The 72,089-nt window shown below is 43.6% G+C and overlaps 1 protein-coding gene across 1 annotated transcript; it reads right to left on the minus strand.

The window, feature by feature from the left end:
• Window positions 1-2,682: 2,682 nt before the first annotated feature.
• LOC140203491 (neuronal pentraxin-2-like) lies at window positions 2,683-33,967 on the minus strand. The gene is made up of 5 exons (XM_072269567.1): window positions 33,521-33,967; window positions 9,447-9,663; window positions 7,523-7,767; window positions 5,068-5,247; window positions 2,683-2,910 (listed from the first exon to the last, which is right to left on the minus strand). Exons 1-5 carry the CDS (start codon window positions 33,965-33,967, stop codon window positions 2,683-2,685), a joined length of 1,317 nt encoding a protein of 438 aa, XP_072125668.1.
• Between the last annotated feature and the right edge of the window lie 38,122 nt (window positions 33,968-72,089).

The following is a 72,089-nucleotide window of genomic DNA, read 5'->3' on the forward strand; positions in this document are numbered from 1 at the left end:
GGAAAAAGGGGATGTTCCTTCATCTCCAACAATGGATCCAAAAAGAATGGAAGAGAAGGAAGAGGTTTGGTGAGACTAGAACTAGAGATCACGGGTTAAGGGTGAAAGGTGAAAAGGGACAGTGCAAATGTGGAACAAGCTAGGAGGAGAAATGGTGCATACACGTACAATCTCAACATTTAGGGGAACTTTGATAGGTAAATGGATGAGAGGGGTAGAAAGGTCATTGGGACTAGGCAGCTTAACCATTCAGCATGGACTAGCTGGGTCTGATCCTGTGTTGTAGTGCTCTATGACTCTATGTCTAAATGGAATGAGGGACAGAAATGGTGAAGCACTCTTTCCCCACACTCCCCAGAGCTGAGGTGGGGGGGGGCAGAAATCAAAATCTAGAGGGCATAGTTTTAAGGTTGGAGGTGAAAGGCATAATGTGGCTGAAGCAGGCAAATTAATTTATTTGTTACTTAGAGATACAGCACGAACACAGGCACTTCTAGCCCAATAAGCCAACACCACTCAATTATGCCCATGTGACCAATTAGCATACAGACTACATGCTTTTGTAATGGGGAAGAAACCAGAGCATCAGGAGGAAGCCCATGTGGTCATGGGGAGAACGTATAAACCCCTTAAGGGCAGTGACACAAATTGAACCCAGGCCACTGGCACTGTAATAGTGTTACACTACCATGCCATCCGACAAGTACGGTCAGGTAACGGATGACAAAAGTTTAGACGGATATGGACCAAACGGGATCAGCTTGAATTTATTCATTTTTATTTTGAGATACAGCACGGAGCAGGCCAGTGAGCGACACAAACCAGCAACCCACCTATTTACGCACAGCTTAATTACAGAACAGTTTACAATGACCAATTAATTACTAACCGGTATGTCCTTGGACTTCGGGAGGAAATGAGAGCACAGGAAGGAAAACCACACATTCACAGGGAGGATGTACAAACTCCTTTCAGGCGGCATCAGAATTGAACTCGAACTTCAACTCCAGCACCCCGAGCTATAATATATAGGTATTTCTTATTTGGCATAGACATCCAGGGCTGCAGGGTTATTTTCTACACCATAAACACTAAGAAAATAACTATTTCAATTACCACAACCTTACAACTCTGTTTCTCGAAACTGTTTTTTTTTTAAGAGAAGTGAGCGGTGGCACAAAGGAAGAACACGCAGGGTTGAACTTTTGAAGTTTGTTGAATGTTATTTCTTCCCAACCCAAGGTAAGCACAAATTACTCAGTAAGGCCATTTAAACTCAATAAAACATTTACTGTAAGTCTGGCTCTCTGTAGATCAGCTAGAAGTGATTTCAATGAAGCTTATGAAAAGATTCTTTGAAATTGTTATTCCAGTAAGGGAAAAAAAATGGTTCTCTTTTTGCTCTCTGTATTCCAACAGATACTCTTGCAACATAACCTTGAAACAAAATAATGAACCTCTTTCCAGCAATAAGACAATTGTGAAAGAGTTACTTAATTTGTTGATCAAGATCTATACCAGAAAAGAGTGCCTGCAGAATTTTTCCAGGAGGCTTGTGCCCAAGCTGGGAAATGGCAAATGTTGGAAAGAGTCTGTAGCAAGAGGGCAATGCACCACAGGTCAGTCAGCATCTGAAGGTAGGATCAGGCATACAAAGTGACACACACACACACACACAAAATGCTGAAGGAACTCGGGTCAGGCAGCATCGATGAAGAGGAATAAACAGTCAATGTTTCAGGCCAAGTTCCTTCATCAGAACTGGAAAGGCAGGAAGAAAGAAGCAGATTAAGATGGTGGTGGTGGAGGGAAGAGGAAGTAATACAAGCTGGCAGGCAATAGATGAGACCAGGTGAGGTGGAGAGAGGCGATGAAGTAAGAAGCTGGGATGTGATCGGTGGAAGGGGTGAAGAAGGAATCTGATAGGAGAGTGGACTATGGCAGCAAGGAGAGGAGGAGGGGAACCAGATGAAGGTGATAGGTAGGTGAGGAGAAGAGAATGGGAGCCAGAATGGAGAATGGAAAAAGAGGGAAGGGAGTAAAAGTTGCCAGAATTATCAATGTCATGAGCAGAGACCCTTCAACAGGACAAAGTCTCATTTATTCCTCTCCACAGACCTGCTGAGTTCCTCCATCATTGTGCGTGTCTTATTCCAATTTCTGTAATGCCTTTCACTACTGCAAATGATCCCAAAAATTTCTGTAATTCACAAATTACCTTTTGAAGTAACGAGTGAAGGTGTACACAACAAGCTCTCTTACAACAGTACACTAACTGACAGATCTACTTTTTAAAACATTGACAGATCAGCTAGAAACCAGGTCACTGAGATCTCCCCTGCTCTTCAAATACACTATTGTGGAATCTTACAAGTCCACTTGAGGGATGAAAAAGATCTCAGAATCACCCATTACTGTGGTGTGGTGCAGTATCCGGCTGGACTTTGTGCTCAGGTCTCTGGTGTGGTTCCTGTACCTGGGACCATTGACTCAACGCAGAGAATGCTACCTAATGGGACACGGCTGGCAGAGTTACTGAGATATTAAGACACAAAATATCACAATCATTGCTCCTTCCCAAGATGTGAAGATGGGACTGGGAAACCGGTACACTTTTAACCAAATCACAGAAAGTTATCTGTACTAAACAAAAAGGGGCACTTATGTGAATCCTCATGGCGATCAGGAACTAACCAAGCGCTCCCGGCAGGTCTCCAGTGGCAACTTAGTTGCTCCACCGAACGCGTCCACGTTGTTGTCAACCCAGGGAATGACGTTGCCGGCCAGGTTGGCAGAACAGTTGGCTATGCTCCGGATAACATCAGACTTGAGAATGTGGTCCCAGATGTTGAAGTGACTCAGTTCACCAACAAAAGCCTGTGATGCATCGAACCTCCCTCCAACCGAGTCCTGAGGAAGAAGAAAACACATTAACATTCAGGTTTCTACGGCCTCTCCAAACCAGATGACATGTTCGCCCTCACTGAAGTGAGCCTGGGCTTTGGTTTATCACTTGTCTACATTAGGGTGAAGGTTTACAGATTGTCTACATTAGATTTACAAACTGGCTTTATTTGTCACATGCACTTTAGAAGAAGGGGGTATGGTCTCAGAAGATGATGCCCGCCATTCAGGACTGAGATGAGAAGTTTCTTAATGCCAAAAGTTTTAAATCTTTGAAATACTCAATTCCATGAGGCAATAGGTCCCAAGGCAAGATTCAGGGAGACACTATGCCTTATTTCTATTTCTTTGCATAGCAAAATCTTGTAAATTAAAAAGGTATGAACTGGATACTATCTTATCCAGTGGCAGAGTAGATACGAGATTAAATAGCCAACTCTAGCTCCCATTTTTTGAGCTGTTAATAGCTCACCTCTAGGTTCACAATAGCAGCATTTTGAAACGGTCCTCTCTATTTGCCTCCAGCTGCTAAAATCTTATTTTACATAGTAAAAGTTGTGTTTACTTGAGATCTTATTTTGGCTTAAGTTTAAACAATTGAACAGATGTTAAACCCTAATTTAATATTCTATCTTTCTTGACAAAAATACACCTGCTTTCTGATCTTTACAAGTTGAACTTTTTCCATCTGAAGAATTTTTAAACATGCAATACTTCATTATTCATATTTTTCATGTTTTCTTATGACATTGAAAGGGACTATTTGGCCCACCAAGTCACTGCCAGCCCTCAGAGCAATCCCATTCCCCATTTAGTTATGTGATACCCATTCCCTCTCACTACTCCCTGATCTCCTGCTAAACCACCTACACAAAGGATAATAGTTCAAATAATTTAAAGGCACATTATGCTGGTAGCAACTTGTAAGAACAAACTTAACCAATCCTTTCCTCTATAGGAGGGGAACATTCCATCCTTGCCTAATCTGGCCTATGTCACTCCAGACCTATCAATATGATTGGCTTTCCTAAATGGCCCAGTGATCCACCTTGTCCATCTCTAACAAATAAATACAGGCTTGCTCAGTCAAGCTGGTTCTCATACTGACCCAACCCCAGAATATCTTAAATATTTAATACATTAACGTAAATTAAAAACAACTGCAATTTCAACATCAATTCCTCCAGCACTCTGCTCACACTAGTACCATCCATAATTCATGAAGTAGCAGTTTTTAGCCTTGTGTCCATTACATTGGCCACCTTGCCATGTAAAGCAAGGAAGCCAATTGTGTGGCTGTCTGTGGAATATTTTTCTTAATTACAACCGTGAGGATGAAGTATGCCATAAAAGCTTCCTTGCTTTACATGACAAGGTGGCCAATGTAATGGACACAAGGTTAAAAACTGCTACTTCAGGCTAAAACCACTCACATATTCAACCCAAGAAATCTTTCATGTGGAACTTTTTGGAAAGGTTTTGCAGATTTCCAAGTAAACCACTCCAAGTGTTAATTCATCCCTGACTGTTTTAAAAAAAAAAACAACTACCGTAGATACATCACACACCAAATGCTGGAGGAACTCAGGAGGTCAGGCAGCATCCACAGAGTAGAATAACAATCGAGGTTTTGGCCATTAGGGCTCAAAAGGAAAGGGGAAGCCAGGATAAGGTGGGTAGAGGGAATGGCATACAAACTAACAGGTAACAGGTGAGACCAGGTGAGGGGAAAGGTGGGTGGGTGGGAGGGAGAGGGGAAGGGGGAATGAAGTAAGAAGCTAGGAGCTGATAGGTAGAAGAGTTAAAGGTCCAAAGAAGGAGGTAACTAACAGGAGAGGATAGTGGACCTCCAATCCTGATGAAGGGTCTCAGTCCAAAACGTTGACTGTTAATTCTCCTCCATAGATGCTGCCTGACCTGCTGAGTTCCTCCAGAACTGTGTGTGTGTTGCTCAAGATTTTCAGCATCTGCAAAATCCCTCGTGTTTACTTAAAATGTAATATCTTCAAAATACAGAAGAAAACAAGGTGACTTTTTGGGCATGATCTCTTTCACTCAACATTTGCCCATCTTAAGGATCTCCACTGATAGACTCCTCCCCTCCTGATATAGACCTCTCTCCATCATAGGGCTGGGCGGTTATTGGTTGGATGGGACACTTGCCTGTTCCTGGCCCAGGATGAGGACTCCGCCTGCTTTGACTGGGTGCCAAGGAGCCAGGTTCTCTCCTGTGCCACGCAATTGGCCATCTTGATAAGCCTCCCACATGCCATCTCTGGTGGTCCACGTTACACAAATGTGGTGCCACTTGCCATCGTTGATGTCCATAGGCATCTGGGCTACCTGTGGGCGTGATACATTGGATAAGGTCAGTGGTTCCGAACTCAGCCTCCACAGACACTGCCTGGCTCACCAGCAACCCATTTGATTCCTTGTCTAGCTTGCAAATTAAAACCCTTTGTGGTGTTTTTGCCTGAAATAAAGTCATATTAAAGTTTGGGTAGTGCAGTGGCTCCAGTGACCAAGAAGCATTGTTTTGGGCCAAAGCATTGTCAAAGAGATAAGTTTTACGGTGGTGAGTTACAAAAAACCAGAACAGGTCACAAAGTCAGGGAGATTGGGTAGAGTTCCAGAACTCAGGGCCGAGGCAGCAAAATGCCAGAGAAACTTTTAATCAGGCAGTACCTCAGCAAACGGTGATTGTTGATTAGAATATAGAATATAATAGGCCTTATGGCCCACGAATTTGTGCCAGACTTTTAACCTACTCCGAGATCAATCTAATGCTTCCCTCCCACACGGTCCTCCATTTTACTTTCATCCATGTGCCTCTTAAATGCCCCCAGTGTATCTGCCTCTACCACCAGCATGTGCCACATACCCAGCACTCTGTAAAAACACCTGCTTCTGACATCCTCCCCTATGGTGGTGGTCCGTCGTGTCTGACGATTACAGGAGACCGGTGCAGGAGAGTTTTTTAAAGTGGAAAAGGTTGCAATGGGGCAGTTCAACTCTCAACCTCAGAGGTCTGACTCCAGCAGTATGAACAGGCATCATTATCTTGGTCTTCCCTGGTGGCAGTGGATGACCATGACATCTTCTAAGCTTAGTCATAGGAGGAGGCCGGAAACTGGGGTTGAGGAGGAGATAGGAAAAAGGATCAGCCATGGTTGAATGGTGGAGCAGATTCGATGGGCCAGATGGTCCAATTCTGCTCCCATGTCTTATGGTCAAGCCCTTCACTCTCCATGGAACATTGCAGTACAATCTTCCCGGCTGTGGGGTCTCACTGTAGTTCTCACCTGCCCAGTCCGCCTGAGCTGACTTCTCATGCTAGGACAGGCATGTCCCCATCTCGCCAGAGTCTGAAACCACCTGGTTTAGCCTGTTTGTCAATGCAGTATGCCAGGGTGCTGCCGCTGTCACAAGTGTACGACTATTTGGAGCCACAGGTGAAAGCTGAGTGTCTGATGGTGACCAAAGATGAGAGAACTGTCCAGAAATGGACAAAAGCCCCTTTACCAGAAGTGTGCTACCCCTATGTGTGGGCACATGGCCAAGTGGTTAAGGCATTGGACTAGCGACCTGAAGGTTGAGAGTTCGAGCAAGGCACTTAACCACACATTACTCTGCGACGACACTGGTGCCAAGCTGTATGGGTCCTAATGCCCTTCCCTTGGACAACATTGGTGTCATGGAGAGGGGAGACTTGCAGCATGGGCAACTGCTGGTCTTCCATACAACCTTGCCCAGGCCTGCGCCCTGGAGAGTGAAGACTTTCCAGGCACAGATCCATGGTCTCGCAAGACTAACGGATGCTACCCCTATACTTTCCTCTAAACACTTCATATATTCCTAATGTACCTGCCTCTACCACCACCCTGGCAAGAGTAATCATCTCAGCTGCCTTTCTTAAGAGATGAGTTCTCACATCAAGGTGAGCAAAACCAGTTAAAAGCATCCAGGCCCACGCCAGCAAAACCACCTCTGGCATCTCCCAAAGTTCTGACACTCCCCCATAGTCCTCAGCTGCCAACCGATCAACAGCAAGGTAGTCAGCAGCTGTTAATGATTGCAGACATCCCACCTCTCCCGGCAGTTCTGGGAGTCTCCTGCATATTAATAGTGGTGCCCTGATGCCCGCAAATTATATACAATAACATGGAAATCAATTTTTTTGAGAGCGAGCGAAAGCAAGCGAGAGCGCTTGAGAGTATGCGAGGGACAGAGAGAGCGTGCGCACGTGCGCGCGCCATGGGACAGAGTGTTCCAAAAAATATAAAACGTACGTCACCCCAGACTACACTAAAGTGTACCCCTGCCTAATAGGGGTCAAAATAATGACAGTGTTGCTCGCTGTGCTGTTTGCAACAGTGACTTTTCTATTGCCCATGGTGGGTTAAGACTGTAAAAGACATGTTGAGGTGAGTTTAACAGGTGTCATTCATTCACTAGCACAGCTAATGTTATTTAAACTAGCTGGCTAGCTGCTAAGGAGCTACTCTATTGCAGACATCCCACCTCTCCTGGAAGTCTCCCACAAATTGATGGTGCTACCTCCCTGAAATGAATTTTTGCAGGGTGGGGTGTCTGTGACTGGCTGAGAAGCAATACACACCTTGTCATTAATGAGTAATTCGATTGCATTCTTTCCCCAGTCAATAAGCACAATTTCATTTGACTGCCCAGTCACAGCATAGGAGAATGGTGTTCCGATACTGGATGACAGTCTGGATCGAATCCACATGCAGATGGTGAAGGCGTACATTTCAGGAAGACTCTTCTTAATCTTAGCATACAGGTAGTTCGTTTGTAAAGGCATTGATACCTTGAAATCGTCGGGCGAGTTAAAACCGCTGCTCTCTGTGGAGAACAAGACAATAAGCAAAGAACGATTTACACATTAAAGGATATTGAACAAGTTGTTTTGTATGGATTTTGTTTAAAGAAACAAAGTAGTATTTCAGGAGAAATGTAGAAAAAGATTGAAGCCCGAAGTCTGACCAGAAGTCAAATGGTCAAGGCCCAACGGTGAATCTCTATGGGTCTGCTGGGGAAGATGGGGCCCAGTGTCTGCGAAATGATGGAAGCTGGAGGCTAGTACAATCTGTCCTGGGGTTAGAAGATGGTGTGGTGTGTGGGTAAGTGGCAGAGAGGGAATGGGTGGGGGGGGGGGGGGGAGTATACGCTAGGCCGGGTCCTGCTGAAGATTCTCGGCCTGAAACGTCAACTGTCCAGTTTCCCACAGATGCTGCCTGGCCTGCTGAGTTCCTCCAGCATTTTGTGTGTGTTACTTGGATTTCCAGCATCTGCAGACTTCCTCTTGCTTGTTTTGCTGTTGCTGCCCTGTTGCTTGCTGTGAACTGCGCTGTTTTGCCAACCATTGTGGGCATGCTATGTTGGCGCAAGAATGTATGGCGACACATGCAGGCTGGGTTCTCTGGTTCAAAAACACATCTTTGGGTGTGTTGGTTGTTATCCAAACGATGTATTTCACTGCACATTTCCATGTACATGTGATAAATAAATCTGAATCTGATGTTTAAAGTTGGAGGCCTGATACCTGTGAGCAGGAGTCTCCAGACCTGCCCTGGGCTTGGGGCCAGTTTTGTGTGTGAATGGGTGGGTGAGAGAGAAAGGAGCTCTCCTTCACTCCAGAAAGTTAACCACATTACTTTGTAGAGACCCACCATTGACCTGAACTGGCATAGAGAGTGCCAAACATTTCATTTATTAATTTGGCAAAGGAGGACATTACAGCAAAATCAGAATTTTATTACCCAGCATAATTGGTAGAAGCTGCTCTTGTACCTGGATGTCAAGGTGGCATCGAGCTGTGGACTCCATCAAGATGTCACAGACGTAGTTGTCTTTATTTGGTACATAGGGACGGTTTGGGGGATAGCGAGGAGTGTTAGAGCTCAGGTTGGGGTTTAGAGTCAGCGATGTGGGACAGGTGGCAGAGAAGGAATGCCAGAGGTCAGGAGGTGGAACAGTTGCAGACACCCAGCCCTGAGACACCAGGCAAAGTAATTTGATTCCAGACAATTAGTTTATTGATCATTACAGAACACCTCTCTGGTACTTCCTGCTCCCTCCCCTCTTCCTTCCCCTTTTCCCAACCATGAATCCACTCTCCCTGACCCCTTCCCATTCTCAGACCACAATAGAGACCCATATCAGAATCAGGTTTATCATCGCCCACATACGTCATGAAATTTGTTTTTTTTTGTGGCAGCAGTACAGTGCAATACATAAAGTTAAACATACATATATTTCTTACTATAATGTATTGAATAATGTCAGTGATAATAAATTGATTCTGATTCGGATTCGGGGTTAAGATGATGTTCTTGCTTCTGACTGTGGTACTGCATTGTAGATATATTTTGCATGAGGCTTTTAAAATTTTATTTCATCCAATAGTTTTCAAAGATTAAGAGTTTTCTTTAACTTTGTAATTAAAAAACTGATTCTCAGTCCAACTATACATTATTGTAAAGTAATACAAGAGTCAGCCATCAGTTTTGTCTGCTTCATACCTTTCTCCAGCTCAGTAACCCTTTCGTGCAAAGCATTGAGTACTGACTCGGTCTTGTGACGGTGTGCCGCCGTCTCATTCAGAAGCAGGTACTTCTCATCTTCAAGTTCAGAGACTTTGTTCAGGAGCTGACTTTCCAGTTCCCCGAGCTTCCTCTGAAGCTGCTCTCGGAGCTCGCTGGGCAAAACCTGGTTGGAGAGATTGGGACGCGTCTGTTGCTGTTGCAATACAAAAAGAAAAGACAGAACTTAAACCTCAAGGAGCTGACACGTGGTCAATAAACTCTGAAGTATGGATTACGAGCTAACGTGGTGTTTTGTTTGTTCATTATTGTTCATTGATTGCTGTACTCAAGTCAACCTCCCAAGAGAGTCCATGAAGTCACATTGCTCTATTGACTTGCCAAAGGTTATTTTTACCACTGCAATCTAATAATTTGAGAAAAACATTCTGAAAGTACTGTGTTCCTCTAGGCAGACAGAATGCGCTCAATTGCAAGCACGCTGCAGGCAGATTTCTTACGTATTAGTACACAGTGATCACCAATTTTGATGGGGACGACTTCTTTTATTAGAACAGGCTAGGAGTGTGTGTTTACCTATGAACAGCCAGCTCCATAATAACACACCATTCTACTATTTTACCATTGTGGTGTGTCCCTTTGGAATGTATAGCACTGTGCAATAATCTTAGGTGTATGTATATGTGTGTGTGTATATATTATATATCTAGGGAGCCTCAGAGTTTTGAACAGTACTTACTAATTTTATGTATTCCAAAGCAATGCACCAGCCGCCCCCCCCCAAAAAAAAACAGATTTCATGATACATGTGAGTGATGATGAAGCTGATGCTATTATGGGTCTCTATTGTGGACTGAGAGTGGGAAGGGGACAGGGAGAGGAGCGGGAAGCACCAGAGAGACATTCTGAAATGACCAATGAACCAATTGTTTGGAATCAAATAACCTTGCCTGGTGTACAAGAGAGACGGGATACACTTGAACTGCAAGGGGACCAATATCCTTTCAGGGAGGTTTGTTAGTGCTATTGGGGAGGCTTTAAACTAGATTTGCAGGGGGATGGGAACCAGAGTACCAGCACTGACAGTGGGGCTGGGGTGAAAATAAATGATGTTAAAAGTTCAAGCAAAGCCGCTAATAGAAAGGTTGTGAGTGGTGGTAAAAATCTTCTGAGGTGTATATACTTCAATGCTAGGAGTATTGCGGGGAAGGCAGACGAGTTGAGGGCGTGGATTGACACGTGAAACTTGGCTACAGGAGGGGCAGGACTGGCAGCTTAATATTCCAGGGTTCCGATGTTTCAGATGTGATCGAGGCAGAGGAATGAAAGGTGGGGGAGTAGCATTGCTTGTCAGGGAAAATGTTACAGCAGTGCTCAGGCAGGACAGATTAGAGGGCTTGTCTACTGAGTCCTTATGGTTGGAGCTGGAAACAGGAAAGGTATGGCCACATTAGTGGGGTTGTATTATAGACCACCCAATAGTCAGCGAGAATTGGAGGAGCAAATCTGCAGAGAGATAGCAGGCAACTGCAGGAAACAAAGTTGTGGTGGTAGGGGATTTTAATTTTCCTCATATTGATTGGGACTCCCATACTGTTAGGGGTCTAGATGGGTTAGAGCTTGTAAAATGTGTTCAGGAAAGTTTTCTAAATCAATATATAGAGGTACCAACTAGAGGGAATGCAATATTAGATCTCCTACTAGGAAATGAGTTAGGACAAGTGACGGAAGTGTGTGTAGGGGAGCACTTTGGTTCCAGTATTCATAACACCATTAGTTTCAAATTGATCATGGATAAAGATAGATCTGGTCCTAGGGTTGAGGTTCTAAACTGGAAGAAGGCCAAATTTGAAGAAATGAGAAAGGATCTAAAAGGAGTGGATTGGGACAGGTTGTTCTCTGGTAAGGATGTGATCGGTAAGTAGGAAGCCTTCAAAGGAGAAATTTTGAGAGTATAGAGCTTGTACATTCCTGTCAGGATTAAAGGCAAAATGAATAGGAATAAGGAACCTTGGTTCTCAGGGGATATTGCAACTCTGATAAAGAAGAAGAGGGAGTTGTATGACATGTATGGGAAACAGAGAGTAAATAAAGTGCTTGAGGAGTATAAAAAGTGCAAGAAAATACTTAAGAAAGAAATCAGGAGGGCTAAAAGACATGAGGTTGCCTTGGCAGTCAAATTGAAGGATAATCCAAAGAGCTTTTACAGGTATATTAAGAGTAAAAGGATTGTAAGGGATAAAATTGGTCCTCTTGAAGATCAGAATGGTCGGCTATGGGCGGAACCAAAAGAAATGGGGGAGATCTTAAATGGGTTTTTTTACATTTGTATTTACTAAGGAAACTGGCATGAAGTCTATGGAATTAAGGGAAACAAGTAGTGAGATCATGGAAACTGTACAAATTGAAAAGGAGGAGGTGCTTGCTATCTTGAGGCAAATTAAGTGGATAAATCCCCAAGACCTGACAGGGTATTCCCTCGGACCTTGAAGGAGACAAATGTTGAAATTGCAGGGGCCCTGGCAGATATATTTAAAATGTCGGCGTCTACGGGTGAGGTGCCGGAGGATTGGAGAATGGCTCATGTTGTTCCGTTGTTTAAAAAAGGATCAAAAAGTAATCCAGGAAATTATAGGCCGGTATGTTTGACGTCGGTAGTGGGTAAGTTATTGGAGGGAGTACTAAGACACAGAATCTACAAGCATTTGGATAGACAGGGACTTATCAGGGAAAGTCAACGTGGCTTTGTGCGTGGTAGGTCATGTTCGACCAATCTATCGGAGTTTTTCGAGGAGGTTACCAGGAAAGTGGATGAACGGAAGGCAGTGGATGTTGTCTACATGGACTTCAGTAAGGCCTTTGACAAGGTCCTGCATGGGACGTTAGTTAGGAAAATTCAATCACTAGGTATACATGGAGAGGTGGTAAATTGGATTAGACATTGGCTCAATGGAAGAAGCCAAAGAGTGGTGGTAGAGAATTGCTTCTCTGAGTGGAGGCCTGTGACTAGTGGTGTGCCACAGGGATCAGTGCTGGGCCCATTGTTATTTGTCATCTATATCAATGATCTGGATGATAATGTGGTAAACTGGATCAGCAAATTTGCTGATGATACAAAGATTGGAGGTGTAGTGGGCAGTGAGGAAGGTTTTCAAAGCTTGCAGAGGGATTTGGACCAGCTGGAAAAATGGGCTGAAAAATGGCAGATGGCGTTTAATACAGACAAGTGTGAGGTATTGCACTTTGGAAGGACAAACCAAGGTAAAACATACAGGGTAGATGGTAAGGCACTGAGGAGTGCAGTGGAACAGAGGGATCTGGGAATACAGATACAAAATTCCCTAAAAGTGGTGTCACAGGTAGATAGAGTCGTAAAGAGAGCTTTTGGTACATTGGCCTTTATTAATCAAAGTATTGAGTATAAGAGCTGGAATGTTATGATGAGGTTGTATAAGGCATTGGGGCATTGGTAAGGCTGAACCTGGAGTATTGTGTTCAGTTTTGGTCACCAAATTACAGGAAGGATATAAATAAGGTTGAAAGAGTGCAGAGAAGGTTTACAAGGATGTTGCTGGGACTTGAGAAACTCAGTTACAGAGAAAGGTTGAATAGGTTAGGACTTTATTCCCTGGAGCGTAGAAGAATGAGGGGAGATTTGATAGAGGTATATAAAATTATGATGGGTATAGATAGAATGAATGCAAGCAGGCTTTTTCCACTGAGGCAAGGAGAGAAAAAAACCAGAGGACATGGGTTAAGAGTGAAGGGGGAAAGTTTAAAGGGAACATTGGGGGGGGGCGCTTCTTCACACACAGTGGTGGGAGTGTGGAATGAGCTGCCAGACGAGGTGGTAAATGTGGGTTCTTTTTTAACATTTAAGAATAAATTGGACAGATACATGGATGGGAGGTGTATGGAGGGATATGGTCCATGTGCAGGTCAGAGGGACTAGGCAGAAAATGGTTCAGCACAGCCAAGAAGGACCAAGAGGCCTGTTTCTGTGCTGTAGTTTTTCTATGGTTTCTATGGCTGGGTGTACCTGCACCTGCATCATCCGCTGGACGGGTCTGGTCACAGAACACTGAGGCTGTCTACAAGAAGGGTCAGAGCCGTCTCTATTTCCTGAGGAGACTGAGGTCCTTTAACATCTGCCAGATGATGCTGAGGATGTTCTATGAGTCTGTGGTGGCCAGTGCGATCATGATTGCTGTTGTGTGCTGGGGCAGCAGGCTGAGGGTAGCAGACACCAACAGAATCAACAAACTCATTTGTAAGGCCAGTGATGTTGTGGGGATGGAACTGGACTCTCTGACGGTGGTATCTGAAAAGAGGATGCTGTCCAAGTTGCATGCCATCTTGGTCAATGTCTCCCATCCACTAGATAATGTACTGGTTGGGCACAGGAGTACATTCAGCCAGAGACTCATTCCACCGAGATGCAACACAGAGCGTCATAGGAAGTCATTCCTGCCTGTGGCCATCAAACTTTACAACTCCTCCCTTGGAGGGTCAGACACCCTGAGCCAATAGGCTGGTCCCGGACTTATTTCCTGGCATAATTTACATATTACTGCTTAATTATTTATGGTTTTATTAATATTTAATTATTTATGGTGCAACTGTAACAAAAACCAATTTCCCTCCGGATCAATAAAGTATGACAATGACTATGACTATCCCCACCCCCCAGCACTTCTCCTCTGCCACCTGTCCCACATTGCTTCACCTCCATCCTCACCATTCCCAACATCCCTTGCTCCTGCCAGATTTACAAACTCGCTCTCCGCTCCATGTTGACAAATACAGTACCGTGCAAAAGTCTTAGGCTCCCTAACTATATACACGCACAGGGCTATAGCTATTGGAGCTCATGTTGCATTCTTAACTACAATATTCCATCCTTGTCAACCTCATCCCTCATCAAGGACTCTACAAGTCACATTCTCTCTATTTATTATTGTATTTGCAGAGATCGTCTTCTGATTCACATCATTTGTTTGCAAGTCCTTGTGTGTAGTTTTCATCCCATTGATTCTATGGTATTTCTTTGTTCTGTGAACGCTTGCAAGAAAATGAATCTCAAAGGAGCACTCAGATTGGTGACGTACTGTATGTATGTACTTTAAAAATAAATTTACTTTGAACTTTGCTATTGTTAATTGCCTACTCAGCTTTTCTGCACAACATCACATCAAGGAAAACTGGCTGAATGTTTTTATTATTTAGCAATACTGTGCAGAGTAGGCCCTTTCAACCTTTCAAACCTTTCAACCCAGCAATCCCTAACAAACACAATTAACCCTAACCCAATCATAGGACGATCTACAGCGGTCAATTAATCTTCATGGCATGTCTTTGGATTGTGGGTGGAAACCAGAGCATCTGGGGAAAGCACATGCGTTCTGCGGGGTGGACATACTCCTTACAGAGCAGCACTGGGAATGAACTCTGAACTCCAGAATGCCCCAGCTGTATTAGCATCGCACTAACCGCCACACTTCTAAATTCCCAGGTCTTTGATCCATGACTTAAAAAAGGCTTTTTCTTTTAGAAATTAGTATCATGCAATAGATCACAAATACATACTTACCACACTCATTCAAAATTCTGTAAGAATTCATCTCAAAGTCCAACACAGGAAAAATCCCTCTCCACCACAAGAAAACAGCATCTATCAAAGACCCCCACTATCCAGGCCATGCTCTCTTCTTACTGCTGCCATCAAGGAGATACAGAAGCCTTAGGTCCCACACCACCAAGTTCAGGAACAGTTATTACCCTTCAACCACCAGGCTCCTGAACTGGTGTGCACAAGTGCACCTACCCAAACACTGAACCAATTCCACAATCTGACTCACTTAAAGGATTCCACAACTCATGTTCTCAGTAACAGTTATTTCCTTTTCTTTGTATTTGCACAGTTTGTTCCACACTCTCACCTTCCTCCAAGTGAAGTTCTGCCTCATGTTCCCCTTAAACATTTCACCTTTCACCCTTAACCCATGACCTAGAGTTGTAGTCTCTCCCAACCTCAGTGGGGAAAGCCTGCTTGCATTTACCCTATCTATACCCCTCACACTTGTAGGCATTAGGCCTTCAACTTTGAGCAATGGTGGGGTGATGGGGGGGTGGGGTAAAAGATATTTTGATATGGACACATGAAGGCTGAGATTTCTGTGGTCCCTGACTTAAGCTCGATGATGACGTTACAGAGGTGCACATCTCCAAAAGCACAGGTGGGTTAAACAAACTTAAAATAGAAAATGGAGGTACTCAAAGTCTGCAGGAAGGGAAAGGGTTAAAGTTTCAAAAGAATTTATACACCAACATTAAAAGGTTAACTCATTCACTCTCCACTACTAAAGTATTTGTAGCATTTTGTTTTAATTGCAGATTATCCTCCTAAAGAGTAACTGAATTTATTACCCCTCAACCATCAGGCTCCTGAACCAAAGCGGATAACTTCACTCACCTCAACACCAAACTGACTCCACAATCTATAGTCTCACTTTTCAAGTACTCTACAACTCATTCCTAATATTATTTATTGCTTGTTTATTTATTTTTGTATTTGCAGTTTGCCTTTTGTAGCTTGGTTGTTTGTCCATCTTAATGTGTAGCTTTTCGTCGATTCAGTTGCATTGCTTTGTATCTACTGTGAATGCCCTCAAGAAAATGAATCTCAGGATAGTACATGGTGACATATACATACTTTGAACTTTAATTTTGATTTCTACTATCTGTCGTGTTTAAACTACAAAGTGGATTCATGATTAGAGTGGATGGTATTTCCAAAAAGATACTAGCATGGATTAAACCAATGTGCACAAAAAGAAGTGGGAGAAACTTGAAGTCCTGATGAAGGGTGTCAGCCCAAAAGGCTGACTGTTTATTCCTCTCCATAGATGCTGCCTGGCCTGGAGTTCCTCCAGCATGTTGTGTGTGTTGCTCAAGTTTTCCAGCATCTATAGAATCTGTTTAGCATGGACAGAAGATTGACTGATCGGCAGAAGGCAAAGAGTGGGAATAAAGGAGGTCTTTGCCAGTTGGCTCCCAGTGACTAGTAGTGTTCCGCAAGGACCGCTGTTGGGACTACTTTTCACATTATATGTTAGCAACCTGGCTAATGGAATTTGTGGTCAAGTTTGCAGAGATTGGTGGAGAGGCAAGTAATGTTGAGGAAGTCTGCAAAAAGAATTGGACAGATAAGGAGAATGGACAAAGAAATTACTAATGGAATACAGTGCAGGGAAGTGTATGGTCAAGCACTTTGATTGAAGAAATAAAGGCGTAGACTAGTTTCTAAACAGAGAGAAAATTCAGAAATCAGAGGTTTAAATGTACTTGAGTGTTCGTGCATGATTCCCTAAAGGTTAACTTGCAGACTGCATTTGCCTTCCTTGCTACTGACTCAATGGTAGCATTCATTTCAAGACTAGAATATAAAAGCAAAGATGAAATGATGAGGTTTTATAAGGCATTAGTCAGACCACAGTGGGAGCATTTCTGGCCCCACATCGAAGAAAGGATTGGAGGCGGTCCAAAGGAGTTTTACGAGAATGATAGGGTTAACATGTGAGGAGCTTTTGATGGCTCTGGGACTGTGTTCACCAGAGTTTAGAAGAATGGGGGTGAATCTCATTGATACTATTCAAACATTGAAAGCCCCAGACAGAGTGGAGTTGAGAGATTGTTTCTGATAGTGGGGGAGTCTAGGACCAGAGGGCACAGACTCAGAATGCAAGAACATACCTTTAGAATAGAGATGCGGAGGAATTTCCCTAGCCGGAGTGTGGTGAAGCTGCAAAATTCATCTCCACAGACAGCTGTGGAGATCAAGTCAGTGGGCACATTTCAGAAAGAGTAAGATGAGGGAACCGCCCAGGACATGCCCTCTTCTCTTTACCACCACCAGGAAGGAGGTACAGAAGCCTGAAGGCACACACTCAGTGATTCAGGAACAGCATCTTCCCCACTGCCATCCGATTACTGAACAGACATTGAACCCAGTTACACTACCTCACTACATTTTTTTTAATTTGTTTTTTTGCACTAATTATTCAATTTAACTATTTAATATATATAATTACTGGAATTGATTTTTTTCTATATTTATCATGAACTGGTGGCCCTTTGTACACTGTACTGCTGCCGCAAAGTTAAACATTTCATGTCCTATGCCAGTGATATTAAACCTGATCTGATTCTGATATTTGAAGCAGGGGTTGATAGGTTCCTGATTAGTCAGGGCAACATTTTGCAATGTAGGCACTGTTGTAGCATTGAAAATATAGTCAATTTCAACAACATGACAAACAATATTGATTGAGGTAAACATTGGCCAGGACTTTGCAGACAATTCACTTCAAACTACTTTACACCCATCTTACACAGTAGAAGAGGAATCATTGTCCTATCCAAAAAAAACAGCAACTACAATAATGTAGCACACAAAATGCTGGAGGAGCTCAGCAGGTCAGGCAGCATCTATGGAGAGGAATAAACAGTCAATGTTTCGGGCTGAGACCCTTCATCAGGACTGAAAAGGAAGGGGGCAGAAGCTAAAATGAGAGGGGTGGGGGAGATGGTGCATATGTAGTAAGCTGATTGGTGAGACCAGATGAGGGAGTTTCTCTCTGATCTCACCAGCGTCAGCCTACACACCATCAAGGACATATAAACAGAGAGGTGCTGGAGAAGGGCCAGGAGCATCATGGAGGATCCCACCCACCCTGCTCATAAACTGCTTGTCCCACTCCCATCAGGGAGGAGGCTATGTAGCATCCACGCCAGGACGACCAGATTCTAGAAGAGTTACTTTCCCCAAGCAGTAAGGCTGATCAACACCTCCACTCACTAACCCACCCCTCCACACCCCCAACCACCACTGCTTTATCATTTCCTGTCTGTCACCTCATGTATAGACACCCCTGTGCCTAGTGTCACTTTATGGACATGTAAACCATTCATACAAGTTATCTTGTGCATTTAAATCATTGTGTTATCTTGTTTTGTGCTGCATCAGATCTGGATGAACAATTATTCCATTCTTCTTTACGCTTGTGTACTGGAAGTGACAATAAGCAATCTTGAAGTCCTTTCTCTTTCCCTTTCTCCCATGGTCTACTGTTCCTTCCTATCAGATTCCTTCTTCAGCCTTTTACCACCTGTCACCTCCCAGCTTCTTACTCCATTCCTCCCACCGTCCTTCCTTCCCCTCCCGACCTGCTCTCATCTATCTCCTGCCTCCCTCCCCCCCACCTTATTCCACTTTTCCCCGCCCCCACCTTTCCCGTCCCAATGAAAGGCCTCCTCCTGAAATGTTGACTGTTCATTCCCCTCTATAGACACTGTCTGATTTGCTGAGTTCCTCTATCATGCGTGTTGCTCGTGATTTCCAGCATCTGCAGAATCTCTTGTGTTTATAATATTGCAGTGTTCCCTTTAAGTTTAATCTTATTTTCATGATCTTCTATCTGGATGGTAGACTTGCCCTACAGCTTTTTAACTCAGCCAACAAGCAGCTGAATTGAACCCATAACTAGTGATGGGAACATATAATGGACAAGGGCATTAAGGTGGCCCACTGTTCCCCAGAGAAAATCCCCATTGAAACAGCATGTAATACTTGGTGAATGTGATTGTTCCTACAGTTAAAGAACTACTCATCCTCCCTCCCTCTGGTTTCCTGCTTCCTTATATTTCTCCCATGGTCTACTGTCCTCTCCAATCAGATTCCTCCTTCTTCAGCCTTTTACCTCTTCCCCCTATCACATCCCAGCTTATTACTTCATTCCCCTCCAACATTCACACACCTTCCCCCTCACCTGGTCTCACCTATCACCTGCCAGCTTGTACTCCTCTCGTCATCTTATTCTGCCCCCTGCTCCATTCCTTTCCAGTCCTGATGAAGCACCTCAGCCCAAAATGTCAACTGCTGGCAGAGGAGGAGTGCCAGGGGTGGGGTTGGCACGGGTGCAGACACACCCAGCCCTGAGATGCCAGGCAAAGTTACTTGATTCCAAACAATTGGTTTATTGATCATTTCAGAATGTCTCTCTAGTGCTTCTCTCCCCCCTCCCTTCCCTTTTTCCCCCAACCATGATTCCCCTCTCCCTGCCCCCTTCCAATTCTCAGTCCACAGTAGAGACCCATTCAGAATACCCCTTATAGACACTCCCTGACTTGCTAAGTTCTTCTAGGTTTTTGTGAACATTGCTCAAGGTTGCCAGCATCTGCAGAATCTCTTGTGTTTATAATAACGCACGATTCCCTTAAGTTTAATCTTATTTTCACGCTCTTATATCTGGATGGTAGATGTTCTAACTCAGGCAGCTGAACAGAACCATAACTAACGGCAGATGAGTGATTATGTTATGCACCCCTTTATTAGATTACGATAGTTAGATAGCCCAATCTAACAAAAATCTAATTATTCAATGCCTTTTGGCTTTCTATATGAAATATTTTAATCATAAAATTGGTTAGTGTACAAAAGTGCCCTTCATGTAATTAATCAGTCTTTTAAAAATACCTTGAAGAAAGTAGGAGATTAAGTGTGGACTGAGCAGTCTATTAAAGTAGATTAAATCAATCTATTCTCAGTTAAATGAGAGCACTCGGTGTTCAGTTTGTATGAATTTACCAAGTAATATATAAAATTTCATTTAATGTTAAAGCTAAATATTTCATTTGACTGTGCTTGTATTCTCATTTACACAGAACATATAATGTTATTTATTACCCCATTAACATCAAGGGGAAGCACACAATGCAACAAGTCAAACATGTTGTACAGAGCAAAAAATTATATTATAGTATTTCGAAGTACAATAGACTATATCGAGGTTATACGAACTTGGGTTTTCTCTCCGGAGCAGCAGAGGGTGTGAGGAGATCTGATAGAGGTTTATAAGATTAGGAGAGGCGTAGATAGAGTAGACGGACAATATCATTTCCTCAGGGTTGAAATGTTTAAAACCAGAGGGCTTGCATTTAAGGTTCAAAGGAAATGTGAGGAGCGAGTTTTTTTAAAAAAACATATTGGGTGCGTGGGGTGGTGGTAGAGGCAGATGCATTAGGGACTCTTAAGTGACATTTAGATAGGCAGATGGATGGGAGGAAAATGGAAGGCATATGGACATTGTGCAGGCAGGAGGGAATAGTCTAGCCGGTCATATAATTAAACGTTTAAGTGGTTGGGCAAAATATTGTGAGCTGAAGGAGTGGGGCCTGTGCTGCGCAGATCTATGCTCTTATAATGTGATGGCTGGATTGAAATTACAACTGAAGAGTTCATTCAAGTTCAGTGAAAGTTCTGTTTGAGAAGTTTTGCTTCTTATATCTGAGGACTACGCATCAAGTGGCGATATCACCCGGGGGCATTGGGGTTGTTGCGCTCCGCTGGGGATGGTGTGACACAGCATCCTGGCTGGAAGCTCTATTGTGGTTGACTGATGATCTCAATTGGCTGGGGGAGTGGGGGGGGGGGGGTCTGGTCTACTTACAAGCATATTCTATGTGGCCGCATTTTACTGATGTTCTATATGTACTTGTCTTGTATGCGTGAGGACCAGGCCTCAAGCCAGGGTGTTGCCAGCAGGGGTGTGGGACAACGTCGAGGCCAATGCGCCCCACCAGGGGTGATGTGGCACTGCATCCACACTGGAGTCGTTGCTGCACCCAGTCTTTGCTTGGCAGGAAGCAGGCTCCATTGTGGTCAACTGCAGATTGATTGTACGCATTTTGGAACTGTTATTATGTGAGTGTAATACCATCTGTGCTTGCTGTCTTGTGTGTGCTTTGCGGTGTGTGTGATGGTTGGCATTGTGCTTTGTCAAGTTAAGTCACTGTTTATGTCATTTCGACCATAACTGCTGGTACAGTATACAGTAAAAACAAGACGTTTTTCAGGACCATGGTGCTACATGAAACAATACAAAAACTACACTGAACTATGTAAAACAACACAAAAACTACAGACCTACCCAGGACTTTATAAAGTGCACAAAACAGTGCAGGCATTACAATAAATAATAAACAAGACAATAGGCACAGTAGAGGGCAGTAGGTTGGTGTCAGTCCAGGCTCTGGGTATTGAGGAGTCTGATGGCTTGGGGGGAGAAACTGTTACATAGTCTGGTCATGAGAGCCCGAATGCTTCGGTGTCTTTTGCCAGATGGCAGGAGGGAGAAGAGTTTGTATGAGGGGTGCGTGGGGTCCTTCATAATGCTGTTTGCTTTGTGGGTGCAGTGCGTGGTGTAAATGTCTGTAATGGCGGGAAGAGAGACCCCGATGATCTTCTTAGCTGACCTCACTATCCACTGCAGGGTCTTGCGATCCGAGGTTGTGCAATTTCCGAACCAGGCAGTGATGCAGCTGCTCAGGATACTCTCAATACAACCTTGACCCCAGAGTAACACTGTCTCGTATATGGTCGAATGACAATTAAACTTGAATTGAAGTCACAAATAATATTTCATTTCGACTAAATGGGCATAAGCTCAGCACACTGAATGATGTGAAGAATTTCTTATCATTTAATGTGTCCATACAGAATAAAATGGTGATCAGAGTTGTTCTTTCATTAAAATGCATATGAACAAAAGATGAAAGACGATGATCTTTAGAGATTAGCTTTGTCACGTGTACATCAAATGTGCTGCCAAACAACCAACGCAGGTCAAATACATGCTGAGGGCAGCCTGCAAGAGTCACCACACTTCCAGTGCCAACAATTTACTATCCCTAACTTACACTCATTTGGAATGTAGGTGGGACGTACGTTCCACATTCCACTGGAGTACCTGGAGGAAGCCCACACAGTCACAGAGCGAACTTATAAGCTTCCTATAGGCAGCGGCAGTAATTGAAACCCCACCTTACAGCTAGTACTGTAAAACATTATGCTAATCTCTACGCCAGTATGCTGCCTTACATAGCACAACTAACTAAAGCAAGAAAAGGCTATTCATTTGCCCCAGCAAAGATAATTTCCATCTCAATGCCTCTTCTCTGCACAAACCCTACATTTCTTGATTCCTTTTCTGTCATATATTTGGAATTCTCTACCCTAGAAGGCTTTGGAGCATCAGGCACTGAACTGATTCAAAATGAGGGCTGATAGATTTCAATACAAGTGACTCAAGGGACATCTGGATAGTGCACAATATTGTCTCCAGCTGTGGTCTCCTCATTATAGGAAGAAGGTGGAAGCTTTAGAAAGTGCAGAGGAGATTTACCAGGACGCTGGCTGGATTAGAGCACGAAATATGAGGAAAGTCTGAGCAAGCTAGGGCTTTTCTCTTTGGAGCGAAGGATGGACGGAGCTGTACAAGATGACAAGAGGCAGAGATCAAGCCGACTTTTTCCCAGAGCAGAAATGGCTAAGAACGGAGGGGAGGGGGGACAATTTTAAGGTGATTGGAGGAATGTATAGGGGAGGAGGGATGTCAGAGGTAGGTTGGTGGGGGCATGGAATACCCTGCCAGGAGTGGTGGTAGAAGCAGATATATTAGGGACATTTACGAAACTCTTAGCTAGGAGGGAAAGGTTAGATTGATCTCGGAGGTTGGCACAATATCAAGAGCCACGGGGCCTGTACTGTACATAGTGGCTCAAGTTCCAAAGGTGTGAGGTGGAAGAATCAGATACTTATGAGCGGCATGAAGAGCCAAATGGCCTAATCCTGTCCATTTATGTTCTTACACCCAAAAGGTCCGATATCCTCTCAACTCCACAGACACTACTTGACCCACTGAGTTGCTGACCTTCTGGGTAAAGAAATCTTTATGTCATTTCTGTCCTGAATGACCGACTGCTTTTGAGACTGTTAACCTCAGTTGTAGATACCAGAGAGAGGGGTGTCAGGAAATATAATCTATGCATCTATCCTACTAATCCCATCATTGTCTACAGATTTCAATAAGATCATTTTTAATCTTTTAACCCCAGAGGCTTTCAGCCCAGGTTTAATCTTTCATGGGATAAACCGTCTCTCAAAGTCCAACCCTACATCTCCATCGTGAAAGGTAGAAGTGGGTAAGGCCGGCCAACAGGGCTCTGGGGAAGCTGTATAAGCCAATCCCTGTACAGTGGATACAATGGATTGCAGAAGCATCAATGAGCTCCAACCATACCATCAGAGGACAATGGAGACAGGAGGTCAGCAATGATTTATGCTCCCACCGGAAGCCAAGGGCCCAACAAACAACAACATAGGATAAAACCCCTCATTCGAAGAATCTAATAACTTTATTGTACCTCCTCTCTTGTAAGTACATCTTTCCCTCGGTTGGGTTATCAGGCGTGTACAAATTACTCCAGCTGTGGTCTCATCAACACCGGATATAATTGCATTAAGGTGTAGATTCATAGAGCTCTACAGAACAGAAACAGGCCCTTCAACCCATCTAGTCCATGCTGAACTGTTACTATGCTGAGTATCATCAACTCACACCTGGACCATAGCCCTCCATAGCCGCGCCCCCCCTCCCATTCATAGGACCCAATTTTTTCCTAAATATTGCAATCGATCCTGCATCCACCGCTTCCACGAGCAATTCATTCCATTCTGTCACCACCTGAGTGAAGAATTTCCTCCTCAGTTCCCCCTAAGTGAAGAAGTTTCCCCTTAAACATTTCAACTTTCACCCTTGACCTTTAATTCTAGTTTCTCCCAACCTCAATGGAAAAAGCCCACTTGCATTTACCCTGTCTATACACCTCATAATTTTGTATATCTCTATTAAGTCTCCACTTTCACTAACACTTCAAGGAATAAAGTCCGCACCTGTTCAAACTTTCCCTACAGCTCATGTTACCTTTACAGGTATATGCAACCAAAGCCCAATCTGCTGCTAACAGCCAGGTCCTGGGAGATGAGGGTCGCTGTGGGAAAGGAGGTTGCAGTTCCCGGATGTGGTGCACACAACCCTACGCCCAGACATTGTACTGTGGTCAACGGAAGACAAGAAGATAATTCTGGTTGAGCTGACTGTGCCGTGGGAGGAGGGATGGGAAGAGGCCCACGAGAGAAAGGCCTTGAAGTACCAGCCCTTACTGCAGGAGTGTAAAGACAAGGGATGGCAGGCATGGTTGTTCCCTGTGGAGATCGGCTGCAGAGGTTTCCCAGCCAAATCAGCATGGCGGTTGTTGTCAGATCTGGGCCTGGACAAAAGGAGCAAAAAACAAGCAGCTTGTAGGATGGGGGAAGAGGCGGAATGAGCCTCTTGTTGGATTTAGAGTAGGCGAGAGGAGGGGAGCTGGAAGCCAGAAGCAGACGGGCAGTGATTTGGTCCATCACTGCCGGCCCACCAACTGGAGAGTGTCGTGGTTAAGGGTCAAAACACTCGGTGAAGGTCGGGAACCACCTGATGACATCCGCTCCTGGCTGAAGGCTAGGGTTACCTTATAAGGTAACTGGAGAATGCACCCTAACAGGTGTATGTAGCAAGCAAGAAAGGACAACATGCCGTTTACCTTGCTTAGTACTTGCATCTTGACATGTAACCTTTCAGTGATTTGTGTACAAGGTACCCAATCCCCTTCAGTCTCACAATATTTTAAATATACTCTGCATATCTATATTTTTCTGCTTCAGTAAATAACGTGCCCCTGGATTATACAAGGGGTGATTGATAAGTTTGTGGCCTAAGGTAGAAGGAGATGACTTATACAGCTCTCATTACATGCACGTGCAGTTCAACTCTGAGTGATTATGCACAAAGTTTGAAGTTAATAACTCATCTCCTTCTACCTTAGGCCACAAACTTATCAATCACCGCCACTGTGGACCACTTTCCGGAGGTCCAAGACACCAACTTCTACAAAGAAGGGATCTGTATGCTCCACGACCGCTGGACTAAGTGTGTACATGTAGGAGGGGACTAGTTGAAAAATGAATGTGCTAGGTTTTCTAAAATTGACTCCTTCTACCTTAGGACATGAACCTATCAATCACCCCTCGTATTCTACTCACTCATTGCTCATTCGTTTAGCCTGTTTATCACCTTGAAAGCTTACTTGTATCCTTTTTCCAATTCACAAGCCACCCAACTGTTCAAGTGATACAAACTTGGGTATGTTACACTTATGTAAGTCACGAATATACACTCAGTGGCCACTTTATTAGGAACCTCCTGTACCTAAACAGGAGTCTACATTTGTGGTCTTCTGCTGCTGTAGCCCAGGTTGGAAATATGTATTCAGAGATGCTCTTCTGTATACCATTGTTGTAACGCGTGGTTATTTGAATTACTGTCACCTTCCTGTCAGCTTGACATCTTATTAACAAGGTGCTTGCACCCATAGAACTGCCACTCACTGGGTGGGTTGTTCTTGGCACCATTCCCTGTAAACTATATAGACTGCTGTGTGAAAGTCCAAAAGTCAGCAGGTTCTGGGATACTCAATTCACCCTGTCTGGCAACAACAATCAAAATCACTTAAATCATTTCTTCCCCAGTCTGATGTTTGATCTGAACAACTGAATCACTTGACTATGTCTGCACACTTATGCATTGAGTTGCTGCACGTGATTGAATGATTAGATGTTTGCATTAATGAGCAGGTGTATTGAATATAGTGGCCATAAATATATAACCTGGCTTCTACCCCCTTCCATTCCAGTCCTGATGAAGGGACTCAGCCTGAAGAGTTAACTGTGTACTCATCTCCATTGATGCTCCCTGATTTGCTGAGTTCTCCCAGCATTTTATGTAGTTTGCTGATGGGCATAGATTGCTTTCAATAGTCCCAGCAACCTCCCAATTTTCTGCTCTGTTGTAGACTCACCTGTTTCCATCACGGGCACAATCCTTCCCAACACTGAGGAAATCTTCAAGAGCCAGTTCCTCAAGAAGGCAGCATCAATCACTAAGGACACTCACCCTTCTTGTTACTATCATTGCGGAGCCTAAAGACCCACACTAAATGATTCAGAACAGCTTCTTCCATCCACCCACCCCCCCCCATCAGATTTCTGAATGGTCTATGAGGGGCTTGGCCCAAAACATCGACAGTTTATTTCCTTCCATAGGTGACACCCGACTTGCTAAGTCCCTCCAGCATTCTGTGTGTTCGCCATTGTTCTCTTTTGTATGACTTTGTTATTCCATTTATGGGTTGGGGGTGAAGATATGTCTTTACCAAAGGAGGTGCAAGGTGCCCCTTCACCCACTAGCCTACAGGTCACCCTTCAGCAAGGTGTAGCACCTGCTTAGCCCCCAGATCAGGGTCATGTGAAGCCATGGGAGCAGGTGGTGGGTGGTCGTATGAGCAGCTGGTGCATATCACAAGTCCTGGTTATGTGACCACCGACACCAGGCAGACAATCCCTGAAGAGTATTGATAATGGCTGGGGTCACCCGTCTTGTAAAGACACTGTCCAGAAGAAGGCAATGGCAGACCACTTCTTTAGAAAAATTTGACAAGAAAAATCGAGGTCATGGAAATAACATGATCACCCACGTCATACGACACAGCGCACAATGATGATATAATTCACAGCTCAGTGATGAAGATATTCCATTATTTGCACTACATATTTTTGTAATTTCTAGTAATTTTATGTCTCCTGCTGCAAAATACAGTTCAGTTCTCTAAGTCAGTGATAATAAATATAACTGATTCTGCCAGTACATTCCTTCCAGTTCCATGAGTTCCAGTTATTTATAGCTCCCTCTTGCATGGCACCCTATGAGAAAGTCTTCTTGGAGTCAGAATATGCCAAATCCATTGGTTAGTTCTTATTCTAACCTTACAAAAATGAAAGCTTCTGCAAATTCAGCATTTGGATCATTAGTTTAAAAATGAAGTTGAGAAGATTCCAATATTGTGTTCTTTAATGCAACATACAAAATGCTGGAGGAACTCAGCAGGTCAGGAAATTAATAAACAGTCGATATTTCAAGCCAAGCCCCTTCATCAGAACAGGGGAAGACACTAGAATAAAGAGACATGGGACCAGGAAGGAGAACAAGCTAAAAGGTGATTGGTGAAGCCAGATGGGTGGTGGGATAGGGGATGACAAGAAATTAGGAAGTCATAAGTGGAAAAAGTAAAGGTCTGGAGAAAAAGAAATCTGATAGGAAAGTAGAGTGGACTATGGGAGAAAGGGAAGGAGGGACATCAGTAGGAGGTGATGGACAGGCGGTGAGAAGAGAAGAGGCAAGAGAGGGCCAGTGTGGTGAACTGAAGAAGAGGGGATAGGGGAGGGAAAAAATTCAGAAATTGGAGAAATCAATGTTTATGCTATCAGGAAGCCACACAGACAGAATACGAGGTGTCGTTTCTCCAACATGAAAATGCCCTCATCTTCCAGAAGAGGAGGCCATGGATGACATGTCAGAATGGGAATGGGGTTTGCCTCCAATAACAGTCTTCCTTAATAATGGTTTTCTATTTCTAAAATAATAAATCTGATATAATATGTAGGCCAAAAGTCTAACATTTGATCTTGATTACATTCATCTAACTTCTAATTTCTTAGAAAAAGTTATGTTGAAGAAGCTGAGTGGACAAAATTAAATTCTCAAGAAAGAAAAAGATTATGCACACATGTTACTAATTGGAGTGAAAGCATTCAAATTGACTAATTCTGGGGAAAGTGCATAATATGATGAATTAAATAGTTTGGACCTCTTGAATTGAATTGACTATTTCTTACATCCTTCATATACACAAGGAGTAAAAATCTTTACATACGTCTCCATCTAAAAGTGCAATGTACAATTTATAGTCATTTGTAATAAATAGTATGTACAACAGGACAGTCAATATAGCATAAAAATACAATTGTATCAGTATGAATTAATCACACTTTATTTGCATCCTGCATCGTGACTTGGTTTTTAAGGATTGGACAATGGACAGTCCCTAGTCCAGTTGCAAAAAAAAGAGTTGGGCATGGGACTAGCAATCCCACCCCATAAAATCCCAGTGCAACAGAAGCTCCAAAGGCCTCATCCCTGGGAGAGAAAGGATACACTAAATGAGCTATATATGGAGACAATGTGAAAGACAGGTCCAAGATAGAGGACTCTGGTGAACTACACTTGGCAGACTATACCCTAGTAGAGGTGATGGGCTTAAGCAACAAGCTTTACAAATAGAAAGTACTAGTAAATTATGTTAAATAAATAAGTTGCAAGTTAAAAACTCATGTTTCATCTGAATATTTTTTGCATTGACTTCAGTGGATACAGTTTGAGTTCATCACAGAGCTTTGTACTGGAAAGACTGTGGATTAAGCTTAACGAAGATACACTTATTGGACTGAAATAACTTAGCACCAACAGAACTTGATAGGATCCTCATGAAATTAGCATCAATTCACTTTCCAAATTATAAACACAAGAGGTCAAAATGGTAGTAACTGAAAAAATAAAGTGTTGATATAAATAACCTCTGCACAAGATTCCCATCATCTTGTTCATGAGTATGATCTCAAGAATGAAAGGGTTAATGTGTGAGGCGTGTTTGAGGACCCTAGGCCAGTACTGACAAGAATTTAGAAGAATGAGTGAAGCTGTCATTCAAACCTTTAGAATATTGAAAAGCCTAATTAGACTGGATTTGGAGAAAATATTTCCAATAGTGAGGGAGTCTAGGACCAGAAGGCACAGCCTCAGAATAGAAGTACCGTCACTTTCAAACAGAGATGAGATTTCTTTTACCAGAGGGTGGTGAATCTGTGGAATTCGTTGCCACAGGAGGCTGGGGAGGCCAAGGTATTGGGTATATTTGAAGTGGTGGCTGATAGTTTCTTGATTAGTAAGTGTGTCATTGGTTACAGGGAGAAGGCAAGAGAATGATATTGAGAGGGATAATAAATCAGCAATGATGGAATGGCAGAGCAGACTCGATGAACTGAATACCCTAATTATGATGCTATGTCTTATGGTCTTAAAGGGAGCACTTACTTTAATATTTGCTTAATTCATGTAAATCCAAGTATTTTGTGATTGACTACAAATGATCTTTGAACCATTACAACCAGTTCTATTACATTGATCGTCTTTCAAATAAGTGATTCAACCTCAACTATTAATAGATGAGACTTTTTAAATTCAGACTTCTCTTCAAACCAAAGCTGTCAGTTTCAAACAACTTTTACAGTGAACTAAATGGCAAGAGTAGATTTGCAATAGTGCACACTCTTCTTCCATTGATAGCGAGAGTTAATTACAAACTAGTTGTTGCATACTAGACACAAGGGATTCTGCAGATGTTGGAAAACCAGAGCAACACACATACAAACACAAAATGCTGGAGGAACTCAGCAGGTTAGGCAGGGTCTGATGAAAGATCTCAAAAGGACTTGGCCTGAAAAGTCGACTGTTTATTCATTTTCATTGATGCTGCCCGCCCTGCTGGGTTTCTCCAGCATTTTGTGTGTGGTACTATAGCTTTGTTGCTTGATAGTGTGCTGGCATAAGCAATGCATGGTATTAGATTGTTTTCTTTAATCTTTGCAAATGTGAAACCAATACCACTGAGGAAAAGGTGACTGGAATCCTCCATCTAGTTAATCTGTTCAAACACTCTAGTAATCCCCATCCTCCCCATTACTCCAATCACTGCACAGTAAACATTTTAACCCACTTTTATAAAGCAACCTAGATTGTAAATACACACTGGTATTTATGTATGGCCTACTGCATATCTGTACTTTAACCTCTAATTTTATTTTTAAATAGTTCTTTATAAATGTTGAATGTTGTCATTTTTGTTACATGTCATACCCTGACCAACATACCACAGCAAATCCCTACTACATGTACACATGCACACTTTATTAGTTACACCTACTCATTAATGCAAATATCTAATCAGCCAATCATGTGGCAGCAACTCAATGCATAAAAGCATGCAGACATAGTCAAGAGGTTCAGATGTTGAACCAAATATCAGAATGGGGAAAAATGTGATCCAAAATGACTTTGACCATGGGATGCTTGTAGATGACAGATGGGATAGTTTGAATATCTCAGAAAGTGCTGATCTCCTGGAATGTTCCTGCACAACAATCTCTAGAGTTCTCAGAGAGTGGTGCAAAAAAAAAATCCAGTTCAGACAAAAATATCTTGCAAATGAGAGGTGTCAGAAGAGAATGGCTAGTCTGGTTCAAGCTGACAGAAAGGTGACAGTAATTCAAGTAACCACACACTACAACAGTGGTGTGCAGAAGAACATCTCAATGCACAGCACATTGCACCTTAAAGCAGATGGGCTATAGCAGCAGAAGACCATGAATATACACTCAGTGGACACTATTATGTACAGGAGATTCCTAATAAAGTGGCCACTGATTGCATATACAGCAAATAAAGTAGATCCTGGATCCTTGACAGAAGCAGGCTGAATTGTAACTTTCAAAAGGAAGTTGAATAAATATTTAAAGAGGAGAGAATTCACAGGATGAAGAAAATTGTACAGGGAATAAGGTCTAACTTGAAACAGTCTTCAAAGTAGTAGCTCAGGGGAAATCTGCTCATTTGTCTCCTATCCTGGATGCATGTTTTGATTAATGTAGATACGTAACTGTGATTAAATCACTATCACTGATAGGAGTGCTGAGCATTGCATCAATGGAGATACAAAACTAATTAGAGGAAATAAGTTTTGTCCAATATTGAAGCCTGATATAGCTTTGGCCACATCATTACTGCCTATTTCGGTCACTGTCATTAATACATCATCCACGCCCCCGAGATGGCCCAAGGCAAAGGCATTAGTCTTAACCAATGTTCTTTCCCAAGATATTGGTGCTGGCTAATATGTTCTGACTGACTGAACATTCAGTTCCTTTATATTCACTTTACTTAAAGCATTAAATAACAAAATTTAAAATGTACTCTATAAGCTCCCTCTCCCCACACATTGAATCATTCCAGCATTCGCTCCCAAGGAGGCAACCTGGATTGTGTTCAACTTGTGCAAAATGGGGAAACTACTCAGGCTTGTTCTTGCAGAAACATTGCTCTAGAACAATGTCCCTGCACCATCAATCTATAGTTCATGACACGTAGGAACATAGGGTATCTTGCTTTTTTCTATTATTTGCTTGTGAATGTATATCTTTCTGCTATCAGAATTGCACATTGTATGCTGTATGTGACTGTTGGTACAGTGTATTGCACCTTGGCCCCAGAGAAACACTTCATTTGGCTGTATTCATGTATATGGTTGAATGGAAATTAAACTCGATTTCCTGTTAGAGTCACCTTATATACAGATGCTCCTGTACCTAGCAACACTTAATGTACATATTCTCAGTCTATGTTTGACAAGTAAATCTTATTGTACTTACACTACTATGTGAAAGTCTTGGCCACATACATATAGCTAGGGTGCACAGTACTGTAGCAATTTTATTTATTATACTGTACAGCTGCCACAAAAAAAACCTTGGCATATCTGAATGATAAACCTGGTTCTGATATGGGTCTCTATTATGGACTGAAAGCAGGGAGAGGGGAGAGAGCGGGAAGCACCAGAGAGACATTTCTGTATTGATCAATAAACCAATTGCTTGGAATCAAATGAACTTGCCTGTTCTGCACCCATGCCACCCCACCCCTGCCTCTTCTCCTCTGCCACCTTTGCAACACCAACACCCTCTTAGAGTGCTCCACTCACACCACTCCCAACTTCATTTGCTCCAATCAGATTTACAAACTCTCTCCACTCATTGATAAATACAGTACTGTGCAAAAGTCTTAGGCACCCTAGCTATATATGTGCCCAAGACTTTTATACAGTACTGTATATTAATTGTGTGTTTTATTGTATTCTTTATGCTTATTGTGTTTTTTATGCTGTGTTGGATCTGGAGTAACAATCAATTTGCTCTCCTTTATACTTGTGTACTGACAAATCTTGAACTGTATTTCAAGATGAACGCTGGCGAGAGTGATAAAGGTCTGAATGGGACCAAATGCAAACCTTCCTCTACTAAGAGAAACGTGAAGAGCAACATTTTTCCGCTCAGATTATGGTCCGTATATGAAATGAACGGCCAGAGGAATTGATTGAGGTAGATACAATAACGATATTTAAATAGCACTGGACAGGTGCATGGATATGAAAGATTTAGAGAGATATAGGCCAAACGCAAGAAATTACGATTAACTTAGACGAGCACTTTGGTCGGCATGGGCAAGGTGTGACTTTGATCGATTCGATTCGTCTCCGAAGTGGTCTGAGGTTTCAGGACCAAGGAGAGCTCCTATGCGGGTGAGTGAAATCGGTACCAAGGACAGTTCATTAACTCCGCCCAGAAATACAAGTTTGCGATCCACGATATCATTGACGACTTAAATATCTAGCTATATTAATCCTGCGCAGTAGCACAGGGATATAGCTTTCTATAGCTCGCCCAGATGCTCCACCATCCCCACGGGGGTACTTCAAATTCCAATCCCTTTGGGGTGAAATAATTCCGCTTCAGATCTCCTGCTAAACCTCTTACCTCTACTTTAAATCCTCTGTTGGGGGGGGGGGGGGAGAGAGAAGAGGAGTTACGTACAATGTACAGTTCGTATGCCCCTCAATTTTGTCTTCCTCTGTCAATTTCCTCCCCCGCCCCCCCGAATTCCAGACGCCGGGATTCTGAAATAAAAAGTATTCCCTGGTTTCTCATGACAAAACAACTAATTCTATCTCTCCCCAGAGATGGTCCCTGGTCTAATGAGTATTTCCATTTTGTATAAATTTCAGATTTTGTGGAGTTTAATACGCAACAGCGTGATGTTCCGTTCTCCGGGGAGCAAGGCTGGTTTTAATCCTCGGGGTACTCAGTACGTAGAAAAATTCATTTTGCTGGAGCCGATTCGGTATCAGAGATCGGAAGGGGTCGGGGTAACAGGCAGCCTTTTTTTTGGTGGGACATCCCGGTGTGGAAAACCCAGGGCGAAATCTGAGCCCCTGATCAATCTCCAGCCAGCAGATAGTTCTAAAAAAAAGACATTGGTCTCTCTTCACGAAAGGGAGGGGTAAGGCGGAAACTGCAAGTGTGGTCCGAGCGGTCTCATATCCCACCTGGAACTTACCTCCAAGTTGCCGAGTCTATCTTTCAGAGTCTGTATGGTCCGGCCCAAGTGGTCGACCAGTTTGCCATGGTCTCTGGGGAGATCGCCCATCGTGTCCTTGCCGTGCATCCGGTCGAACAGCTTCCTCCGGCCTCCCTTGTTCTTAGCTTCCATTTGGGAGCTCTCGCACCGGCTCAGTTTGCCGGTCAGCTCCTTGATGGTCTCCTTCTGATGACTGAGGGTGTCTTTCTGCTGCAGGATGGTCTCCCTCAGCTGCATCACTGTGGCACGCAGGTCTTGCTCCTGGGACGAGCCCACCTGTATGGGCATTGGTGGCACCGGGCAGGTTGGGTCCGCGTCCAGGGGGATGGAGGTGCAGACAAACCGGGTGGCCTGTGTGTCTTGGCCGGGGGCCGAAGAGCCTCTGCTGGCGACCAGGACAAAGGTTGCGGCGAGCAAGGCCAGCATGTTGGGAGGAGGGGGGGGGTGGGGGAAGCAAGTTAGCAATTCACCTGGCTGTGGGCGATGAAAGGAGGTCGCAATTGAGGAGCGCGGGAGAAATCTCACCGAGTAATGCTCTTGGCGCCTTCAGCCGAGCCTATTTATTGGTGGCGAATGATTCTACGTCAGCTGGTCTCCAAGCAATGAGCGAGGTTCAGACACCAGGCTCCGCCCCCGTGTCAGTTTCCACACTGGCATTCAGAATACCGGTGTACCGGTGTGCGAGAGGTGGGTCCCCGTGCTCCAGGTCCCGACGGAGACTAGACCTGCTGACTTATTCATCCCAGCCCTTCCAGTATCGGCGAAAAACGTGGCGGAGCTGACGTCTTTTCTCCATTAGACGCGGCTGGGATCGCTTGCTGTCCGTTGAATGAAGGATCGCCCGGGGGGAGTCGATTGTAACTTGGCACACACACACGGACCTGTTAATGGGCTAAAGGTTACCTGGTGAGGCAGCGGATCTGTACTAAATTTAACAAGGTGCTGGCGGTGGTGGTGGTGGTGGTGTTGGGGGGCGGGCAGTAACCTAATCAAGCAAAGATAGAGTTGCGTGGCCTTTTGGCCCATCTGACAGAACACAGAACAGGAACAGGCCCCTCGGCCCACAGTGTTGTGCCGAACCAAATAAATTAGTTGCCAATTGACCAACTAAGCAAATCCTCTCTACCTATACCACGTCTATAACCCTCCGTTTGCCTCACATTCATGTGTCTATCAATAGCCGTGCCGACCGAGTTGACTACCTGAGCTAGTTTTATTTACCAGTTTGGTCCGTATCCCTCTAAACCCGGGGTTCCCTGCCTGGGGCTCACCGCCCCTTTGCTTAAAGATATTGGTCCATGGCATAAAACATTTGGGAACCCCTGCTCTAAACCTTTCCCATACATGTGCCTGTCTAAATAAAATTGTACTCGCCTCTACAGTTCGTTCCCTATACTCACCCCCCTCTGTGAAAAAAATGCCCCTGCAGATCTCGTTTAAATCTCAACTAAAACCTGTGTGTTTGTATTATTCACATTATCTATGCTCCCTTGTGGTTTTATAAATCTCTGTAAGGTCACCCTTCAGCATCCTACACTCCAGGGAGGAAAACGTATCCAGCCTCCACTTATAGCTTGAACCTTCCAGTCCTGGTAACATCCTCGTGAATCTTTTTAGCGCCCTTTCCAGTTTAATGACATCCTTCCTAGAGCTAATTCAGATTCAATTATTTATCACATGAACAATATGTTGAAACATACAGTGAAATGCAATACACACAGTCTGCAGGAGGAGCTCAGCAGGTCAGGCAGCATATATGGATGAGAATAAGCCATTGATGTTTCGGGCCAGAACCCTTCATTGTGACTCATGAAGGGTTTCAGTCTGAAATGTCAACTGTTTATCCCATCTATAGATGCTGCCTGACCTGCTGAGCTCCTCCTGCCGATTGTGTGTATTGCTCTAGATTTCCGGCATCTGCAGTACCTCTTGTGTCTATACAAGGCAATGCATTGTTTCTATTAACAACCACCTAAGGATGTGTCAGGGGCAGCCCACAAGTGTTGTGACACATTCTGGTGCCAATGATCACAATGCTACTACTGTTATTACTAGTACTACAAAATTCTCCGAATGTGGTAACACAAACAACTTATATAGTTCCATTATGGCATCCCAATTCCTGCCCTCAGTGTCGTTACCAATAAAGACAAGTATGCCAAATGTCTTCTTCACCATCAGGAAAATCTGTACCTGTACCCCTAGGTGTCTCTGTTCTACAGCAATCTCCTGAGATGCAAATTGTCCAGAGAAAAGTCCTCATGGGATTGTGTCTTATGTCTGCAATACGGTTATTGCTCAGAATTTGTGAAGGGGTATTATCAATACCCAAGATAAGAGTCTGTTAAAGGTCATCTTCTATTGAAGAATTACTTTTTTTCCTAAGGATCTCCATACTAGTTGTTCATTGCTAAACCAGCCATATGACTTGTGTTTCTGGATTGAGGAGAGCCAGTAATCTGGGGTGGACTTAATAAACTCCTTGAGTGGGAGACCTTGTGTTCTAGGATTAGGAAGACCTTGTCTTCTCAGGGTGGGAGGACACTGACTTCCCAGGCTTGGGTACCTGGTGTCCTAGAGGTAGGAAACGTAGTGATCTTAGTGTGAGGAGGTATTAGACTCTGTGGTTAGATTGTTGGAGCTCTCTGCAGGGGATGAACACATTTTCTGGTTGGATTGATAGTACTTCTGGGGTGAAGTGATTGCTTACTTAGTCATGTTGGGGAAATCGTGTATTCTCAGGGTTGGTAAAACCATCAGCTTCAAGGTTCTAAGTATTGTGCATTCAGAGCTGCTCTTCTGCACACCACTGTTGTAACAAGTGGTATTTAAGTTACTGTTGACTTCCTGTCGGTTTGAATCAGTCTGGTTAGTCTCCTCTGACCTCTCTCATTAACAAGGCGTTTTCACCCACAACACTGCCACCCACTGGGTGACCTTTGTTTTTCACACTATCCTCATGAAAATCCCAGAAGGTCAGCAGTTCCTCAGATACTTAAACCATCCTATCTGACACCAACAATCATTCCACAGTCAAAGTCACTTAGATCACATTTCTTCCTCATTCTGAGGTTTGGTCTGAGCAACAACTGAACCTCCTGACGATGTCTGCATGATTTTATGCATTTGTTTGCTGCACATGATTAGCTGATTAGATGTTTGCATAAATGAGCAAGTGTACGGGTGTACCTAATAAAGTGGCCATCGCATGTAGATTCTCTGGGTGTGAGAGCTTTAGGTCTAAAGGTGAGGAGAACATGTATCAAACATAGAACACTACAGCACAGTAAAAACCATTTTGTCCTATCCAAGATCAATGTAACCCTTCCACCCTACATAGCCCTCCACTTTTCTATCATCCACCCTCAGTACTTTTATCTATTTGGAGCGTGGGTGAGGTGGAGGGGTTCTTCGTGTTCTCAGGAAGGGCTTACCTGCATTGCTGAAGTGGAGTGTGTTATGTTGTAGGGTGGGGGTCCGAGGAGACCAAGTAAGAATGTAAGAGTAGAAACAGAAGTAAGCCTTCCAGCTCTGTGAGTCTATGGTCTGTCTACCCTAGCAACATTCTCCATCACCATCTTCACATCTCTTCAACCCTTTAATATCCAGAAATATACAAATCTGTTGACTGTGCTTTCAGGGGAGAGATTTCCAAAGGATCTCCATTCTCTTAAAGATAAAGATTAACCTTATTTGTCACATTTACCTCGACTCATTGAAAAGTACAGTGAAATGCGTCAACAACCAACGTATTTCGATTATGTGCAGGCGCAGCCTGCAAGTGTTGCCATGCTCCCGGTACCAACATAGCGTGCCCATATCACGTGTGTTGCTTTGGATTCACAGCATTTGCAGAATTCCTTGTGTTTATACCCACAAATTACGAACCCTTTCTATTCTGCACCAGGACCATAGCCCAATCTTGGTGTCATCTACAACCTGCCGATCCATTTTACCACTTTATCATCCAAATAATTAATATAATGATAAATAGCAAGGAACCCAGCACTGATCCCTGTGACACACTACCGGTCACAGGCTTCCAGTCAGAGAGGCATCTATCTACTATTACTCACTGGCATCTCTCACTAAGCTGATGCTGAATCCAATTTACTACTTATCCAGAATGCAAACCTTGCAGACAAGCCTCCCATGAGAGCCTTTGTCAAAGACTTTGTGAACATCCATGTAGATAATGTCTTTGGAGCGAAGGGGACGAGAGGTGACTTCACAGAGGTGTACAAGCTGATAAGAGGCATAGAATGAGTAGTCAGCCAGAGATTTTTCCCAGGTGAGAGATGACAGAATACAAGGGGGCATAATTTTAAAGTGATTGGAGAAAAATATATGGAGGATGACAGAGGTAAGTACTATACTCAGAAAGTGGTGGGTGCAGGGAATATGCTGTCAGGGATGGTGGTAGAGCAAGGGTTCACAATTTTGTTTATGCCATGGACCCCCTACCATTAACCAATGTAATGGATGATAGAAAGATAGAAGGCTATGTGAGAGGGATGTGTTAGATTTATCTTAGGGGAAAGTTCTGCACAACATTGTGGACCAAAGTGACTATACTATGCTATAGTGTTCTATGTTTTGTTGGCATCCTTGTATATCTCTGTCGCCTCTTCAGTGCAATCACGTCTCTCCTGTGGTGTAAAGATCAAAACTCTGCTGCACTACACTGGCAGTGAATAATGTTCTACCCCATCCTTCCTGTTCATGCATCTTTGCTTTGGCTAACAAAAGAAGCAATCTCATCTTTTCTAACCACATTATTGATCTGTTTTGTTATGCATCTGTTGTGTGGTGGAGAGTATATTGACTGGTTGCATCACAGCTTGGTATGGAAACATCAATGCCCTTGAGAAAGGAAAATCCTACAAAAAGTAGTAGACACAGCCCAGTCCATCACAGGTAAAGCCCTCCCCACCATTGAGCACATCTACATGGAGCACTGTCCCAGGAAAGCAGCATCTGTCATCAGGGAACCCCACCACCCATGATATACTCTCTTCCCACTGTTGCCATCAGGAAGAAGGTACAGAAGCCTCAGGACTCACACCACCATGTTCAGGAACAGTTAATACCCCTCAACCATCAGGCTCTTGAACCAGAGGGGATACTTTACTCAATTTCACTTGCCCCATCATAGAAATGTTCCCACAACCTATGGACTCACTTTCAAGGACTCTTCATTTCACGTTCTTGATACTTATTGCTGATTTATTTTTATCACTATTATTTCTGTTTTTTAAAATTTCTTTCTGTATTTGCACAGTTTGTTGTCTTGCACACTAGTTGTCTGCCCTGTTGGTGCGGTCTTTCATTGATTCTATTATAGTTATTGGATTTATTTAATATGAATACTAGAAAATTAATCTCAAGGTTGTCTGTGGTGACATATATGTACTTTGATAATAAATTTACTTTGAACTTTGAACAGTCACTGTGATCTGTTCACCTCGCTGTATCTTTCCATTTATTTCCTGATATTGTTGCATTTCTGTGGATCGAATTTCTTTGCTACTTCTGTCTAACTGATCCGTCTATCGCCACCCTTCACTGTCAAAAACTCTCCTTATTGTCAGCAATTACGCACACTGTACAGTTTCTTCAAATATTTTTATCACTCCCCTCCCACCCTCTTACATCAACTCAAAATCTTGCAATCTAAATCTATTACAAAAAGGAAGGGTTTGAGTATTAAACCCAGTGGAAATATGCTGCCAAGAGCTGCATTCAACGTTTTAGGAACACCACCTTCCCCTCTGCCAGCAGGTTTCTAAATCCCATAAACCACGACCTCAGTACTTGACTTTTGTGCTATTTATTTGTTTGGAGATACAGAGGGAACAGAGCCTTCTGACCCCCTGAGCCGCACTACACAGCAACCCACCAATTTAGCCCTAGCCTAATCACAGGCTCTCAAACAAAAAAATGATAACCACTCTCATCTATTGAGATGTTCCTACAACTAATAGTCTTACTTTAAGGACTTCTGTCTTGTTGTTTCATGCTCTCATTGTTTATTACTATTTATTTATATTTGCATTTTCACAGTTTTTTGTCTACTATGCTCTACTTGATCTTTCATTGATCCTGTTATAGTTACTATTCAATAGATTTTCTGAGTGTACCCAGAGGAAAAATAATCTCAAGGTTGTATGTGGTAACATATATGCACTCTGATAATAAAAATTACTTAGAACTTTGAAAGTTGAGTTACAATGATCAATTAACCTTCTAACTGGTGCATCTTTGGACTGTGGGAGGGAACCGAAGTGCCCAGAGGAAACCCACTCACTCAGTGGGTAAGCAAACAATATTTCTTTCAGAGGTCACCAGAATTGAAATCCAAACCTTGGTATGCCCCGAGCAGTCATAGCATCATGCTATTTGTAACTTATAGTAATCTTTATATTTTGCACTTGTCGTCACCCATTAACTGGACTCTCACTCGTTCCTCAACCACACTTTATTCTGCCTGTGCACAAGGAGAACAGCTTGACCCTTGTCGCCCACACTGTTCTGAAATCTGAACAGAGAAAGCCAATTTTATGGAGAATTGACTAGTGTTACCGATATTGACCATTTGGTAAACTGCGTATGTTCCAAATCCTTAATTGCAAGATCAATCACCATTCATAATGCAGGTGTTAAAAGTCAATAGAAACTACAAACTAACAGCTGATTAGTAAAGTGAAGTTAGTAAAGTAAAAGTCCATAGTTGGTGAGAGTCATAGCTGGGCATTTAAGTTTTCTATTACACCCTTGTCTCGGTACGCCGAAAAGCTTCAGTGTCCTGCTGTGCAAGGGGTAGCTATGCTCTTCAAAGATCTTTTTTAAAGACCTTTCTTGCTTGGGCTGTCTGTGCACTATCTGCACTTAATCCTTGACCTGCCACTAACTTCCACACAATGTACAGCTGTCACAAAGCACCAAACATCAGGGTGACAATAAGCCTGATTCTCGTTCTGATTGATCTGTTTACACACTCAGTGGGCACTTTATTAGGTACATGGGAGTATGTCCCTGGTCTTCTGCTGCTGTAGCCCATCCACTTCAAGGTTCACCACTGTTGTAGCACATGGTTACTTGAGTTACTGTCGCCTTCCTGTCAGCCTGAACCAGTCTGGCCATTCTCTCTGAACTCTCCCATTAACAAAGCATTTTCTGCACACAGAACTGCCGCTCACTGGATGTTTTTCTGTTTTTCATACCGTTCTCTGTAAAATCTATCGACTGTTGAGCATGAAAATCCCAGAAGATCAGCAGTTTCCATGATACTCAAGCCACCCTGTCTGGCACCAAGAATTATTCTACAGTCAAAGTCACTTAGATCACATTTCTTCCCTGTTCTGATGTTTGGTCTGAAAAATAAGTAACCTCTTGACCATGTCTGAATACTTTTATGCATTGAGCTGCTGCCACATGATTGGCTGATTAGATATTTGGATTAATGAGAAAATGCACGAGTGTACCTAATAAAATGTCCACTGAGTGTATAGCCTCAGTCCTTCATCTGAGTAATTTATATAAATTATAATAAGCTGGGCAACAGCAATAAATAGGTAAGGCTGCTGTTTATCGATCATAGCTCAGTATTCAACACCATCACCCCCTCAGTGCTGATCAACAAGATTCAAAGCCTAGGCCTCTGTAACTCCCACGGCAACTAGATCCTCACCATCTGGGACATGCCCTCTTCCCATTACTACCATTGGGGAGGAGGTACAGGAAGACCCACATTCGATGTTTTATGAACACGTTCTTTCTCTCCACCATTAGACTTAAGAACAGTCCATTAATGCATGAACATCACCTCACTATTTGTCTTTTACACTATTTATTTATTTGTGTAACTTATAGTAATATTTATGTCTTACACTGTACTGATGCTGCAAATCAACAAAGTTCACGGCATAGGTAAGTGATTCTGGCTCTAGTTCTGATTCTGATTCTGTGTCTGATTCATATTCTGATTCTGGATCCAGTTCTGGTTCAGTTTCTGATTGATTCTGATTCTGATTCCATTCCTGATTCCGGTTCTGGTTCTGATTCCATTTCTGATTCCAGTTCTGGTTCTGATTCCATTTCTGATTCTGGTTCTTGTTCTGATTCTGGTTTTGGATCCAGTTCTGGTTCAGTTTCTGATTGATGCTGATTCTGATTCCATTCCTGATTCCATTTCTGATTCCAGTTCTGGTTCTGATTCCATTTCTGATTCCGGTTCTGGTTCTGATTCCATTTCTGATTCCGGTTCTGGTTCTGGTTCCATTTCCGATTCCAGTTCTGGTTCCAGTTCTGGTTTTGTATCTGGTTCTCTGTCTGGTTCTGATTCTGATTCTGGTTCTGATTCTGATTCTGGCTCTGATTCTGATTCTGGTTCTGATTCTGGTTCTGGTTCCGGTTCTGATTCTGATTCTGGTTTCGATGCTAGTTCTGGTTCCCATTCTGATTCTGGTTCAGATTCTGTTTCTGTTTCTGGTTCTGGTTCAGATTCTGTTTCTGTTTCTGTTTCTGTTTCTGTTTCTGATTCTGGTTCTGGTTCTGATTCTGGTTCTGATTCTGATTCTGGTTCTGATTCTTTAAGTTGCCAACACACTTCCTTTGGCTAAGCCAATTTTGGATTCTATTTGCAATGTTCATATCTCTTTCAAATCCCATCTGCCTTTCCCATTTTGACAGGCCTGTTACAGAGACATAGGTCATAGATTCATGTGAGACCTCATGGTAAACGTTGCTGAAGTCTGTAGCATAGAAGGCTATGGACCTAATGCAGGTAAATGGGATTAATGTAGACGTAAGAGCAACATAGACATCATGGAATGAAGATCCTGTGCCTCTGAGCAGTGTGCATATAGGCCTCTTGGCCCAACTGGTCCATGCTGGCCACAGTGCCCAAAAAGCTAGGCCCAAATTTCTGCATGAGCCCTCCAACCACTTCCCTTCCATGCACCTAACTAAGTGCTTCTTAAATGATACTATGATATCTCCCCCAACCACTTCCTTGTTCCAGTTACTCACCATCCTCTGCGTGAAAATGTTGCCCATCAGGGTCACTTTTAAATCTTTCCCCTCTCACACCAAACCTATGCCCTGTAGTTTTGGACTCTTCTAACCCTGGGGAAGGATTGTTGCCGTCCACCTTATCTATGCCTCAAATAAATTTGGACATTATAAGGTCATCCCCTCAGCCTCCTACATCGTGGAATGAAGACACAGTTACAGGCTAGGGGTCAAAGCAACACTCACAACATGTTGCTTTGACCCCAGCATCTGCAGATTATTTTGTGTTTACAGGCTAGGGGACCTTCCATCTTCTTTGGTTTAAAAGGTCATTCTGTCCATTTAATTCAAGTCAAGTTAAGTCAAATTGGCATTTAACTATATACATCATATAAGGTATATAGAAACAAGACAACGTTTCTCTGAAGCTGGGTGTAAAGCACAATAGTACACATAACACACATAAGACACAATAACTTATAGCTTATATTTCTGCATTCTCTGTAAGAAAGTTTGTGCGTTCTTCCTGTATGTGTGGGGGTTTCCTCTTGGTGCACCAGTTTCCTCCCACTGTCCAAAGATTTACTAGTTAGTAGGTTAATTAGTCATTGTAAATTGTTTATTTATTTACTTATTTATTGAAATCCCCTCCATTTAATGCTAGCCTAATCATGGGTCAATTTACAATGACCAATTAACCTACCAACCTGGACTGAGGGAGGAAACTGGAGCACCCAGAGGAAACCCACACGGTCACAGGGAGAACGTACAAACTGCTCTTTATGGGCAGTGGTGGGAATTGAACCCTGGTCGCTGGTACTGTAAAGCATTGTCATAACCGCTACGTTACAATGCCGCTGCGAATAGGCTAAGGTTAAATAGGGTAGGTTGCTGGGCAATGTGGCTCGATGGGCTGGAAAGTCCTGTTCCACACTGCTTGTCTAAATTGATTAATTAATTAATTAAGATGGTGGTTGGGCTGCTCGGTTTAACAATCTCTTCCGTAGGGAGGAATCACAAAGCTGTGAGTTTGGTAACAAAGTGATGCCCTTGGCTCAGGCCCATGCCCTTGGAGTGGGTGTTACACCCACAACATCTGACGCAGTCACAAGAAGAACAAGAGGACTACTCACTGAATCACAGTCGTCACCTTTGGAAGAGTTCTATGACTCTAAAATGAACATTACCATCACCCACTTCAGAATCACTTCACATTTTAATGACCCAACCCAGTGAAATAGCCTTAGTGATTTGCATTTTGAAAAATGTGGCAAATTAGCATAATCTCCAATGATGCTGGCGCCAACTTAAAATATCTTCTCTGAGGTCACCTGAAGCAAAATCAGGCCATGGGGCCCCTTCATTTTCTGGTGATTTGACATCACAAAGGAGCAGCATCATGATTACCTCATGTGACCTTTCAGAATTGGATTTAGACTCTGTCATCCAGAGATAACAGAAGAATTAGCAGCCATCTGTGCAGCAGGCTCTCAGCGTCAGCTGGAGATTCTATCATATAAACATCTGACAGATCCATGCAAGATTCTTTTGCACACCGTGTGCTAATAGGACGACTGAATAAGAGAAAAACTGTTAAGCACCGATCTGCAGAAAGTAATTATTGAGTTAATGTTTCAAAATCAGATATCTGCATCCTGGATTTCGAGCCACACAGGACTAACGAGCCTCTATAGACGTACTCCTGATTGGTTGCACTGTGGTCTGATACAGCAATCCGAATGTGCTAGAATGTAAGAAGCTGCAGAGAACAGTGGACTCAGCCCAGTACATCATGGACTAATCCCTCCCCAACTTCCTTAGTATCAACAGGACAAGCTCCTCACAGAGGCAGCATCCATCATCAAAGTTCCCCATCACCTGGACCATGCCATCTTCACACAGCGTCCATCATCAAAAATTCCCCACCATCCGGACCATGCCATCTTCACACAGCGTCCATCATCAAAGAGCTCCCACTATCCGGACCATGCCATCTTCACACAGCGTCCATCATCAAAAATTCCCCACCATCCGGACCATGCCATCTTCACACAGCATCCATCATCAAAGAGCTCTCACCACCCGGACCATGCCATCTTCTTACAGCGTCCATCACCAAGGAGGCTCCACTATCCAGACCATGCCATCTTCTCACAGTTACCATCAGGCAGAAGGTACAGAAACCTGAAGCCCCATTCTTCAAGAACAGATACTCCCCTTCAACCATTCAGTTCTTGAACCAACTGGCACAACCCTCATGACTACAGTTTAGCATCACTACCACTACTTTGATCGCTTTGAACTAAAATTGACTTTTTTTTGTTTTGATTGTGTTCTTTCTTTTAAACGTCGTGTTTAATTTATGTTTTTCTTGTGAATGCTGCTTCAAAGTTCAAAGTAAATTTTATGATCAGAGTACATACATGTCATCACCCTGAGATTCTTTTTCCTGCGGGCATACTCATCAGATCTATAGAATAGTAATGAGAACAAGATCAATGAAAGATCAAGTAGACAATAAACTGTGCAAATACAGTATAAATAAGTAGCAATAAATAACAAGAGCATGAAATAACAAGATAAAGAGCCCTTAAAGTAAAATCATTGGTTATGGGAACATCTCAATAGATGAGTTCAGTTCTCCCCTTTCAAGAGCCTTGGGAGGAGGTAACTGTTCTTGAATCTGGTGCTTACATGACACTATGCGTCTGTGATGCTACTAAGTAAGTTTTTTCATTGGACCTGTGCATATGTACTGGAGTATACTGTATAGCAATAAACTTAACTTTGGCTTTGACTTAACTAATGTTATGTTGACTAGAATAATAACACTGCTTTACTTATTACTGTCATATAAGATACCAATTCTGATTCTGGGTATATACAGTAAATCTCTATTCAAATTAATTCACTTGCACTGGTTAACTGTCTTCAGTCGGATCCCTTATAAGCCTAATCACAAATCCAGACTGAAGACTGAGTCATCAGCAGCATCAGTTCGATTTCTAGTTCTCATTTTATCTCCAATGAAATAACGAAAGCATTGATTTATTGTAACACACACGCGCACACACACACACACACACACACACATATACACACATATACACACACACACACACTCAAAATCAGAAACAAATAAATTCTGGAGATGCTGGAAATCCAGAAAAACACACACAAAATGCTGGAGGTCAGGCAGCAACTATGGAAATGAATAAACAGTCAATGTTTCAGGCTGAGACCTTTCCTCAGGGCTGGAAAGGAAGGGGGAAGATGCCAGAATAAAATGGTGGGACGAGGGGAAGGAGGATGGATATGTAAAGCCAGGTGAGTGGGAAAGGTAAAGGGCTGGAGAGGAAGGAATCTGATAGGAGAGGAGAGTGGAGCACAGGAGAAAGGGGATGGGACCCAGTGGGAGGTGATAGGCAGCTGAGGAGAGGAAAGAGGACAGAGTAGGGAATAGAAGAAGAGAGAAAGGGGAGGGAAAATTTGATTTTAGCAGGAGAAATTAATGTTCATGCCATCAAGTTGGAGGCGACCCAGACAGAATGTAAGATCTTGTTCCTCCATCCTGATGGCGGCTGCATCATGGCACAGCTGGAGGCCATGGACCGACATGTTGGAGCGAGAATGGAATGGGAATTAAAATGTTTATCCACTGGGATGGAGCGGAGCTGCTCGATGAAGCAGTCCTCCAACTTACGACGGGTCTCGTCAGTGTAGAGGAGGCCGCATTGGGAACACCGGACACAGTGGACGAACCGGACAGATTTGCTGGTGAACACAAAGTTCTGGAAGAACTCAGCAGCTCAGGCAGCATCTGTGGAAAGGAATAAAGAGTCAATGTTTCAGGCCATTCTTTCCATAGAAGCTACCTAACCTGCTGAGTTCCTCAAGCATTTTGTGTACGTACAGTAAAGGATAGTGTCCAACCATCAGTAAATCAATGAGGAGATTCTGCAGATGCTGGAAATCAAGAGTAACACACTCACAAAATGCTGAAAGAACTCAGCAGCTCAGGCAGCGTCTGTGGACAGGAATTAACAGACAATGATTTGCGCTGAGACCCTTCATATTCTACGTTCTATGATGTAATTGCAGTGGTTGTTGACCTCAGAATTAGAATCAGGTTTAATATTACTGGCATATGTCGTGAATATGTTGTTTTACTTATATGAAGTACTGCAAATTGGTTAAAGTAGGAAGGTGGTTGGGAAACAGAAATAAGAGTCCTTAGCTCTGTATTAGCTCAGTAGTATTAGGTGTTATTTGGTAAATGGAAAGACATAAAATACAATACCTAAATGTCTTAGGTACCTTAGCTACGTATATGTGCCTAAGACTTCTGCACAGTAGTGTATAAAAAAATAAATTAAGTAATTAGCGCAAAAAGAGAGCAGAAAAGATATCAAGAAAGTGTTCATAGGTTCATTGTCCATTCAGAAATCTAAAGGCGGAGGGGAAGAAACTGTTCCTGAAATGTTAAGTGTATATCTTCAGGCTCCTGTACCTCCACTCTGTAAGAAGGGAGAGAGACAGAAGAATGGAAATTATAGGCCAGTTGGTCTGAGCTCAGTGGTTGGGAAGATGTTGGAGTCTGCCAGAGAAAGCAGGATCTCCCAGTAGCCACACATTTTAATTCCACGTCCCATTCCCATTCTGACATGTCTATCCACGGCCTCCTCTGCTGTAAGGATGAAGCCACACTCTGGTTGGAGGAACAACACCTTATATTCCGTCTGGGTAGCCTCCAACCTGATGGCATGAACATTGACTTCTCAAGCTTCCACTAATGCCCCACCTCCCCCTTGTACCCCATCCGTTATTTATTTATATACACACATTCTTTTTTCCTCCCTCTCCTTTTTCTCCCTCTGTCCCTCTGACTATACCCCTTGCCCATCCTCTGGTTTCCCCCCTCCCCCTTTTCTTTCTCCCCGGGCCTCCTGTCCCATGATCCTCTCATATCCCTTTTGCCAATCACCTGTCCAGCTCTTGGCTCCATCCCTCCCCCTCCTGTCTTCCCCTATCATTTTGGATCTCCCCCTCCCCCTCCCACTTCCAAATCTCCTACTAGCTCTTCCTTCAGTTAGTCCTGATGAAGGGTCTCGGCCCAAAACATCGACTGTACCTCTTCCTAGAGATACCAGCAACTTTTATGTGTGTTGCTTGAAGATGTTGGAGTTGATTGTTAAGGATGTGGTTTCAGGGTACTTGGAGGCACATGATAAAATAGGCTACAGTCAGCATGGTTTCCTGAAGGGAAAATCTTGCCTAACAAATCTGTTGGAATTCTTTGAAAAAATAACAAGCAGGATAGACAAAGAAGAATCGGTTGATGTTGTGTACTTGGATTTTCAGAAGTCCTTTGATAAGGTGCTGCCCATGAGGCTGCTTAACAAGCTATGGGCTCATGGTATTACAGGAAAGATTCTAACATGGATAAAGCAGTGGCTGATTGGCAGGAGGCTAAGGAATAAAGGGAGCCCTTTCTGGTTGGCTGCCGACAACCAGTTGTGTTCCACAGGGGTCTGTGTTGAGACCAATTTGTTTTACATTAACGATTTGAATGATGGAATTGATGGCTTTGTTGCCAAGTTTTCAGACAATACCAAGATAGGTGGAGGGGCAGGTAGTTTTGAGGAAGTAGTGAGGCTACAGAAGGACTTAAACAGATTAGGAGGATGGGCAAAGAAGTGACAGATAGAATACAGTGTCAGGAAGTGTATGGCCATGCACTTTGGTAGAAGAAAGAGTTGACTATTTTCTAAGTGTCGAGAAAATACAAGAAAAATTGAGGTGCAAAGGGATTTGGGAGTCCTTGTACAGATTACCTGAAGGTTAGTTTGCAGGTAGAATCTGTGGAAAGGAAGACAAATGCAATGTTAGCATTCATTTCAAGAGGACTAGAATATAAAAGCAAGGATGTAATCTTGAGGATATATAAACCACTGGTAAGGCCTCACTTGGAGTATTGTGAGCAGTTTTGGGTCCCTTATCTTAGAAAGGATGCGCTGAAACTGGAGAAGATCAAAGGAGGTTCACAAAAATGATTCCAGGATTGAACAGCTTGTCACATGAAGAGTATTTGATGGCTCTGGGCCTATATTCACTCAGATTCAGAAGAATGAGGGATACTACTACTACGTCGACTCAGGCCTAGGGGGTGACCTAATTGAAACCTATTGAATGGTGGAAGGACTTGATAGAGTGGATGAGGAGAGGATGTTTCCTATGATGCGAGTGTCTAAGACTAGAGGACACAACCTCAAAATAGTGGGCTATCCTTTTAGAACAGAGATGTGGAGGAATTTCTTTAGCCAGAGAATGGTGAGTCTGTGGAATTCATTGCCAAGGGCAGCAATGGAGGCCAAGAATTTATGTATATTTAAAGTAGAGGTTGATAGATTCTTGATTGGTCAGGGCATGAAGGGATACGGGAAGGAAGGTAAGAGATTAGGGCTGAGAGGAAAAATGGATCAGCCATAATGAAATGGCAGAGCAGACTCCATGGGTCAAAATGGCCTAATTCTGCTCCTACATTTTATGATCTCTTATGGTCTCCTCCTTGATGATAACAATGAGAAGGGGGCATCCTGGGTGATGAGGGTACTGTGGGTGCCACCTTTTAAAGACATCACCTTTTGAAGGTGTCCCGGATGCTGGGGAGGCTAATACCCATAATGGAGCTGGCTGAGTTTACAACTTTCTGCAGCTTTTTCTGATCCTGTGCAGTATCTCCCACCTGCCCCTCCATACTGGATGGTGATGCAACCAGTTGGAATGCTGTCCACGGTACATCTGTTGAAATTTGCAAATGTCTTTGGTGACATACCAAATCTCCTCAAACTCTTAATGAAATATGGCTGCTGTCGTGTCTGCTTTGTAATTGCATCAATACGTTAGGCTCAGGGTAGATCCTCAGAGATGTTGACACCCAGGAACTTGAAACGGCTCACCACTTATCTGCTCAAATGAACTTTGCTGATTCATCTGTTCTTTGTGGGTCCCACTTCAAAGTTCAAAGTAAATTCATTATCCGTTCATATATATGAGTTGGAACTCTGTTGTGGCACCTTGGCCGCAGGTATACAGAAAGTCTGGTCAAAGTCAAAATCTGTCTGGTGTAACGGAAAAAGGTTTGCAGCAGACTGTCTTGAAGAACAGATGCCTCCACCAAGAGTGTGAATGTCAGAAGTGCATTAGATGTTGACAGAGCAAAGTGTCAGAGCTCAGTCACGAGAGCAGTGGGTGAATCAGATAGATCTGATGGAAGACATAGCAACGTAACGCTCGCGGACATGATTACCACAGTCATCCAGGACAGCTTTCATGGATATCTTCATGACCATCTTCACTCCTTAGCCATGATTCTTCACATGATGGTTTCCATAGCAACAATGTGATTCAGTCCTAGCAATCAGAGTTCAGTGTTAAACTGAAACTGCAACTCCCTGTGTTATACAATTACTAAATGTTTGCTTCAGCAACTCAAAACTCAGTAAGTTGTGGATGGGGTTCCCTTAATCACCCTGGTGAGGATAGCCATGGTGTCAAAGAAGGATACATCACAGTTCCCTTCAGAACACACCAACCATCAACCAGCCGTTCGTACTGGAGCATAGAACAGCAGAGCACAGCAACGGGCTCTTTGGCTCACAATGTCTGTGCTGAAAATTATGACAAACATAACTAAATCGTTTCTGTCTGTATATGATCCGTATCTCTCTGTTCCCTGTATATTCAATTCCAATCGCTCTTGAGAATGCAGGAATGGCTGCAGTGGCCGTGGCTAGCACGGACCTTGGGCCAGACCGAATCTTCAGGCCGGATTGAAGTGGCAGGGCCCAGGCCTGAGCGCAGGAAACAAACTGATGTTTACGTGCTGAGCCAGATTAAAAAGATTAAAGTGTTGAGGCAGAGGGCAAAGGACAAGCACGTGCTCAGCTCACTGTTCTGTGAGACTTCACTCACCTCATCACTGAACTGGCTCTGTGGCTGTGGCCTGCAGCCATTGGGCTCCTGGACCAGCTCTAGCACTGAACTGGCTCCATGGCTGTGGCCTAGGGTTGCCAACTTTCTCACTCCCAAATAAGGGACAAAAGTAGCAGTCAAACACGGGACACTTGCATTTACCCTGAGAAAGGCTACCATGACCATGAAGCCTTGCGTGTGACATGTGCATACATGACGTGAGCATGCATGTATGTGCCGATTTTTTCCTACAAATCAGTTTTGGTTTAATCTTCCCCATTCTGTCGTGAAACTACACTGTACATACATTATTTCTACTTTATATGGGTTTGTCTATTTATCACATCATTCCTGCTTTTACTATAGGTTAGTGTTATTTTCGGTTTCATGTGTTATTTGGTATGATTTGGTAGGTTACTTTTTGGGTCTGGGAACGCTCAAAAATTTTTCCCATATAAATTAATGGTAATTGCTTCTTTGCTTTACGCCATTTCAGCTTATGAAAGGTTTCATAGGAACGCTCTACCTTAGCGGGGGAAATACGGGACAAGGGCGGTCCCGTATGGGACAAACCAATGTAGCCCAATATATGGGATGTCCCGGCTAATACGAGACAGTTGGCAACCCTACTGTGGCCTGCAGCCATTGCGCTCCAGCACTGAACTGGCTCTGTGGCTGTGGCCTGCACATTGGGCTCCTGGACTGGTCCAGCACTGAACTGGCTCCATGGCTGTGGCCTGCAGCCATTGGGCTCCTGGACTGGTCCAGCACTGAACTGGCTCTGTTGCTGTGGACTCACCTTCAGGGACTCTGTGGTTCATGGTCTGTGTATTTTTTATTTGCTTTTTTTATTGTTTGCACGATATGTCTTTTTTCTGCGCATTAGATATTTGACAGCCTTTGTTGAGTGGGAATGTTTTGTGGACGCCATTGCGTTTCTTTGTTTTGTGGCTGGCTGCAAGACAATAAACCTCAAGGTTGTATATGCTGTACATACTTTGATAATAAAAGTACTTTGAACTTTGAATTTCAATTCCATCCCATCATATACATGTGCCAATGTAAAAGCCTCTTAAACTGACTGCTTCCACTACTACCCCTGGTAACTAGCCTGAGGAAATCAATCTGACTGACTCTGTGCTTCTGATCATTTTAAGAACCTCTATCAGGTTGCCCCCTCAGCCTCTGAAGCTCTGGTTCAACGGCCCAAAGTAAATTTATTACCAAAGTACTATATGTCACCATATACTACCTTGAGATTCATTTTCTTGCAGGCATTCACAGTAGAATAGGGAAATACAAAGAGGACGAATGAAAAACTGCACACAAAGACTGACAAACAACCAATGTAAAAAAGAAGACAAACTCTGCCAAATATAAATAAATAAATAAATAAATTATACTGGGGATACTTATTTTCAATCTCCCTCCTATAGGAAGAACAACCCAACCTTGTCCAGCCTTTCCTTGTGGTTCATACCCTCTAATCCAGACGACATCCTCGCGAACCTCTTCTGCACCCTCTCCACAGGGTCCTTATGCTTCCTATAATAGGGTGACCAAAACTGCACACAATACTCCCACGTGCAGTCTGACTGACATTTGTAGAGCTGCACTTTGCTTCCTTACTCTCACATTCAACAGTCCAACCAATGAGGGAAAACATTAACTAATGTTAAATAAAGTCAAAGTGGAGTTTATTATCATCTGCACAAATCGATGTGTGCACAGGTTCAATGAAAACTTACTTGCAGCATGATCACAGGCACATACAGTCCTGTGCAAAAATCTTAGGCTCGTTTCTGTAGCTGGGGTGCCCAAGACTTCTGCACAGTACTGTACTTGTCCATGTGGAGCGGAGAGCGAGTTTGTACGTCCGGCGGGAGGAAAGGGTGTTGGGAATGGTGAGGGTGGAACACCACGGGAGGGGTGTGGGACAGGTGGCAGAGAAGGAGTGCCAGGAGTGGGGGAATGGCACCAGTGCAGACACACCCAGCCCTGAGACAACAGCCAAGGTCATTGGATTCCAAACAATTAGTTTATTGATCATTACAGAATGTCTCTCTGGTGCTTTCAGCTCCCTCCCCTCTCCCTTCCCCTTTTCCCAACCATGATTCCCCTCTCCCTGCCCCCTTCCCACTCTCAGTCCACAATAGAGACCCACATCAGAATCAGGTTTATCATCACTCACCTGTGTCATAATCTTTTACAGTAGCAGGACAGTCAAATACATAAAATTACTACAGCAAGGGCACATATATACACAACAGCTATATATGTTTGCCTAAGACTTTTGCACAGTATTGTAGCTTCAGATAAATAATATAAATTGTACACATTTTTTTACAAGAAAGAACACGATTAGAAGAACAAGGAAGTCCATTTCAGAGGGAAATGGTCATAGTGATGATCAGGGCTTTGCAGGTTGGTTCAAGAACCGAATGGTTGAAGGGAAGTAGCCGTTCTTGAGCCTGGTGGTGTGGGACTTCAGGCCCCTGTACCTCCTGCCCGATGATAGTTGGAAGAAGATGGCATGGTCCAGATGGTGGGAATTTTTGATTCTCACCTGGTGGGAATGTTCTATAGGTGCACAGTAGACAGCTTCCTAACAAGCTGCATCACTGCATGAGACGGAAACTGCACTGCAGGAAGGCTCTATAACGGGCAGTGAAAACCGTCCAACGCATCACCAGCACCAGCCTACCCACCATCAAGGATGTATATACAGAAAGAGGCCAGAAAAAGGGCCAGTAACATCATGAAGGATCCCACCCACCCTGCTCATAGACTGTTTGTCCCACTCCCATCAGGGAGGAGGCTACATAGCATCCACACCAGGACCACCAGACTCAAAAACAGTTACTTTCCCCAAGCAGTAAGGCTGATCAACACCTCCACCCACTAACCAACCCCTCCCCACCCCCACCACTACTACTTTAATCATTTCCTGTCAGAGTCACCTAACGTCACTTTGTGGATATACTGTACAATCAACTTATGTATCTAAGCTATCTTGTGTATGTATATTTATTGTGTTTTTTCCCTGCTTCGTATCTATTTGGTTCTCCTTTACACTTGTGTACTAGAAATGATATTAAACAATTTTGAATCCAAATAAATCATGGGATCTTTGATTTTTAGCCAGAGGGTGGTGAATCTGTGGAATTCGTTGCCACAGGTGGCTGCAGAGGCTAGATCATCGGGTGTGTTTGAGGTGAAGGTTGTAGGTTCTTGATTAGTCAGGGCAAGGTAGGTTATGTGCAGAAGGCACGAGAATGGGGTTGAAAGAGAAATAGATCAGCCATGGTGAAATAGCGGAGCAGACTCAATGGGCCAAATGGCCTAATTCTGCTCCTATGTCATATTGTCTTATGAATCTTAAACAATCTTGAATTGACATTGCCTTCTTAAGACAGCACGTTCTGCAGGTGCTTCTAATGGTGGGGAGGTATGTGCCTGTGAGTGTCTTGCTCATTTGAATTGCTGTCTCAAACCATGATGTAGTTCATTGGAATTCTTTCAACAATACGTCTGTAGAAGTTTGTTAGCGTGTTCAGTAACAAATTAAACCTGAAAGAGATAAAGAGATTAGTTTTCGGTAATGCCCAACACCCCCCCCCCAACCCCACCATTCCCCATCTCCTTTTCCCTCTCTCACCTTATCTTCTTGCCTGCCCATCGCCTCCCTCTGGTGCTCCTCCCCCCTTTTCTTTCTTCCATGGCCTTCTGTTCTCTCCTATCGGGCTTCCCCTTCTCCATCCCTGTATCTCTTTCACCAATCAATTTCCCAGCTCTTAACTTCATCCTTCCCCCTCCTGGTTTCACCTATCACCTTGTGTTTCTCTCTCCCCTCCTCCATCTTTTAAATCTTCTCATCATTTTTTTTTCCCAGTCCTGCCAAAGGGTCTCGGCTCGGAACGTCGACTGTACTTTTTTTCCATAGATGCTGCCTGGCCTGCTGGGTTCCTCCAGCATTTTCTGTGTGTGGCTTGGATATCCAGCATCTGCAGACTTTCTCTTGTTTGTAAAGAGATTAGCTTTATTTATCACATATACACTGAAACGTCAAAACATCCAGTGAAATTCGCATTTGTGTAAAGTTAGTGAGGATCGTGCTGGGGGCAGGCTGTAAGTGAAGCCGCACTTCTGGTGCCAACATTAGCATGCCCACAACTTATCTGGGACAACGCTTGAAGAAGAAAACCCTAACTTGTACGTCTTTGGAAAGGTGGAGGAAACCGGAACACCTGGAGGAAATCCACGCCGTCATGGTGAGGGCATGCAGACTCCCTACTGACAGCAGATGCAATTGAACCCGGGCTGTTGGTGCTGTGAAGTGTTACGCTAATTACTACGTTACCCTGCCTCCCATCCAGTAAGACCATCTTTAACCACAGGGGTAGAGAATTCCAATTAAACCGTGGTGTCTTTGATTTCCAGCCAAGGATGGGGGTGAGGATAATTTTTTTTAATTATTTACCAGATGTTGAAGCCATCATTTATTGTGTATCTTTAATTACAATTGAGGAGCTGTCAACGGACCAAATTCCTGAGCTGTTGTTTCAAGATTGTTCAGTGTCATTTCCAGTACACGGTGAAGGAGAACGAAATAATTGTTACTCCAGATCCGATGCAGCACAAAAAAGCAATAAAATAAAGTACACAATGATAAAAAAACACTCAGATAAAAAGTACAACAAATATAAATACATAACATAGCTTATATACATAGATGGAGTGTGTGCCCATAAAGTGACGCTAAGCACAGGAGAGTCTGTACATAAGGTGACTGACAGGAAATGATAAAGTAGTGGGGACTGGGGTGTGGAGGGGTGGGTTAGTAGGTGGAGGTGTTGATCAGCCTGACTGCTCGGGGGAAAGTAACTGTTTTTGAGTATGCTAGTCCTGGCCTGGATCACCAGGTGCCAGGGTAGTATTTTTTAAAAACGCAAACACGAGGAAATCTGCAGATGTTGGAAATTCAAGCAACAACACACAAAATGCTGGTGGAACGCAGCAGGCCAGGCAGCATCTATAGGAAGAGGTCGCAGCCCGAAACGTCGACTGTACCTCTTCCTATAGATGCTGCCTGGCCTGCTGCGTTCCACCAGCATTTTGTGTGTTGTTGTCAGGGTAGTCTAATGGTTAACGAACGAACGCTCGTTGCATTGGGGTTCAGAGCTCAATCCTGGCATCCTCTGTAAGGAGCTTGTATGTTCTCCCCGTTGAATGCTTGAGTGTTCTCCGGGTGCTCCAGTTTCCTCCCACAGTCCAAAGACGTACCGATTAGTAGGTTAACTGGTCATTGCAACTTGTCCCGTGATTGGGTTAGGGTTAAATTGGGGATTGCTCGGTGGCACGGCTCAAAGGGCCGATAGGGCCTGTTCTGCACAGCACCTCTAAATAAGTAAAGATAATCCAGACTCAAAGTAGTATTCCTTCCGGTGAAGGTACTACTGCAGTGCTGTTGAGGAGGCTGTTCCAGGACTTAGTCCCAGTGACAATAAGGAATAAGCTATACTTCCAAGCTCAACATCTGGAAGAAAAGGTTCTCACCTCGGACTAGACAGCAAAATCTTCATGTATTTTTGGGAGGATGGTGAGAAAAGGAGAGGGGAGAGGGACAGAGTGAGAGAAAAGGAAAAGGACAGAGAGAGAGAAAAGAGATAAAGGGAGAGGATGGAGAAGGAGAAAGGGAAAGAAAGTGAGAAAAGAAAGGTTGGAGGGAGAGAGAAAGATTGAAAGAAGCATAAGGTCATAATTTTAAATTGATTGGAGGACAGTGTAAGGGGGATATCAGAGGTAAGTTTTTTCACACAGAGAGTGATGGGTGTGTGGAACGTACTGCCAGAGGCAGGGGTAGAGGCAGATGCATTAGGGCTGTTTAAGAGACTCATAGGCACATGGTTGTAACAAAAATGAAGGGCTATGTGGGAGGGAGAGGTTAAATTGATCTTCAAGTAATCTTCGCCACCCTTACTAAGCAAGAACCTATCAACCTGCACTTTAAATATACCCAATGACTGGCCCTATGCTGGAGAGAGACAGAGAGAGAGAGAGAGAGAGAGAGACACACACACATACCACACACACACACACACACACACACACACACACACACACACGGACATCAAGTGCTTCTGACAGATCATCCGCTCAGTGAAAGACACCCTTTGGTCTTCCCGAAACTTGTTGGTCTGCCAGCACATCGGGATGACCGTGGAGGAATGCTGCTGCCGACTGGCACGTTCCAGACTAAGGGAGTATGTACTGAGGGACACACTGAAGCTTGATGCAGCCACTCGAAGGCCTCGTTGGGGAAGGACCACAGTATCAGGTTCTTCTGCTATTGGACGGGATGGGGCAAGGGTGGGTGAGGAAGCCCTTCGATTATTACAATAGTGTACCACCCCAGGGAACTCCTCCATGGACGGTCCCAGGCCGGCTATAAAAGGAGGAGGGTTGCCATGGGATAGTAACCCCATCCTGTAAAAATCCATTTCTACAGAAACGTCAGCGAAAGCTCCAAAGACCTCATCCCTGGGAGAGGGAGGATCTTTGAAGATAGGCTATACCTGGGTTCAACCTGAAAGACTGGCCCAGGTCAGAGGACTCTGGTGAACTTCCTTCGGCGGCCTATGCCCCAGTAGGAGTGATAATAGACAATAGACAATAGGTGCAGGAGTAGGCCATTTGGCCCTTCGAACCAGCACCGCCATTCACTGTGTTCATGGCTGATCATCCACAATCAGTATCCAGTTCCTGCCTTATCCCCATAACCTTTGATTCTGCTATCGTTAAGAGCTCTATCCATCTCTTTCTTGAAAGCATCCAGAGACTTGGCCTCCACAGCCTTCTGGGGCAGAGCATTCCATATATCCACCACTCTCTGGGTGAAAAAGTTTTTCCTCAACTCCGTTCTAAATGGCCTACCCCTAATTCTTAAACTGTGGCCTCTGGTTCCGGACTCACCCATCAGCAGGAACATGCTTCCTGCCTGCAGCGTGTCAAATCCCTTAATAATCTTATATGTTTCAATAAGATCCCCTTTCAGCCTTCTAAATTCCAGAGTATACAAGCCCAGTCGCTCCAATCTTTCGACAAATGACAGTCCCGCCATCCCGGGAATTAACCTTGTGAACCTACGCTGCACTCCCTCAATAGCAAAAATGTCCTCCCTCAAATTTGGAGACCAAAACTGCACACAGTACTCCCGGTGTGGTCTCACCAGGGCCCTGTACAGCTGCAGAAGGATTAACACACACCACTCCAGGGGACCACGTGAGTGGTAACAGTGCTATTGGTTTTGTGAAATGTAATTGAACAGTGCTTAATGCTTTGTCTGTGAGTTAAAATGAACAGGCATTACACAATTTATTCTGGTAATTTTTTTATTATGAATAAAGTTTACTTTTGATTTTAAAAGAAGTTCTATGGGAGAAATAAAGTTCCCTAATAAAGCTGGAACAATAACATATTTCTCTGTCCCAGTGTGAATGTGGAGAGTAATTGTTTTAGGTTGCAAGGCATATGAGCAATGGTGTGGTTTCCCATGTAGACAATGCCTGCCTGAAGCCAGCACTCTCATGCACGGGTGATTACTTCGGTGGTGGGTGGGCTGCGTCAGCAGTAGTGGCTGGGGAGACAAGGAGCAGTGGTGTGAGACTGATTGAGTCCTTAGAGTTCAAAGTTTAGGCTATCCCAGTAATAAACCGGTTCTATAAGTCTGTTTTGTCCCCTAGTCTGAAAATACACGAGAATCCCCCGATACTTTAACCATACCTCCACAGCATGGCATCAAAAGCACAGACGACTGATAAGGAAGAAAAATTACTAAAGGCAAAGAAGAGAGAGGAAACTAATTCTGTCACTCATAGGAATAAACAAATGTAACACACGCAGAGTGCTGGAGGAACTCGGCAGGTCAGGCAGCATCTATGGTGAAGAATAAACAGGTGATATTTGCGGCCAAGACCCTTTATCGGGTCAGGAAAGGAAGGAGACTGAAGCCAGGATAAGAAGGTGGAGGAGGGGAAGGAGTACAGGCCGGCAGGTGATAGGTGTGGGGTAAATGGGTGAAAGATAGGGGGGGAGGGGATGAAGTAAGAAGCTGAGAGGTGATAGGTGGAAGAGTTAAAAGACTGAAGAAGAAGCAATCTGCTTGGAGAGGAGAATGGACCTTGGGAGAAAAGGAAGGAGGTGGGCATCAAAGTGAGGTGATGGGCAGGTGAGAAGAAGAGATAAGAGGGTAAGAGAGGATCACTAATAATGATAACAAATAATAGTTTAATTACAAATAACTTAATAATGTAATGAGAGTTGTTTGTATGAGCAGGTGTCCATTAGTAGGGCATTGGTAACCCATGCAGGTTGTCCATAGGCCTTTGTGGTAGAGACTCTTGGGGTTGGATGGTCCACTCAAGGTCAAATTGGTCATCTCTGACACAGTCGGCGGGGGGGGGGGGGGGGGTGGTTGGTGGTGCTTACGTCTCCTTGCAGAGGATTGCACGCTGAGGTGGCATAATCATTGGCTGTGCATACCTGTGCAGAGGTTGGTCATGGGCTGCTCTCCAGAGGATGTGGGCGCGTAGATCCAGGGACGTGGAAGGCTTTCCCCGAGGCGAGGGAGCCTTTTACAATATCGCTGTCCTGGAGAGCGCAGTAGGCGGCAGGAAAGAGGAGGCAGTCACATGAACACAATGAACTCGGAGAGGGAGAGAAAGATGGAGGGAGGTCAGAGGTGGAAAGGGAGAGGAAAAGCGAGGGGAAGGGAGAGGGAGAGGGGGCGAGAAAGAGATGGAAGGGGAGGTGGAAAGGAGAGAGAGAGGGAGTGGGAAAAAGATGGAGGGGAGGGAGAAAGAACAGAAGGAGAGGGAATGAGATGACAGGTGGAAAAGGAAAAGGAGAAGGAGGGATAGTTGAAGGGGAATGGGAGACGGAAGGGGAGTGGGTGGGATGACTGAGAGAGGGAGGGAGAGGGGTAAAGGAGGGGAAGAGAGGACAGAGTGAGGTTTAAGAAGAAGGAGAAATATAGGAGGGAGAGGGTGGAGAGGGGAGGATGAAAGAGGGGAAGAGTAAGGGAGAGAGTGTAAAGGAGAGTGGAGAGAGAGAGAAAGAGGGAGAAGGGAAGAGGGAGGAAGTGAGAGAGAGGGGTGTGGGGGAAGAGGGGTAGCAGGAAGGGGTGGGAGAAAGAGAAAAAATAGACAATAGACAATAGGTGCAGGAGTAGGCCATTTGGCCTTTCGAGCCAGCACTGCCATTCACTGTGATCATGGCTGATCATCCACAATCAGTATCCAGTTCCTGCCTTATCCCCATAACCTTTGATTCTGCTATCTTTAAGAGCTCTATCCATCTCTTTTTTGAAAGCATCCAGAGACTTGGCCTCCACAGCCTTCTGGGGCAGAGCATTCCATATATCCACCACTCTCCGGGTGAAAAAGTTTTTCCTCAACTCCGTTCTAAAATAGAAAAGAGAGAAGGGCAGAGGGTGAGAGAATGAGGAGGTTGAGAGAGAGAATGAGATGAGGAGAGAATTGGGAGAGAGAAGGGGAGAGAAACAGAAAGAAGGAACATAGATAGGAAAAAGTGTACACATAGTGAAGAAACGAAAGGGTGATTTGGGAGAGGTGGGCAGCTACTCTTATTGATGGGTAGTGGAAAGGAAAGACCCGGTGCTCTTTGGCTTTTATCAGAAAATATTGGTTAAAGATTCAAGTTAAACTCAGTCAGATCCAACCTCTGTCAGAAGCTGAATGTTGTTCTAAGCTGTCTGATTTATTCAATACTCCAGGAGAACTTCTTTTGGCATCTCATTATCTTGACCTTGGGGGTCCATCTGATTCCTCTTTGACAAGTAAAAGGTTGCTGCTGCTTGTTCCACAGGACATCAAAGTGCAAGATTTGTACTCTTCTGCCACTCGAGCATTATTCCACCATGGACGGTCCCAAGCCCAGCTGCAAAAGGAGGAGGGTTGGACAGAGGGCTAGCAACATCGTCCTGTAAAAACCCAGTGCTGCAGAAACGCCAACCAGATCTCCAAAGACCTCATCCCTGGGAGAGGAAGAATACACCAATAAAATGGGCTACACTTGGGAAAACTTGAAAGACTGGCCCAGGACAGAGGGCTCTGGTGAGCTGCTGTCGGTGGCATTAGGGGTGATGGACTTGAGAAGCAGAAGAAGAAGAAGACACTCTAGCATAGAGGACATGAGATGTCTGTGTGTCCGATAACAGGGTTCCCAAAATGGAAATAGATTAATTGGAGATCAGGAGACAGATACAAATAGAGGTTTTATTATTCCCAACAGGTTCTGGGTGGGGAATAAAGAGCTAGTTATTCTTTACCCTGTTGAAAGCTCATAAATATCCACGTCTAGTTCACAATCTTCAGATTAGTGGACACCCTAAACCAGATGTTTTATATAGATATTAAGTTCTGGGGATGATCAGAATTTATTTGCCATCCCTAATCTGCATATGACTGCAAGAAACTGCAGAGCTGGGGACACGTCGTAGAAACCAGCCTGCCTTATATGGACTCTCTGTATTTCTCACTGCCTCAGTAAGTAGCCAGCATAAACAAGAACCCCACCCGGTCTGGCAGAAGATATAAAAAGCCTGAAAATGTGTACCACCATGCTCAAGAACAGCTTCTCGCCTTTTGTTACTGAAGTCTTCAACTAACCTCTTGAATTATAAGATGGACTCTTGACTTTACAATCTACTTCATTATGATCCTATACTTTATTTTCTGCCTGCACCGCACTTCCCCTGCAGTGGTTACACTTTATTCTGCATTCTGTTATAGTTTTACCTTGTTCTTCCTCAATGAACCATGCAAGGATCTGATCTGCGTGAACAGTATGCAAGACAAGCTCTTCGCTGTATCTCAGTACAAGTGGCAATAATAAACCAATCCCAATGCTGATACCAATTGCCCATAGGAAGATAGTTGTATATCACCTCTTTGACTGACAGCAGTCCCTTCGGTGAATACTGTTGGGTCGGGAGTTTCAAGAGTGACGTCCAACAATGAGAAGGAGTTTATGATTTAATCTGGACTTGGGTGCTCTAAATATTAATAGTTGAAAGTTCAAAGGAAGTTTATTATCAAAGTATGTGTATGTTACCATTTACTGCCCCGAGATTCATTTTCTTGCGGGCATTCACAGGAAAAAATAAAGAAATGTAATAGAATCTATGAAAATCCGCGTTCACTTCTCCTTTTCTCTGTTTTACTCTCTCTTTCTCTCTCTGATCTATTCCCCCTCTCTATTTTTCTCCACTCTCTCCCTCTTTCTTCCCTCTTTCATTCTCCCGTCTCCCTCTCTCTCTCTCCCTTCTTTCTCTCTCCTCTCTCTCTCTCTCTCTCTCTCTCTCTCTCTCTCTCTATCTCTCTATCTCTCAATCCTTCTAGATCAGTTTATAGACAGTGAGCTATCTTGGAGTACTCCTGGCACTGAAGTAAACCAGATGGTCTCCTGTCTTGAATCTGACTTCATTGAGGAGCTGGATAACTGTGGTGTCTCAGCTGTCCAGGGGTAGGAGGTTGGGGGTGGGGAGGAACATCGAGAATAAAACTGTTGAGTTTCAGCAATCATCAGAGGCTGTACCTAGCTGCTAATTCAGCTCAATGCCTGTGACACACCTTCACAGGGCAGCCGTCCACCTGCCATTGTTCACACAGAAGCAGCAAGTCACTTAGCCCGGCTGTTACCAGTGGATACAAGCCGCGTGTGAGCTTGATGAGTGCACTTTCACCTCTGTATCAGATGGCTGTGTGCACCAGAGGCTCTTCAGTATGACCATAGGGGAAAGGGAAGGAGGAGGGGTGCCGAAGGGAGATGATGAGAAGAGAAGGGATGAAAGGGGAGCCAGATTATTTTTCTAATTTCCAGTAATTTCTCACTGTTCCCTCTTCTGTTTTTTTCAATTCCCCATTCTGGTTCTCCTCACATCCCTCTTGTTGCCCTCTCCTTCTCCTTCTCACATGGTCCACTGTCCTTTCCTATCAGATTCCTTCTTCTTCAGCCCTTGACCTCATCTACCTATCATCCACTGGCTTCTTGAATCATCCCCCTCCCCCTTTTCTGGCCACCCCTATCACCTGCCAGCTTGTACTCCTTCCTCTCTCCACACCTTCTTATTCTGGCTTCTGTTCCCTTCTTATCCAGTCCCGGTGAAGGGTCCTGGCTAAAAACATCGACTTCCGCATATGGGACTCTCTTGCAGACTTCAGTTCAGAAACGCTATTTGCTTACGGCTACTGTTTGCATGATGTTTTGTTTTCATTGCATTTTGGGTGTTATACAGTCTTTTTTATGGGCATGATGTGATTTTTATTCTCTGATCATTGAGTGTTAGCCAGTCCTTTTACTTATTTATATATGCATGTTATTTTTTTTGGGGGGGGGGGGGTTTGTTTTGTGGCTGCCTGTAAGGAGACGAATCTCAAGAGTGTATAATGTGTACATACTTTGATAATAAATGTACTTTGAACCTTTGTCTTCCAGCATATCGAGATGTCCATAGAGGAATGCTGCCAACTTGTGCTGTAAGGAACTTCAATGAGTGATGCCTGAAAAAGATAGCATCCATCATCAAGGACCCCCACCACCCAGGCCACAGTTTAAGAATAAGGGGAAGGCCATTTAGAACGGAGTTGAGGAAAAACTTTTTCACCCAGAGAGTGGTGGATATGTGGAATGCTCTGCCCCAGAAAGCTGTGGAGGCCAAGTCTCTGGATGCTTTTTTTAAAGAGATGGATAGAGCTCTTAAAGATAGCGGAGTCAAAGGTTATGGGGATAAGGCAGGAACTGGATACTGATTGTGGATGATCAGTCATGATCACAGTGAATGGTGGTGCTGGCTCGAAGGGCCGAATGGCCTACTCCTGCACCTATTGTCTATTGTCTATTATTATGCCCTCTTCGCATTGCTACCATCAGGAAGGAGGTACAGAAGCCAGAAGACACACACTCAATGATATAGGAACAGCTTCTTCCTTTCTGCCATCTGATTTCAGAACGGACATTGAACCCATGAACACTACCTCACTACTTTTTTATTTCTATTTTTGCACCACTTATTTAATTTAACTACTGTAATTCACAGTTTATTTCTCTATCATTATGTATTGCATTGTAATTCTGCTGCAAAGTCAACAAATTTCACGACGTATGCCACTGATATTAAACCTAATTCTGATTACTCTAACTGCTACATTACCATGCCATGAAATGGTTAACCTGACTGACCACAAGCCACAGGCTCTTGTCCGTGTCTGTGGTTTGTGATCCAGCAGTTAACCATTGCATTACCTGACTCTAAGACAAGTGAGTTGGCACTGCCGCGGGTAGCCTCTCTCAGCAATGACTAATAGGAAGCATCCTGCTTACTGGATGCTAATCAGAAGCACCCTGTGCTGTGCCAGGTGTATATTAAAATCCTATCGTACTACTGTGAAGGCACTGCTCCCAGATGATGAAAACAAATAGAAGGAAGACATTTCATGCAATCAATGTGAAATTTACTCACAGAGTGAAATCAGAATTAGAACCAGGTTTATTATCGCTGACATACAGTATGTTATGAAATTTGTTATTCTGCAGCAGCAGTACAGTACCATACATAAATTATACTCTAAATTACAATAAGAAATGTAGTGTATTTAATATTTCAGTAATATTGTAAATATATTGTCTGATTAATTATTCTTCTTTGCTTACATAGCTCATTATTGTTAAATGTAAAAGTACGTGAAGGGCATACGTCATCACATCACCATGTCATATGCACATTTCACTTAAAGTAAAAAACGAAACTAGACGTACACGCGTTATCCTCAGCTCTGGCTCCATGTTTTTGCTTTCAAGTATTTTAATGTTTTGGAGTTAGAAAATGTAACGGTGGCAATGAGGAAGTTTTAGAAAAACCCGAGATGACTACCCACCTGTTAAAGCACAATGAGGCATTTGAGTTTTTAAATAAGAGCAACACAGCACGTGCTTTTTCGGGAAGGGACAAAAATGGTTGAGTTTTTTAAAAAGGCAGAAAATGGGCTCAGTTCATGGGTTCATAAACAGTGATTACTGGGTGATAAGAAAAATCCATTGTAGTGTAGAGTGTTCATGGTGTTGTAATAATAATCGACTCAACAGTACTTGGGTGTATAAAGAGAGGACGGGAGGATGAATACAGGGCCCTGGTGGAAGACATTGTCAAATGGTGCAAGCTGAATCTTCTGCAGCTCCCTGAAGGAGATGGTGATGGACTTTAGGAAGACTGTTCCCTGTTACTATTGATGGTGAGGACGTGGATGTGGTGAGGACCTACAGGTACCTGCGGGTGCGCCTGGACGACAGATTTGAGTGGAGCACCAACACAAAGTATGTGTCCAAGAAGGACCAGAGTTGCCTCTATTTCCTGAGGAGACTGAGGTCCTTAAGAGTATGCAGGCCTCTCCTTCACATGTTCTACCAGTCTGTTGTCACCAGTACAACCTTCTATGTGGTTTTGTGCTGGGGCAATGGCATCAACACGGGTGCTGTAAACAAGCTCAATACACTGATTAGAGAGGCTGGCTCTGTTATAGGAGTCAAACTGGACACACTGGGGGCTGTGGTAGAACACAGGACCCTACAGAAAACCCTGGCAATTCTGGACAATGTTTCTCACCCTCTGCATGCCACCTTGGCCGAACAGAGGAGCACTTTTAGTAATAGACTGAGACAACTGTGCTGCTCCAAAGAGTGCTATATGAGGTCACTCTTACCCTCAGCCATTAGGCTCGATAATGAGCCAACCTGTAGCCGGGGAAATGATGATCTCCACCCACTTTAAGACTGTTTGAGATAATTTAATTTTTATTCTTTCTTACTACTCTTCTAATATTTGTATATTTGTGTATCCGTGCTCTTGTAATGTTGCTGTGGCACTGTATTTTCCTTTGAGATCAATAAAGTATTTATCTATCTAAACTGAAGTGTGCCAATTGGTTGAAGAATGAAATGGTTGAAGGGAAGTAGCTATTCTTGAACCTGGTGGTGCAGGACCTCGTGCTTCCATACCTTCTGACTGATATTAACGGCAAAAAGATGTCTGAGTAAGGACTCCTCCTTACAGGCAGCAACAGAACAAAGAAACCCAATAGAACCCATTTTTTTTAAAAAGGCAGACCATCAAACACCCAATGTGCAGAAGAAAAACAACTTGTGTAAACAATAAAAGCAAGCAAATAACGTTCAGAACCGAAGTCACGAAAGTGAGTCCACAGCCAGGAAGCCAGTCACAGCTTATCCAGGACCTTATTAGTTGCAGGCCACAGCTGTGGATTCACAGTCATGAATTCAGTTATGAATGTCATTTGTTCTACTGGGTTTCTTTGTTCAGTCACTGACTGTAAGAAAATGAATTTCAAGGTTGTATGAAGTGTACATACTTTGAAAATAAATGTACTTTGAACTTTGAACATTGTCTGTAACTGTAACAATTTATTCAGTGTTCTGTTATTATTTTTCCCTCGATGCACTGTTGTTCTACCCCGTGAGCTGAACCTGTACAACTCGTCTTCTCAGTATTATTATTATTATCTGCACAGTTTGTCTTCTTTTGCACACTGGTTGTTCGTCAGTCTTTGTCTGCTTGTGAAAAGTTTTTCATAAAATTCTTTCTTTATTTCCCTGTAAATGCCTGCAAGAAAATGAATCTCAATGTAGTATATGGTAATACTTGTGTACTTTGGTTAATAAATCTGCTCTGAAATTTGAACTTTGTAATGAAATAATCTGTATGGACTGCATTCAAAACAAAGTTTTTCACTGTACCTCAGTACATGTGACAATAATAAACCAATTCACCCACTTACATTTTCCATATGTGCAATACGTGATATTGGGAATCAAATGACCTCGCCTAGTGTCTCAGGGCTGGGCGTGTCTGCAGTCTGCAGCTAATCCACATTAGAGTCAGAGGAAATCCACACATTCCAAGGGAAGGACGTACAAACCTTACAGAGGATGTTGGGATTGAACTCTAAACTCCAACGCCCTGAGCTGTAATCGCGTCACGCTAACCACTACGCTGCAGTGGCACCCCTATCCTGCGTACATGCAGTGAACCGGAATCAACAGTAACAGAACGAAATGGTACACCCACCTGCCAGGAGATTTTCCTGTAAATCAGACTAATACTTGGGGTGTAAGTCTGTGATGCATTATAACATCATTGGTATGTATGGGGTGTCCAGGCAATGGTAGCACTTCTGGTAAATGGAGCTATTCTGGAGCAGTTCACTCACATTTCAAAGTTCAAAATAAATTCAGTATCAAAGTGCATATACAGAATGCCACCATATACAACCATTAGATTTATTTTCTTGCAGGCATACTCAATAAATCTATAGAATAATAACCGTAACAGAATCAATGAAAGACCACACCAACCTGGGTGTTCAACCAGACAACCAACTGTGCAAATACAAAAAGAAAAAAAATAATAATAAATAAATACATAATAATATCCAGAACATGAGATGAAGAGTCGTTCAAAGTTAATCCATAGGTTGCACATGCACTCACTTGCAGACCCAATTCAGTTTAGTTCATCACCAACATCTCCTCCACAATCTCCATCAGCATAGGTGCACCTTTGGTCCCCACTGGACACTCAGCTCTGACATGTGGCTGCAAGTAGTTGTTTGCATGTGACAGCAGCCACACCCCAGGCAGGTAAACCAGGTGAGGTTTGCTGCGGGGGGGGGGGGGCTGCCTCATACCCTGGATGAGACAGGGCCATGCCTATCCGAGCATGTGAAGTCATCTCTGGCAGACTGGGCGAAGGAGATCAGCAGAGATTCAACAGCCAGGAAGATGGTTCTGCAACACTTTGTGAAGAGCCAAAACAAATCATGGTTATCCACTGCAACCAAGGAAAACCTGAACTGTCACAACTACTCGTACCACTGGACCCAGACTTTGGAGATTGAAAGAGTGGAACTGCCCCAGTGTAATGACATTTTCACTTTAAAAACTGTCCTGCACAGATTTCTAATCCATCATTGTTGGATATGATGGACAACCAATCAAGTCAAGTCAAGTCAAGTTTATTGTCACTTAACTACATACAGTACATGTATACTGTCAAACAAAACAACATTTCTCCAGACCAGGGTGTAAAGCACAGTGGTGCACATAACACAGATATAACACACGATAACTTAGGAAAGTAAAAGTTAAATCTACAAATGAATTATGCATAAATAAATAAAGTGCATAAATTAAATATTTACCAATCAAGACATCATTACCTTCCATGTGTTAGATGCCATTCATTCTGTTCATTGTACTGCTGGGATTCAGCCTGCTACCTCAAAAGTTTTTGTGTATCTGCTCCTCCCTCAAGAAACCAAAGGTTCAAAAGGTTCAAAGGTTCATTTATTATCAAAGTAGAGAACTCTGAAACTCTTCAATTCTCCAAGTAGCCATGAAACCAAGAAAGAAAAGCAGCGCAATCATCAACCCCCAGATCCCACCTCCCCACATAAAAACAAACAAAAATGAAACAGGCATAGCAACCCTCAAATCCCTCTTTCTGCACAAAAAAAGAATAAAATGAATCCGGCATATTGACCCCAAAATTCCTCTCCCTACACAAAAAAAAGGTGGGGTGAAAAAACACAAAATACAAAAACTATAAGACTGAAAAAAAAGAGTCCATATTTCAAGTCCACATCCAAAACACAGGAAAAATCCTGGGCACCTCTCTCCAGGCGGAGCAGTAGGCTCTCCCCTCTCTGGTACAGAGCAATTGATCAAAAGGCAAGCAGCCGGAGCTCACCCTCTGCACTCGCTTCGAAACTTCAATCTCCCTCCTCGCTTTTATTGGTGAAGAATGGAAGCTATAATCAGCAAAATGGAGCCAAACATGGGTTTGCACCCAGTCCTGCAGCCTTCCCACTACAAGGTTCACGCACACTGCCTCTGCCTCCTCTTGGAGACTGCAGAGTACTAAAGCACCCAAACAATCTCCAAACAGCAAAACACAGGCACCAACAGTTCCAGAATCACATTCAAGACAAGAAACAAACGTAAAAGACATAAAAGGAAAGTGAAAAGGATAGTTCCGTGATCTATCCAGAAGATGTCACCCAAAGGAGCATTGCATGCAGTCGTCATCTTGACAAGAAGGAAACCAGTTTGGAAATAACTACATTGATGCAAAATTGTGCCCAGTATCTTGTCAAAATTCTTAAACTCACAAGAAATTCTGGAAATCTTGAGCGACACAGAAATGCTGGAGGAGCTCAGCAGGTCAGACAGCAGCTGTGAAGGGGAATAAACAGTCGACATTTTGGGCCGAGACCCTTCATCAGGACTGGAAAGGAAGAGGAAAGAAGAAGATTGGGGGAAGGGAAGGAGTACAAGCTAGCAAGTGATAGGTGAGACCAGGTGGGTGGGAGGGGAGGGAGTGTTGAGGTAAGAAGTTGGGAGATGATAGGTGGATGAGGTGAAGGGTTGAAGAAGAAAGAATCTGATTGGAGATAACAGTGGACCATGGGAAAAAGGGGGGGGCACCAAAGGGAGTTGATGGGTAGATGAGGAGAAGAGAAGGGGCAAGAGGGGAGCCAGAATTGGCAATGGAAAAAAGAGAGAATGGTTAGTGGATCAATGATGTCACAAAACTGCATCAACTGAATGAACTGTCTGATCTCTATTAGCTCTGAAAACAAGAAATGGTAAGTAACTGGAGAACCATTACCTGCAAATTCCCCTCAAAGTCACAGACAGAGTAATGTCTCCTGCAATGGTCAGTCACTTATATCTCCTGTTCAGTGATTGACGTGTCCTGCGATCGAAGCTGAGAGTCAAGGCCCAAGGATGAATCAAAAGTCCAAAAGTTCAGGCCCAATGGCCAGAATCATGTCTGCGAATGTTGGCAGCTCGAAGTCTGGTGTCTGTAAGCCCGAGTTCATGTTCACCAGACACTGGAGCTAGAGGCCTGTTCTGCGGTTAAAGGACAAATCTGTGTGGGTGGAAGGAAGGAACAGGATTTGTTTTGCTATTGTTGTTTTATTGCTTGGTGTTTTCTGTGTTGTTCTGCTGAACATTGTGGGCATGCTATGTTGGTGCCAGAATGTGTGGCAACACTTGCAGGCTGCTGCCAACTCATCCTCAGGTTATTTTGGTTGTTAGCCAAAATGACATATTTCACTGGTTGTTCTGATGTACATGTGACAAATAAACTTGCATCTTGAATCTTAAAGGATTAGAAGATGTCACTTCGTCAGAAGAGTTTTATCTTTCCTCCATCAGCGTCCTTCTGAAGTTTTGCACACTGCTGTGAAATCCTTTTCTTGCTGTCAGCTCTTATGAGAATAGACAAAAAATTCTGCAGATGCTGGAAATCCAGAGTAACACATACAATTAATCCCTGGACACGCTGCTCACTGAACAGGAGATATATGTGGTAATATAAATGACTGATCATTGCAGGAGACATTACACTGTCTGTGACTTTGAGGAGAGCAGGCAGGCAATGGTTCTTCAGTCACTCACCTGTTCTTATTTTCAGAGCCAGAAAGTATTCTTCTAAGGTGCACCACAACCTGGTATGGAAGTTGTTCTGTCCAAGACCGGAAGAAGCTGCAGAAGATCGTGAACACGGCGCAGCACATCACACAAACAAATCTTCCGTCCTTGGACTCACTTTACACCGCACGCTGTCAGAGCGGTGCTGCCAGGATAATCAAGGACACGACCCACTCAGCCAACACACTTTTCGTCCCCCTTCCCTCCGGGAGAAGGCTCAGGAACTTGAAGACTTGTACGGCCAGATTTGGGAACAGCTTCTTTCCAACTGTGATAAGACTGCTGAACGGATCCTGACCCGGATCTGGGCCGTACCCTCCAAATATCCGGACCTGCATCTCGGTTTTTTTGCACTACCTTACTTTCCATTTTTCTATTTTCTATTTATGAATTATAATTTAAATTTTTGATATTTACTATCGAATTGTAATCCAGGGAGCAGGAAACGCAGAATCAAATATCGCTATGATGATTGTACATTCGAGTATCAATTGTTTGGCGACAATAAAGTATAAACTATAGAGGTGATCAGAGCAATTCATTCAGTTGATGCAGTTTCATAGCATCATTGAACCCTTGACCATTCTTCCTTTTTTCCATTCCCATTTCTGGCTCCCCTCTTACCCCTTCCCTTCTCCTCATCTGCCCCTCCTTCATCCCATGGTCCACTGTCATCTCCTATTACTGTGTGGCTCACTGTGGCATTTGGATAGGCCACTGCACTCGTGTCATGTCTCTCTCTTCTGTTGATGAAGGAGGTTGTTACCACGGTTCTGTCGCTATGTTCAAATATGGCCCAAGTGCGGAGCGAGAGACACTGAAGTGGGTCGATAGTTCACAGTTCACTCTGCAAGCAGAGTTAGAGGGAAAAGAAAACAGTAAGTGCTGAACCAAACAGGGCCATTAACTAAAACTCTCAAATGGAAAACGAAGCCTACACTGTGGCTGAAAGGAATAATTAAATATAAAACGAATATCACTCGACAGTCCAACTTCTCAGCAAGGCCGAATGCAAGCAGGCAGCAAAACGTTGCTGTGCTTATCTCAAGTCTTGACAAGCACTACAACGAAAAGAATGGAGTTAAATACTATCACAATGAAATAACAATTTGCTGACTCGTGCATATTCACAAGCGCAATTGCCGTATCTGCTGCGCTCCTGAATCCGTGGTTATGACAGGTTCTGCCTTTATGGAATCAGAGTCAGAATCAGGTTTATTATCACCGGCATGTGACATGAAATCTGTTAACTTAGCAGCAGCAGTTCAATGTAATACATTATACAGAAAATAAATAAATTATCAATCAATCAATCAATTATGGTATACATATATTGAATAGATTAAAAACATGCAAAAAAACAGAAATACTGTATATTAAAAAAAGTGAGGTAGTGTTCACGGGTTCAATGTCCATTTAGGAATCAGATGGCAGAGAGGAAGAAGCTGTTTCTGAATCGCTGAGTGTGTACCTTCAGGCTTCTGTACCTCCTGCCTGATGGTAACAGTGAGAAAAGGGCATGCCCTGGGTGCTGGAGGTCCTTAATAATGGACACTGCCTTTCTGAGACACCGGTCTCTGAAGATGTTCTGGGTTCTTTGTAGACTAGTACCCAAGATGGAGCTGACTAGATTTACAATCTTCTGCAGCTTCTTTCGGTCCTGTGCAGTAGCCTCTCCATACCAGACAGTGATGCAGCCTGTCAGAATGCTCTCCACAGTACAACTATAGAAGTTTTTGAATGTATTTGCTGACATGACAGATCTCTTCAAACTGATAAAGTATAGCCACTGTCTTGCCTTCTTTATAACTACATCGATATGTTCAGACCAGATTAGATCCTCACAGATCTTGACACCCAGGAACTTGAAGCTGCTCACTCTCTCCACTTCTGATCTCTCTATGAGGATTGGTATGTGTTCCTTCGTCTTACCCTTCCTGAAGTCCACAATCAGCTCTTTTGTCTTACTGAC

Source organism: Mobula birostris, chromosome 9, assembly GCF_030028105.1.
Source record: "Mobula birostris isolate sMobBir1 chromosome 9, sMobBir1.hap1, whole genome shotgun sequence".
Lineage (NCBI taxonomy): Eukaryota > Metazoa > Chordata > Chondrichthyes > Myliobatiformes > Myliobatidae > Mobula > Mobula birostris.

Coding starts and splice junctions, on each gene's coding strand:
- LOC140203491 (XM_072269567.1), bottom strand. CDS start 33,967: ATGCTGGCCTTGCTCGCCGCAACCTTTGTCCTGGTCGCCAGCAGAGGC. Junction 9,664..33,520: donor ATAGACTCGGCAACTTGGAG/GTAAGTTCCAGG, acceptor GTATTGCAACAG/CAACAGACGCGTCCCAATCT. Junction 7,768..9,446: donor GGTTACTGAGCTGGAGAAAG/GTATGAAGCAGA, acceptor TGTTCTCCACAG/AGAGCAGCGGTTTTAACTCG.